The sequence below is a fragment of the Amblyomma americanum genome, chromosome 10 (assembly GCF_052857255.1).
Source record: "Amblyomma americanum isolate KBUSLIRL-KWMA chromosome 10, ASM5285725v1, whole genome shotgun sequence".
Lineage (NCBI taxonomy): Eukaryota > Metazoa > Arthropoda > Arachnida > Ixodida > Ixodidae > Amblyomma > Amblyomma americanum.
The window spans coordinates 59,811,403-59,877,402 of record NC_135506.1 but is presented as its reverse complement, the minus strand read 5'-3'; the positions used below and the strand labels follow the sequence as shown (position 1 = coordinate 59,877,402).

At 44.1% G+C, this 66,000-nt stretch overlaps 2 protein-coding genes across 2 annotated transcripts; both read right to left on the bottom strand.

The window, feature by feature from the left end:
- Nucleotides 1-27,433: 27,433 nt before the first annotated feature.
- Nucleotides 27,434-29,158, bottom strand: LOC144108348 (uncharacterized). Its single transcript, XM_077641605.1, has one exon. It carries the CDS (start codon nt 28,979-28,981, stop codon nt 27,434-27,436), a length of 1,548 nt encoding a protein of 515 aa, XP_077497731.1. The 5' UTR covers nt 28,982-29,158.
- A 276-nt stretch (nt 29,159-29,434) lies between these two features.
- LOC144108347 (uncharacterized) lies at nt 29,435-42,473 on the bottom strand (the record flags this gene model as incomplete). Its single annotated transcript, XM_077641604.1, has 4 exons — nt 29,435-29,955; nt 36,979-37,062; nt 39,751-39,843; nt 41,967-42,473. Coding segments are annotated over 4 exons (999 nt in total), but the record flags the coding sequence as incomplete, so codon positions are not given.
- Between the last annotated feature and the right edge of the window lie 23,527 nt (nt 42,474-66,000).

The following is a 66,000-nucleotide window of genomic DNA, read 5'->3' as shown; positions in this document are numbered from 1 at the left end:
TATGGTGATTGGTTGGTCTAGCTCTTCGTTGTTTTCGCCACTCTAGTCGGGCAATGTTTCGGTGTTTGTTTCCCCTATGTACCTTTCTTTTATCTGGTTGATCATATCCTCCTCCGACCCCTGGAAATCGCGGGTTAGTCTGCATTTTTCTCCTGGTCTCAGCTTTGGTGCTGCCTGCGTCCAGGAGGTGTCGCAATAGTTTCCACGTGGTGACGGAGCTTAATTGGCCGTCTAGTCTATCGCAAATGTCGTTCCAGTGTTGTCTATTTGGTGTTTGGGCATGGCTCTCAATTTCCTTGTTGTGAGCTGATATTCTCCTTCTCAGGTTATGGTTGCCCTTTTGGGTGAGATCGGTTTCTGCCTCTTTTCTTTTGCCACAGATGTCTCATGTGGCTATCAACCCATTTTTGTTCACCTAATTTCACTTCCTCCTCAGCCTCTTTACACGCCTGCTTGATGCCATTGGCCCATTCAGCTATGTGATCTGCCCGCAGCCCCCTCCGTTGGCGCGGAAGGACTGCCAGTTGTTGGATTTGAGTTTTCCTCTTCCCTTTGGTGTTGACCCCGTTTTGGATAACGATCTCAACGATTCTGTGATCACTGCCTAGGTTCTCTCTCGTGTTGTGCCATGTAGCCTCAACGTCCGCTCCGATCATGGCCAGGTCGGGGGAGGTGTATGAAACGCTGTTCCCCTGCCTCGTCGGTGCGAGTGGATCGTTAAGGAGGGTTAAATTGCACTGTATCACGGCGTCCCATATTTCCCTCCCTTTTATCTGGGAGTGGTTGTACCCCATGCTTGGTGTGGCGCATTAAAATCCCCTACTATTACGAGACGCTGCTGACCTTATGCCAGTGCTTGCGCTTTGGCAAAGATCTCTCTGAAGCCACAGCCTTTCCTAAGTTTGGGAGAGCTGTAGATGTTCAAGACTAGCAGGCTGCGTTCTTTCCGCCTCTGCGGTATAATCTCCGTTAACACATAGTCAATCTGCGTGCATCCTACCTCATGCTGCATGACGGTGATATTTCTCTTCACCAGGGAGAAGTCTGCGTGTTTGGCGACTGGCCTGGGTACATTTTTATCCACTTAGTTTAGCATTTTTTCCACATTCTTGCAGCGCGATGATGTCGGGACCATCGCGTCCCGCAAGGCAGGCTTCGAGAACGTTTCTTTTTTTTTGTAAAGCCCCTACAGTTACATTGCCATATTGTGTTTGCCCTAGTGTTGTCTGGCCATGATTCAACCGCAGGATTTGTTGTTGCTGTTCTGCCAGTTGGTCAATTCTAGTTCCCATTGGGATGACTAGTTGGCTGAGCTGGGCTGAGAGTTGGTCTATCCTCTCCGCGTTACGCTGGGTAGCTATGGCCGCCTGTTGTACTACCTCTTACGGTTGTTGCGTGTCCACTTCAAGTTTGACTACCCTGCCCTCGGTCTTCTCGAGGCCCGAATCGGTCTTTTAACTCGCTTTTTCTTTGGCGGTGCAGGTACCTCTGGCTCAGATTCGGACGACTTATCGTCCATGGCCTCCTGAAGCGCATTCGGTTGTCTGAGTTGAGCTTTGAGCTCAGTATTCTCCCTTTGCAACTCGATAATGTGATTACGGAGCTCCTGCATCTGAGCTTGTGTTTGCTCCTGGTAAAGCTTCCATTGCTCCTGTTGCTGTTTCATCCTTTCGTGTTGTTTCATTTGCTCTTTGAGCTCCCTCACTATATCTGAGTCATGAGAATTCCCTGCTTCCCAGCCTACCTTTTTGGTGGATGGTGCCCCTTGCTTCTTGGGCGGGTTGGGGGTGGCCTGCTGCGGTAGCTTCGGAGAGGATGTGGACCGGCGTCGCTCCTTGCTCTTGGCCCGAGTCGTGCTCGCATCCCGCCTGCTGCGATGCCCTGGTAGTTTCCTCTCCTCCTCCTCCTGCTGCTGGAGCTTCTCCCATTGTCGTTTCTTAACGATGTATGGGGTTCTGAAAATCTCCTCGCAGGTTCTGTCGCCGGTGGGGTGCGGCTGGCCGCACAGCTTACAGGTGGGGTTGCAGTCGTCTCCCTCGGTTGGGTTGGGGATGCCGCAGACTCTGCACTTCTCCTCCTTGCTCTCGCATACGTCGGATCAGTGTCCCAGGTCTCCGCACTTATAATCTATGTCGTACTTTTTCTTGTACAAATAACAGTTCAGGATGGCACCTAGACATTTGATTTTCCTCGGTACCTCCTTGGTGGTGAATGTGAGCATGATGGTCTTGCTCCATCCTAGTCATCTGATCTCCAGCACCTTGGGGTTCTAATGTTCTGCTATCCCCTGGTTGATCTTTTGCAGTGAGGTCTTGAGTCCTATTACGTGGATGACTCCTCTCGAGAAGTCGTTGGGTACTGCCAGGTGAATGGTCACCTCGTGCACTTTCCCTTCAATGTCCAGCTGCGTGAGGCGTAGGAGCTTGTCTTTTGCCTCCGTGCTGGCGGTGAAGACCAAAATGCCTTGCTTCTCGTTTTGACAAGCTGGCTCGCCTTGTTCCATTCAATCTTCGCCATTACATGTATGGCTTCGGTCAGGGTTGGTGAAAACTTGATGAAAATTTGATCCTCATATACAAAATTTCACCTAGCAAGGTAGCATGCATTCGTGACCATGAAAAGCAGGCCCCAGCCCATCACACACAAGAAAACAGTGAAATTCTAGGCAACTAAATGTCTACAGATATTATAAGACACTGACACTAGGGTTACGACCACTGTTAGTGATAGAAATGTCTTGCTAGAGTGTTTTAACACGGATATCTAAAGTGGAGACTTGGACCATGAAAAAATGTGAGAAGACGGGCTTTCAACCTCGAAAACAAAGAAAAATATACGATAAAGTTCTAGTCAGCGATTCCCGTCTACACTTATTCCTTTTTTTCCAAGCATTTTTCTGCACAAACATATGAATGCATATTGCAAGGTGAAGGTGCTCAATGAAATTGCAAAATGCCACAGCAAAGAAGGTGGGATAATCAAAATGTCTGCTGATGAGTTTAGGCACCAGCGACGGACTTCGACACCGAGATAAATAGCTCCGGGAAGAGCTTATTCAAGAGTTCAGATACCTGTGCCATACCTACAAGCTTCTAGACTTGTCCATTCTGGCTAAACAATTACTTTGCTAATCTCCACACACGAGATGGACACACTGAAGTAAAAAGTTAACCCTTTTGAAGGGAAGAAAAGGAATGCACAGTCAATAAAAACAGGAATAGTCTTGTCTGCCACATCTAAACAGAGAACATGCAGAAGGAAAAAACAACCATTTGCTCTGTTTCGGTTTCAAGTGCTTGCTACTGACAAGACGTGAATTGAAGATTGGGAAGAAGTGAAAAACATGAGCATGGCATCAGAAGGCAGGAGTGTTTTACAAGAGCCAGAAATAAAGGATCACTGCAATAGTTTAGCATTAAGTGTGCGAATGCACAGGCAAGTGGCTTTCATTTTGGGTTCTTCAGACATTAGCTTTACCGAAAGTATTTCTCTTAAAAATTAGGCAAATCATTGAATGTCACTCAGAAGCTAGTACGTGTGCCATGAAATGGCAGGGTAATAAGTCCTACGATGACTTTAATATAGAAATGTGCCATAAAAACCTCCAGCCAACAGCAAGCATCAACCACAACAAGGATTATTGAACTAAGTTTCCTGTGTGCTACAATGCATCAAACAGAGCAGGAAATTAATATGGACAGCATGGATCAACATTGCCACTTATATTGCAATAATTAAACTTAAAGACACGCCATTATCTTGGAACTGGCATCTCTAACCTTCGAATACAGTGTAAACCACTTGTAAGGTTATTAAGAAAAATATAAAGTCTGATCTTTATAAGCAATTGTCGTTATATCGGGAGCAGAGTCAGAGAACATGTAGAAAAAATTCTCAGCAAAAACTAAACCTTCTAGCACAGAAAACATCCTTCACACTGCTGCTCTTGAGCAAAAAGCTAACATATTGTCAAAGACTAGAAGACAACAAAGTGGGCACTGGGCAGTGGCATAGCACCGAGTGCTCACGCTAGGCCCACCACCATTAAGTCATGCCATCACCATTTTTCATGTATTCCTGTCTTCATCCCTGCTATATGGTCTGCCATCCCACTACCAATATCAACATTCCTACCCTCCAGAACAGCCGTCTACGCTCGAGAATCATGCGTTCGGGTATCCTACCCTGTTTCATGCAAAGCAACACAAAGACTTCCATTAGGTGATGTGGTTAAAATGCTAGGTGCGTGAGTTTACGCATAACTTTTATGTGCGTGTGTCATTTGACCCTTATCCTCATCTGAAATGGCCAGCCAGGTATGTTATGGGGCCAGCATTTACAGTATTTATAAAAGGGTGCCGCCTCCTTCTCTATAATGAAGCTAAATTTCACATACGGTTCTGTCGTCATGAATGGAGTCAGATTACAGCAGCTGTGAATTTTGTATGTGAATGTGATTTTCCTTCCATTGACGGCAGTTAAACACATGGAAAGGCACAAACCTGTACTCAATATTAATTTATTCATAGAGTTGCTGTTTTTCTTACATTAGTAACACGAGTTTTCATATAAGGCACTAAGGAGAATTATCATTTTGGTGTATTACTTTGAAAAAGGAGTCCATAAAACAACACATTTGTTAGCGGAATACACGCAGCCCTTCTAGGACTGTTTAAATTCACATAAACTCCCTGTATGAAGCCGAAAAGTAGGCATAGCCTAGGCAAAGATCTTCAAGCAGTTAGGTTAGCAACTAAGTCATTTTGACAAGGTACGCCTAAAGGGAACTTTGGCAGTTTGAAAACCAAACTGGCAATGAAATAAGCTTTAATTTGTAGATGTTGCTAATAACAACAGCTAGAACGTTCCAAAATTTTATACATGACAAATGGTGCAGACATTGCTCACTTTTATCTGCTGTTCTGGGAACCAAAATCACTGTTGCGATCCCTCATTTTTTTTTCTGGTCAGAAAAGTCTTAAATATTACTGTAAAGCTATACAACAGGATATATGCACGTATGCCCCACACACACTTAAATGCTTATTTTTTACTTCATTTATTTTGCAACAACACAAGTTTCACCTTGTAAATATATTTCGACAAACTCAGCTTGTGATAACCACAATGCATGGTCAGTGCATCCTGTTTCCCTGAATATATGAAGTATTCTTTCGCAACCTCATCCAGGAGCCGTCCAGATGTAAGCCAGTTTACTAACTCCCACATCATGTTGTGTTTACACTGAAGGTGAAAGGCATGTATGGCCTTTTACTAAGTACAAAGCAACCACTTTGTTTTCATTCAGATAGGCACTTTCAGCATTTTTTAGAGTTGTACAGAAAACATACCAGCTTGTTTCTGCATGTTTCACCATTGACTGGCTCTGAGCACAACACTTCAGGCTTGTTTGCACAGCAGCATTCCAGCTTGTACAATTCTCATTGCAATATGAGCTAAGGGATGACTGCTAAGATAAAAGTGGTTGCCCGCTGTCACTGTGCAAAAAACAAAGACATGCATTTAATCACAGTGATAGATGGATTGACCCCTTTAATTGTCACCACACAGTGCTATTTCAATTTTGGCTTTTCTAACGAACCGAATAACATTATAGAGAGAAATCAGTACTCTTGCACGATCACTCTTCTGTGAAGTGCAAAACTGCTGTAGTTACAAATGATTTTGCATATTCCAAATCACTGGGGATGTCAATTTTCTCGTGCATTCGGGTTCATATTCGACTGCAGTGTGCTAAAATATGGAATTTTTAATACATGCACAATTCCGACCCATGCTTCTTATATCGATGAATATATAAGTGTCTTTTGCAAAAACAATTAAGTGGAGAGACAAGGAGGAATGTTTAACCAACTTGACAGTGACAACCAAAGTTTATAGATGACAAATAAAGTGAGCATGGTTTAATGAAAAAGCTACAAAATATAGGGAAATATAATACATGTAAAAAGACTGCAGTGTACTAGTCTGAATACATGATGAGTTAACCTGTGCCTGATCTCAGTTATGTGAATTTCCCTGTTATAATTACAAACAATCGAATATGCACTGCTAACTATACCTTGTTCTAGTCCCGTATCCTTGGCTCCGAGAATTCGTGATATGAATCGCGTCGTCGTTCTGAAATCATTATTGCACGTTAGGGAATAGCGTAACTTTCAATGAGAGCACTCTTCAAAATTAGGAGGCAAAAATCTTACATCGTAGTTAGAATGGTAGCATATATGGGTGGTCTTCAGCGGAGTCTAGCCGACGAGCGGCAAAACGAGTTTTGTCATGATCCCGGTGTGATGACTTTTTTTACTTTCTGAAGTAGAAATAGCACAAACTTTGTTTCCCACAACCTTGCCTGCGGTGTTGCAAAGTTTGTTGCGGGTTCGCTCGCGGACGTCAGAATCGGCCACGCCGAGATCCATGGCTATCACAGCCGATCGCAGTTTTACCTGCTACGAAAAATCTCGCAGCTAAGCATATCTCGGGTGAGCCACAATATCACTGTGTGGGTATTCGTACAGCAAGATATCTTTGTGTCTTGCTACGGCACATACTTGTGCTGCCGCATGGGCAGCACTCACGAGCGTGCCAATCAGAACGCCGGAGTCGTCCGCTCGGTCGCATGCAGCAAATTTGATCGTACAGCACCTCATCCGCAACGCGCCCTCACGTGCCCGTGCGCATGATCGCAAAGGCGCATCTGCATGCGGAAAAAAACAATCGTACAGCGCCATTAAAGGGGCTGCGAAACACCACTTGAATGAATGCCGGTAACAGTTCAGATGGATTCTTTGTCACACAAATGCTGACTCAAAAAGAATTACGAGAATCGATGCATAGGAACTGAAGTTATTCAATGAAGAAATTTCAAAATACAAGCAAACAAAATGCTGCCCTCAACTTGATTTTCGTGCAGCTTCCCATTCCCATTTCACTCTCCCAATGACGACACTTAGTGCGACCAATCAAAACAGCCTATATGAGCACGTTGCGGAAGTTTGCACTCCATGGTTGCCTGTTCTCTGTAATTCATTCACGGCAAGGTTGGCAGCGCCGTTTGCATGGTTACAACAACCATGTGAACGCCCAGCTGACCCAGCGATGCTTCATCGTCATGTCGACAGCACAGAAGGGGACACTGATCAGTGACGTTCCCTTACTTATGGATCCGAACTCGAGCACGAGTGTGATGGTGGAACAACCTGCGCAAGATAGACACATTTAGCATAGCACGTACCGCTACTGCTTACCACCAACCATTGCCTGTCGCTCCTAGCGCGCTGGTTGGTCACTGCGAGCAAGGAGTGCGCGCTGTTGACCGAAACGTGGCGCCATATGGCGCCGCCGCCCGGTGATCCTCCACAAGCTAACCTTGTGCACTCCCTGCTAAATGTGAAATGAACGCATCCTTCCTTGAGACCGAAACAAACGCTTATAGAGTTCAATGGCTCGACCAGATCTATTCCGCAAAGCCTCTCTCAGACACATAGAGGGTAGCCATAAGTGTTGAATGCTAGGTCGTAGGATGTTTACAGAGAGGCTCAAAGTCCTTCGATGAAAAAGTACCCAGAGCCTCTGGTGGTGTATTTTTGTTTTCAAGTTCTTGCTTTACAGTGCTTTTATCTAGGGCAAACAAGTTGGTTTTGTTAATGTAATATAAAACACAAAAACTTGAGAAAATGTATCTCTAGTTATTAACACAATTTTCAGTATATTTACTTCTTGTCCAATCATCAAAGCTCCCACTAAATCATGTCATATCCGCTGCTAAAAACTGCCACTGTATGGTGACACTGTCAGCGTCACGAATTTTTTTTTGCGAGCTAATTAAAATATTAAAAACCACAGTATACACGGTACGACCGATGCTAATAGCATCACTATTGGCATCATTCTATGCAACAAACAGGCAAAACAATACACTGAAAATGTGTTTCGGGGCCCCTTTAACCTGCCTACGACACCTTTGTGGGCCCGGCGCACAGCATGTTTTCCCGAGACTCATTGCAGGCCAACTGCCCGCCCCGTTTCACACCGCTCCCGAGCAAGCTACCCTTCCCCGCCGACGCGCTTTCCAACATCGCCCTCCAGCACCCCTTTTCGCAACTCTGCTCCCCTCTCCTCACTCTCTTGCAAATCCACGTGTGGCCTCCGCGATCAACCGAGCCGATTGTGCCGATCGCCGAGGCCATGCTTCATGAAGGAGGCCTTCCGTGGGAGCCAAGAGGTGGCTGCACTGACGCTCACGAACGCCCCTCATTGGTCTCTCTGCTGGCTGGCGCAGCGCCTCTGTGTCTTTTGCTTGATTGGCTTGATTGCCGCCTGTGCAGATTGCACGCCTACCCCATCGCGTGCTTTTGTCACTATTGTTGCGGTGCAGACATCTCGATGGCTTCATTCAAATCTCGGGCCCTGGTTGTATTCCAGGATGGCGGACGGGAACACCGTGCCCATTTCCATTGTATTCAGCGGTAGAGATGATGAAAGCGGCCCGGGTGGAGGTGACAGCCACTGGCGAGCGGAACTGCTTCTGCAAGGCCGGCTTCATCGACACAGTGTGTTATGCCGAGCCTGATGCTTCGGAAGATGACCAGACCGGCGGCGATTTGTGGCAGCGAGTCATCGGTTCCAACATGGGGGGTCATTACATTGGTTGGAATGATTTTATTTCTGTCAACGGCGACGGTGACACCACGGAACCGTACACGGACGAGGGCATCGTTTCTGAAGTGCGAGACGAGAGTGACGCGAAGGAATCGGATAAAACTTCGGAGTCAGCACCCATAAGCGTGCCTGTAGCAATGAGCTACATAGAGAGCCTCAGACAGCTTGTCTATGCCAAGGGCCTTGGCGATAGAAAGCTTCTGCTTTAAATAAACTGGGAACCTCCCACATCGGATCTGCGCTGCAGGAACAGACGTCCATCACGAACTTTTTCGCACAGAAAAAATTTTGTGTTTCGACAAGCAACTGTCTTTAAAGCTGTGGTCCACTTACTATGAGCTTCGGGATATAACGAATGGACGCCACGTGATGCTCATGTTCGTTATAAGCGGGCTCGACTGTATAACGATATTAAGAAAAATAGAAAATCTAGTCATTCTAAGCGATGATCGTTATGTCTAGACCAGAGTCAGAGAACATCTATACAAAGAATACTAAAAACAAAAACCCAGCTTTCCTGGGCAGTAAACAGATATCGAAAATGAAAGAATATGTGAGTTTCCTTCAGGCTACTGTTCTTGAGCACAAAACTAACATATTGTTGCGGACTAGAATACGACAAAGTAGGCAGTAGCGTGGCACCCAGCATTCATGATAGGCCCATAGCCATTAAATCATGCCATCACCATCCTAATGTAGTCCTGTCTTCATCAGCTTGCCATCAGGTAAGAATGTTGTTCACGCGGACCTCTTGCACTTTTTCTTACCTGATGCAATACATTAAACATGGTCACTGTAAAACTTTCTTACAGGGTACACATAACAAAAAATCTTGACAGACTTCATAGCCAAACTGGCACATCCAAACACCTGTCTACTCTTGAGAAGAAAGCTGATGAGATTTTCAATGAAGGAGTCCTGGAGGGAGCCATGAGCTACCAATGCACCTCGTGTGGTTATGCAGAAAGCAGGTGGTTTTAACAGGCTATGAGTGCATATAAGTCGCCTGGAGAATGTACCACCTTCAGACTCAGACCGAATGCCAAGAGTGAACATCTTTCACCGGCAATTGCTCGTAAGTTCTCCAAGTTTGGCGTTGCTAAGTGGTACTAGTAGCTAAAAAGAAAACAAAATTTTATCGACCAAACACAAACGCCCTCTCTAGTTAGTTTCTTCTATTTTACAGTCTGTCAAATTTTCTCAACCTAACCAACCTGGATTATTAAAAAAACCTTTCCTGTTCAACTTAGTGAGCTCCATTTCAAAATATGATTCCGAGTATGGATACTATTGTACCTGTGGATTCACTTTTGACTTCAAAAAACCACAAACGACTCTTGCACAAACTCTTGCGCAGCAAAGGTGTCTGCATCGGTAGAAGAGAGGCAATTTTTCATTCTTTTTTCCATTATAGAAAGTTACAAAGGCTGGCTGGGGCGCAGAAACATGAGCACGAAACTATACCAAGAGAAGTGTTAACAGTTAGAAGCCACGCTATCGCGGCATTCAGGTGAGACCTCATCGCTTTGTTCCGCTGTGCTTACTGCATCCCCGAGATGACTTCTCATGGAGGCAGGAAGCATTTTTGTTGGCTGAACAAAAGCTCCCTCACTTTCTTGAATGGGTGGCACCTCCATCCACGTCCTAGCTCTAACCATAATAACGCTGTTTGTGACGTGTGAACAATGTACCCTCGAGATTGCTGGAATTCTTGCTGTATCAATTTCACATAGCGGAATAAGAAAGGCTGTGATGCATAACGAGGCGCCTTTAAACGGGAGTGCAGAGGTGGCGGAGGAATGTTTCAGATCCGGCTCTGTGGGGAAAGCAATTTTGCACATTGAGTTGCAATCTCTTTATGTCACATTGTTTAGACCATGGGAAGGTCTTCCGGAAAGCACATGTGCACATGGAACCGCGTTGAGAAATGTGCAAACAAGGGTATACAGGCTTATCTTGTTAGGTGAGGATTTATGCTAGAAAATGCTGCGTTTTCGCAAAATAAAGGAAGGGATTGACCGGGTCACGTGTGTGTACACGGGTTGAATCATTCTCATGTACAGGTGTGTAACAGAGTGGCTTTCTGGCTATCAAAACAAGGAACTGTGTTGCCGCGCATATCCACCATCACCCCCAATAAAATAATTCATCAAGCATAAACTGTCTCTTTTTTTATGAGGACATGACCTAATGTCGGATAGAAATGGTCGTGTTTCCTCAAGGTATCAGTGTGGGAGCAAAACCGCGCCCCTGGTAATATTCGCGGCTATACGGGCAACCCAAGTTAGGCCGGCTTCGTTCAGTCGAACACGCAAATTCTTTTAAATAACTATGCCCGCATCCTACAGTCAGTGCAGCGGCGTCGAAATCAACTTCTGCCACTTTAACAGAAGGGTCAGCGTCGCTGCTTTGGCAGGCTTTCTCACTTAACAGTTATGCCCTTCGTTGATAACATTTAGCCTTAGCGCTGAGCGATATCGCACGCCGCTTTTCTGCTCCATGTATCCCCATGTATCTTCAATGCACTGCGGCGCTTTCTGCCTCGCGAATGTTGTGAAAAAAAACATCCCAGTCTGTAAAGCAACTTCAGCGTCCCGATATTTTTTTTATTTTTTTTAAACAATCCCCTTAATGAGCTCCCAAACACAGTTTTAGTGCTGAAATTCTTCTAGCTTCCACATTCAGCAGACTTAAGCGAAACTAAATTCTAAATTTCTTTTTGGGGAAAGGAAACGGCACAGTATCTGTCTCACATATCACCGGACACCGGAACCGTGCCGTAAAGAAGGGATAAAGGAGGGAGTGAAAGGAAGAGAGAGGTGCTGCAGTGAAGGGCTCCGCAATAATTTTGACCACCTGGGAATCTTTAACGTACACTGACATCGCACAGCACACGGGCGCCTTAGCGTTTCTACCCCATAGAAACGCAGCCGCCGCAGTCGGGTTCGAACCCGGGAACTCCGGATCAGTAGCCGAGAAGTTAGGGCGCTCGGCTCGACCTAAGCAACTCGCCCGCGGCCAGGACGCGATGGTCAAGCGCGCTGAAGCTGCACAGAAAGAACGGCTAAGTGTGTCCGCGTTTCCATTCAATTTACCCTTGCACTTTATGTCGAAATGATACTGCTGCAGAAACAAGCTCCACCTCAGGTTTTTTTTCTTCTCCTTCTTCTCCTCCTTGTTGATGTTGTTGATGTCGTCGTCGTCAGCTACCTGACGCTACCACGCTAAAGGCTCGAAGTGCTACCGTGATGTAGTGATAGCTATCGCTATAAGAGAAAGGCAGGCAAAGGCACAGCAGGAGACCCCCTCCACTGTCCTTTCTTCCTTCACCTCACCACCCTGCAACTGGTTGCCTGTGTAGCTCTCGAAAAATAGTTTCTCCCCACCAATGCGCCTACTCACATCATCCTTGGCCCTTCACATTACTGGCCCTACCCTTCTTCATCCGTTTGATGCTGCGAACAGTGCATCTTCTCGCAGCCTTTGTGGGAGGAACACAGGCAAAAATTGTGCCCGAAGAGTAGGGAGAAATTCAAGCAAGTTTTAGTTAAGACGATTCCCAATTCTTGCTTAATTGTTCTAAAATCAGCGACAACAGCAATAACATATCGCATTAAGCATGCTGCTCAAGGACAGTGTGTGATTCGTTCCCCAGTGCCGCCGTGTACCCACTGGTATCCAATGGGCACAAGTTTTCTCGAAGCCTGGCGCTTGGTTCCTTTGGGTGGAAGTGCTCGGAAAATGGTCTTTCAGCTAACCATGTTACTTTTGTTGAAGAAAACACTTCATCTCATTGATCTCGGTACGAGGTTGCCATTGCACTATTCAAACTCATCAACAGCAAAAGAAAACATTTCTAAGAAATGGAGGTCTGTCTTCCTGATTTCTAAGACATGGATACCCAAGACTCTTCACTAGATGGATCATCCAAAACCAAAAAGAATGCAATGAACACACCTGTATACTTATGCTAAGAACATGCCGGATGCGAAATGCGTATGCAGTTGTACATAAAACGTGTCAGCGGAACTTTGGCCAGTATTCTCAGAAAGGAAGGCATACAAACTACAGACAAGCCAGCCACCATTATTGGATGCATCTTGTACCCCTTCAGAGAAAGTTAACCTAAAGAAAAGGCCTAAGGCGTGGTAGGCAAAATACCCTGCTTCCAGTGTTGGTGTCGTAGGCTGTGGAAACCAATCATGGCACATTTAAAAGTCGCGGGAAAATGATAATCGTTCCATAGAAACGGCTCCTTCCTCTTACACCAGCGGTCTCTGTGCTTAAAAGCACTTGCAGCTCGCCCGGCGCCACACCTCGAAAAAGTAGTAGATTGCAAACACTACACAGGCAACTACAACAACCGACGAAAATGTAAAAAGGAAGCTAAAAATGTTAGCGGCCTGGCGATTGCTATCTAATCGTTGAAGCACCAGAACTGCAACTGGCGGAATTACAGGCAAAGAGAGAGGATAGCAAGAACTAAGTAGGATAGGGACAGGAAAAAAAAACACAGGAGTAGGTTTGCACACAAAATGCAAGAAAAAATTAATATGTTCGCGCCACCTGCGCTAGAGTGCCTATAGGTACTGTTGCACATATTCGCAACACGGTAAATTCACTGAATATTCAGGGCCGTGCGCACGTTGCGTCTTCGCGCTAATGAAACTCTAATCGCATGTCGTCGATCACGCCCTTGCCGAAGTCTTCCGGAGTCGCCACGTAGGCTGTCGCTGCTATCTTCTCGTCATCGAACATGATGAGCATAGAGCTCGCACAGTGCAGCTTTCTCTCCGCGCTCGTAGTGACTACAACATATTTAAAGAGACGACGTCATCCTCCTCCACATGTGCATTGAGTCCCCGCCTCCTCTTTATTTCGTCAATCAAAGAGGCGGTGCCACACTAAACTAGGTGCACCATGCCGTCGCGTGGCTGCAAAAGGATCTTTTCGGCTCCATTCGGGTTCCGCGTTATCTCCTTCTTTATCGAATTCGCAGTTATCTTTCTGCCCGCTTGCTTTTTAGCAGCGCATTGCTTCGCAAAAAACTGCGCGATATTCTCCGGTGGCACGCATTTCCCTTTCTTGCTAGCCTACCGCTTGCTGGGTACTTCAAATTCATCAGGTCTGCCCGGCGTCCCCTCTACGACTAACGTAATTCGAGCTTTGGTCGACATCACAAGCCGGGTGTGATCCCCTGAAGGTGTTGCCGCGACCCTGGTCTGCCGTGGAATGCTGCACCGCTTTAGGCCTAGCTTTGCCACGTGGTGCGTTAAACACCAAAACTCCTCAGAAATTAGAAAAAAAGAGTCCCACATTGGACATTTTGGTATCCCTGAGATTCTCTCGATGAGATGCGTCGATTCAACAAAGAATTCCGATAACCATTCGCAAACATCCATTGAGAGGATATCCAGAGTTCAATGCTCATTGAAAACTGCCGTGCGGTACCGACAGATCCCCAATGAGTGCGACGACCATTGGCTCACTGGGCATTGAAACCGCCCATGTGACAGGGGTATACAAAATTTAGGTGAATCATTGAATCGCACTCAGCAGCTAGTACACCAAGAAATGGCAGAGCAATAAATCCTGCATTGACTTTCATGCAGAAATGTGTCATCAAAACCTACAGCCAAGAGCAAGCATCAAAGACAAAAAGAACTACTGAACTAAGTTTCCTGTGTACTATGAGGCATCAGACAAAGCAGGCAATTAATATGGACCAGCAAGGATCAGCATTACAATTTCTATTGCAATGCCTAAATGTAAAAACAACGCATCATTATGAAACAGGCATTAATAATCATCGAGCATGCACCAAACAAGCATAGAAATAAATGCCAATAAATGAGAGTCAATACCGAGAGTGAACATCTTTGAGCACCAATTGCTCGTAAGTTTTCCAACTTTGGGGAAGTAAGTGGTACCGGTAGCTAAAAAAAACAAAATTTTCTTGTCCAAAGACAAACTTTGTCTCCGGTTAGTTTATTTGCTGAATTAAAAAAAAGATAGCGAAGGCCCAGCTTGCAGAACTTATGAAGGTGGTTACATGAAGACAACATAGTTGAAGACTGCACCACCAATTTGGTTGCAGCAGATACATGCAAACAGTACTTGAACGTATTAAAAGGGCACAACATGCTGCTTTGACTCTAGCAAAACAGCAACATGGATTTGAAGCAGTCTTCTAGCATGTTCAGAAGAGAGATCACTTAACTGTAAATGTGTCCTGTCATCACTCAATGCAGGTAGAACACATCGTAGCTGAGAACTATTGTCATTATTGTTTCCTGCAAAGATGCTGAAAATGAAGCGTCACACAGACGATTTTTTGTGGGTGTGGATTAGCATATGACGACTTAGGTGTGTACTCTTTGCAAAACCCATGGGACACAGGTTGCATTGTAATGGCCTCTCGCCTGTGTGCATACGAAGATGTTCTCAGGTTGCCCCTCAGAGTGAAGTTCTTGCTGCAATGTGTGCATCAGTACGGCCTCTCGCCTGTGTGGATACGAAGATGTTGTTTCAGGTTGACCTTCAGAGTGAAGTTCTTGCTGCAATGTGTACATTGGTATGGCCTCTCACCAGTGTGGATGCGAATATGCTCCACCAGCCTTAACTTGGTGATGAAGCTCTTGTTGCATTGGGTGCACTGGAAGGGGCGCTCTCCGGTGTGTGTCCTCTGGTGTCTCTTGAAGTTAGTGTGGATATTGGTGGAGTACCCACACTCAGGGCACAGGAAACGGGCTCTTCCTGCTTCTTGCCTTTGTTGAGGCAGTAAGTCCCTCCTGTTGCAAGTTCTGGTTGAGCCTAGGCAACAGAAGAAAGCACATATCTTGTAAAATGGAATGAATAACTTTCAAGGCACGAATGACTGCTGGCCCACCTTTCAAAAGGACTAACATATTTTGATGACACATTCTCAAAGATTTAGTTATGGTGTCAGAATATCTGCTGTCAAATTGAGCAAGTAAGTAAGACTTGAAGAAAACTTCATCCTCATATAGAAAAGTTCACCTGGCAAAGCAGCATGCATTCTTCAGCATGAAAAGCCATCCCCAGCCCAACACAGGAAAAAAACGCAGTGAAATTTTAGGTAAAAGCCTACCGACAGTATAAGAAACTAACATGCGTTCCGGCCACTTTTAGTAATAGACAAAATTGCAAAAAGCAGCAAAACCAGCACTCTCTTTCACACCTTCACCTTGCCCACCAGTTTCAGATCATAAAAAAATTCAGAACAGGATCAAGCACAATTTAAAGAAATCGTTTTAAGGTGCAAAGCACCCATTGCAAGTTAGCAACCAATCTATGGGCTCTAAAGAAATCTAATTTATGAATGCCATGTTTCAGACATCCATACATAAAACCATAGTCTCACATCATGAAAAGCTGCAACCACACACACACAAAAAAAATTCCCCTCATAACATGGCCTCAAAAAATAATTTTCAGCAAGAGCCAGCAACCAGGAAATGAAGCCATGGATGGAGCATTGTGGGATACACAATCTTCCCAAGCAGTCTCATGGAATAACAATATATGTCCCTAGTTAAAACACTCAGTGGTGGGGCCGAGTAGAAGCTGACTGGGAGCTCTCAGACTGCACAACACAGCTTTCATCCCATAAGCATGTACAAACAAAAACTTTTGATTGCAAACACTAATGTGTGTTAATGATTATAATTATTACCTGTCATACCATATCTAGAAGCCTGCTTCGAGCTTACTCATAAAACCACATAGCACATGGAAGCACATAGGTGAAATCTAGAAGCTGAGAAAGAATAAGAAGTTTCAACAGTTCAAGAAGCAATTAGGAAAGAATGTTGGTTACACTTTCTAAACAATATTTTCTGTTACTCCTTAAATTGTGCATGTACACAATTGCAGAAGACATTAAGAAAACGCAAATACATCAAGGAAACGATGGAAACTCAAAACAAACACGTAACACAGTATTTGTAACTAAGTTCACTGAATCTCCATCCAGCAATTCGACAGTTAGAATCATCAATTAAAATTTGTTCTGATCAGCGTCGGCTATAGTGCCTACTACTAATTATACGGGCCTGATCTCTAAACAGGATTTTCAACTAATTTCGTGGAAATGTCCACAGCTACAGTTCAGCAGTAAATCAAGGTGCCGCTTCAATGGCAGAAGGGAGATGAAGCATGAAATGGCCAGAAATTACCTGCCCATGAGAACAGGCAGTGAAAATGTACGAAGCAAATCTGTGTAAATATAGGAAAGCAGTACAACATCAAAAATTCAAAAAGAAAGAGGCAGAGGATTTTTTCAATGCTCCTTGAACGTGAAGAGCATGTCATCACAAATGCCAAAACACGGCTGAACACAGTGCACTGCAGCTAGAACAGAAGGCAAGGAACATGTCTTGCCAGTTACAATATGGATAGCTAAAGTAGAGAGTTGGAGTTCATCAAAAATGTGAGAAGACAAGCTTTCAACCTGAAAAACAAATAAAAAAAGAAGATAAATGTCCAGCCAGCAATTCCCGTCTCAACTTATTCATTTTTTGCCCAGCATTTTTCTGCACAAACACATAATCAATAATGGCGAAGGCACTCATTGAAATTGCAATACTACAGCAAAGAAGGTGGGATAATTAAATGTCAGATGAAGAGTTCAGAGATCAGCGATGGACTTGGACACCAACAAAAATGGCTCAAAGCAGAGCTTGTTCAAGGATTCAGATACCTGCGCCATACCTACAAGCTTCTAGAGACTTGCCCATTCTGGCTAAACAGTCACTTTGCAGGTCCCTACACACAAGATGGACACATTGAAGTAAAAATTCGACCTTCTTTTGAAGAGAAGAAAAATAATGCACACAGTCATTAACAAAAAGGAATTAGTCTTATCTGTCACACCCAAAGACAGAACATGCAGAAGGGGAAAAAACATTTGCTCTGCTTCCGTCACGTACTCGCTACTAGCAAGACGTGAAATGAACATTGGGAAGAAATGCAAAACATGAACACCGCATCGGATGGCAGGAGTGTTTTAGAAGAGCCAGAACAAGAGGATTACTGCAAAAGGTTGCAAATAAGTGTGCAAATGCAGAGACAAGTGGCTTTCTTGTTGCATTCTCCTGAGCGTCGCTCGACTTACTGTATTTCGTTTCAATATTAGGGAAATCATTGAATGTCACTCAAAAACTAGTGCACCACGAAATGACAGGGCAATAAATCCTACAATGTCTTTAATGCAGAAATGCGTCATCGAAACCTCCAGCCAAGAACAAGCATCAAGCACAATAAGAATCATTCAACTAAGTTTCCTGTGTACTACAAAGCATCAAACAGAGCAGGCAATTGATATGACTAGCAAGGATCAACATCAAAATTTCCAATGCAATGCCCAAACATAAAGACAACACATCATATTGGAACAGGCATCCCTAACCTTTGAATACAGTGCAATCCACTTATAACAACATTGAGAAAAATGGAAAATCTTATAGTTATAAGTGATGATCGTTAGATCTGGACCAGATTCAGAGAACATCTACACAAGGAATATTCAAAACAAAAACCCAACTTTCTTGCGCAGTAAACAGGTATGGAAAATCACAGTATATGTCAGTTTCCTTCAGGCTACTGTTCTTGAGCACAAAACTAAAATATTGTCGCAGACTGGAATACAACAAAGTGGGCAGTAGCGTGGCACCCAGCATTCAAAATAGGCCCATAGCCATTAAATTATGCCATCACCATTTGTCATGTGGTCCTCTCTTTATCAGCTTGCCGTAAGGTAGCAATATTGTTCACACTGATATCTTGCACTTTTTCTTACCCGATGCAATACATTAAACATGGTCATTGTAATACTTTCGTCCAGGGTACACATAACATTAGATCTGGACAAAGACTTCATAGCCAAACTGCCCCATCCAAACACCTGCCTATTCTTTAGAAGCTGATGAGATTTTCAGTGAAGGAGTGCTGGAGAGACAGCCATGAGCTACCAATGCACTTCGTGCGGTTGTGAAGATAAAAGGACACGAGTGCATATAAGTCGCCTGAAGAATGTACCCATTTCAGACCCAGACTAAATCCCAAGCGTGAACATCTTTCAGCAGCAATTGCTCGTAAGTTCTTCATGTTTGGCATCACTAAGGGGTACTGGTAGCTAAAAAGAAAACAGAGCTTTCTCGTCCAAACACAAATGCCTTCTCCGGTTAGCTTATTTTATTTTACAGTGTGTCAAATTCTCTCCACCTAACCAACATGAATTATTAAAAAACCTTCCCGGTTCAACTCAGCACTATTTGGAAATGATATTAAGGGTATGGATATTATTATACCCGTGGATTCACTTTTATTTGGCTTCAAAAAGGCATTCCATAAATTAGCCCACAAACGACTCTTACACAAACTTTCACGCTCGAGCTTAAACCTCTTTGTATTCAACTGGCTAAAAGATTGACTAACCGCCAACAATTCGTAATCTGTAACAACTGCATGTATTCAGTGTCCCTTGTAGCCTCTGGTGTGCCACAAGGTACTGTTCTAGACCCTCTACCATTTTTAATCTACATTAACGATCTTTTGCATAACCTATAATCGACTGTTCGGTTGTTCGCTGATGAATGCATCGTCTACAGCAGCATCATTATCAATAGTGGCCTATTACACGTGTAAAATGACTTCACGCTCATTGAAAATTGGTGCTCTAACAAGTTAATGTCTTCCAACGCTAATAAGACAAATATTGCCTCATTTCGTCGTCGGCAATCATATGATCCATCAAATTGCAGCATATGCTACGGCACAATAGAACACACACCATCCTACAAATACCTAGGAATCAGTCCAAAACACGACCTGACTTGGTCTTCCCCCATTATGAATATAACAAATGAGGCTAACCGTGTTCTTGGCTACCTAAGATGCAACATACAGCTTACTCTGCCCACAGTAAAACTAACCACCTATTTAACTTTAGTCAGGCCGAAACTTGAATATGCATTTGACAATTCAGACCTCACCAAGTCAGCATTACCAAGGCCCAAGAATCTATCCAGAATCGCGCAGTGTGTCTCATATGTTCAGATTTTTCCTACCACACCAGCATTACATCAGTGAAATTTCAAGCTTTACTCCCCTGCCTTGAATCACGCTAAAAGATAACTAGACTTCGCCTTTATCATAAATTCTACCATTCACCCTGCGCACTTCTGTCAGCACCCCCAACACCGTCATTCACACGGAATTAACCAACCACAAGCAGTACATTCTGCTCGAGCACCCACCTCTGCCCATCTCAAGTCATTCTTCAGCCGGACTTCCTTAAAGTAGAACAACTTGCCCATGGAACCGGTTCTACAAAAAAAAGGCATTTGTGTTGACTTCTTCCTTCGTCCTTGTCTCTTGTGCTGGCACCATGTTCCATAATAATGCAAACAACAAACTACCCCAGCTGTCTACTTTTAGCTACATAACACCCCAGTCGCTTCAAGGCATCAATCGAAGAACTAATTACTTAATAGATATGTAAGCCCAACCCTCATGTAATGCCACTTGCGGGCCTTTGAGGTATAAACAAATAAACACACATATAAATATATGTGCTCCATTCCAAAAACAAAACCGCAGGCAGTTTGAAGAAATGATGAATTGATGAAGGTGGTTACATGGAGACAACAAAGTTAAACAGTGCACCACCAATTTGGTAGCAGCAGACACATGCAAAGAGTACTTGAACACGTTAAAAGGGCCCAACATGCCGCTTTGACATACAACTGCATACGAAAGCCTTGGGGCATAGGTTGCATTGCAATGGCCTCTTGCCTGTGTGGATACAAAGATGCAGTTTCAGGTGGCCATTCAGAGTGAAGTCCTTGCTGCAATGTGTCAATCGGTATGGCCTCTCGCCTGTGTGGATGCGAACATGCTCCACTAGGCTGCACCTGGTGGCGAAGCTCTTGTTGCATTGGGAGCACCGGAATTGGGTGCTCTACAGTGTGTGTCCTCTGGTGGTTCTTGAAGTTCGTGTGCTTAATGCTGGAGTACCCACACTCAACGCACAGAAACCGGCATCTTCCAGCTCCTGGCCTATGTTGGGGCAGCAAGTCGCCCCTGCTCCAAGTTCTGGTTGAGCCTGGACAATAGGAAAAGGCACATCTTTTGTAAAATGGAAGGGATATGTTTCAGAACATGGATGACTGCTGACCCACCTCCAAAGAGGATTAACATATTCTGACGACACTTTCACAATGATTTAGATATGGTGTCAGAATATGCACTATCAAATTGAGTAAGTAAGACTTGAAGAAAACTTGATCCTCATATAGAAAACTTCACCTCGCAGGGTAGCATGCGTTGTTCAGTATGAAAAGCCACCCCCCGCCCAACACAAAAAAAACAGTAAAATACTAGGGAACTAAATGCCTAAAGACATAAGACACTAGCATGGGTTCCGACCACTGTCAGTAAAAGAAGAAATGGCAAAAAGCCGCAAAACCAGCACTCTCTTTAACACCTTCAGCTTGCCCACCAGTTTCACCTGCTAAAAAAAGAACAGGATCAAGCACATCTGAAAGAAATAGTTGTAAGGTGCAAAGTGCCCACTGCAAACTAGCAGCCAATCTATGGGCTCTCAAGAAATCTAATTTATGATTGCTACGTTTGAGCCATCCATACATAAAAGAGTAGTCTGACATCATGGAAAGATGCAACCACACATACAAAACAAAAATTCCCCCCACAACATGGCCTCATTTTCAGCCACAGCCCCAGAAAGCACACCATGAAGCCATGGATGGACCATTGTCCGATACACAATCTTCCAACCAATCTCACAGAAAAACAATATACATCCCTCGTTAAAACACTCAGTGGTGGGGCCCAGTAGAAGCTGACTGAGAGCTCTCGGACTGCACAACACACGTTTAATCCCAGAAGCATGTAAAAACTAAAATTTTTGATTGCGAAACTAATATGTGCTAACGACTATAATTATTACATGCCATACGACATCTAGAAGCCTGCTTTGAGCTTACTCAAAAACAGCGCAGCACATGGAAGCACATACGTCAAATCTAGAAGCTGAGAAAGAAAGAATAAGAACTGCTTCCCACAGTTCAAGAAGCCATTAGGAAACAGTGTTGGTTACACCTTCTAATCAACATTCCCTGTTACTCCATAAATTGTGCATATGCACAATTTCAGAAGACATCAAGCAAACACAAATACATCAAGGAAGGGATGCAAACTCAAAACAAACATGTAACACAGTATTTGTAAATAACTTAACCAAATCTCGATCCAGCAATTTGATTGTTAGAATCATAGATTAAAGTCTGTGCTGATCAGTGTGAGCTATAGCGCCTCTTACAAACTAGACGGGCCTAATCTCTAAACAGGAGTTTCAAGCTGCAAACAACTAATTTCATGGCAATGTCCATAGCTTCACTTCAGCACTACATAATGTGCACTTTCAATGTCCGAAGGCAGATGAAGCATGAAATGGCCAGAAATTAACTGGCTATGAGAACAGGCAGCGAAAAGGTGCAAAGCAAATCTGTGTAAATATAGGAAAGCAGTAAAACATCTACAATGCATAAAGAAAGAGGCATAGGATTGTTACAATATTCCTTGAACGTGAAGAGCATGCCATCACAAATGCCAGAACACGCCTGAACACACTGCACCACACCCAGAACAGAAGGCAAGGTACATGTCTTGCCAGAGAGTTATAACACGGATAGCTAAAGTGGAGACTTGGACTTCATCAAAGATGCGAGAAGACGGAGTTTCAACCTGGAAAACAAAGAAAGAGAGGAAATAAATCTCCATCCAGCATAATTCTTCGCCACTGATTCCTTTTTTTTCCAAGCGTTTTTCTGCATAAACAGATAAATGAAAACTGCAAGTCGAAAGTGCTCAGTGAAATTCCCAATGCTATCGCAAAGATGCGATAACTAAAATGCCTGCTGACGTATTTAGATGAAATCGATGGCCTTCGACATCAAGAAAGATAGCTCAGAGCAGAGCTTGTTCAATGGCTCAGATACCTGTGCCATGCCTACAAGCTTTTACTAGAGACTTGTCCATTCTGGCTAAACAATTACTTTGCTGATTCCCGTGCACAAGATAGACACATTGAAGTAAAAAGTAGACCTTCTTTTGAAAAGAAGAAAAGGTATGCACAGTCAATAAAAACAAAGGATTAGTTTTATCTGCCACACCCAAACACAGAACATGCAGAAGAAAAAAACATTTCCTTTGCTTCTGTCACATGTGCTCACTACTAGCAAGATGTGAATTGAACATGGGCAAGGAGCGAAAAACATGAGCATGGCATCAGAAGGCAGCAAAAGGATTACTGCAATAGTTTCGCATTAAGTGTGCCAATCCACAGAAGTGGCTTTCATGTTGCGCTCTTAGGAGAGTCGCTCAACCCACTGAATTTATCTTCAAAATTAGGCAAAAAATTGAATAACACTCAGAAACTAGTGTGCCATGATATGACAGGGCAATAAATCCTACGATGACTATAATGTCGAAATGTGTCATCAAAAACTCCAGCCAAGAACAAGTATCAAGCACAATCAGGATTATTGAACTGTTTCCTGTGTACAACAACACATCAAACAGAGCAGGCAATTAATATGGACCAGCAAGGATGAACGTTATTTCCATTGTAATGCCCAAACGTAAAGACAACACATCAACTTGGAACAGGCATCTCTAACCTTCGAATACAATGCAATCCACTTATAACGATAGTGAGGAAAATAGAAAATCTGATCACTATAAGCGATCACGATTATATCTAGACAATAGCCAGAGAACGTGTAGAAAAAGAACATTCTGAACAATAACACCACTTTCTTCGGCAGGAAACATATGTCACACATCAATACAGTCAGTTTCCTTCAACCTACTGTTCTTGAGCATAAAACTAACATAATGTCGCGGACTACAATACGACAAAGTGGGAGTGGCACGGCATGGAGAGTTTGTGCTAGGCCCATCCCCATTAAATCATGCCATCACCATTTGTCATGTACCCCTGCCTTCATCAGCTTGCCATCACGTAATATTTGGTGTGAGATGCGGGGTAATCATCGCCATGCCGGTTCTGGAGCTTCGGCATACTGACTCTGCCATGGCTGTCAGCCTGGTGCTGCTGGTCCACACCACCATGCTGCGACCCAGCCCGCCTGACCTGAGCCAACCTAGCCATTCGCCCAAGCCCCTTGCCCTGCCCAAACCACAAGACATGACAAACGGATAGTACTAGCCAGATCCTAAGCGTCCCAACCAATCCTAGACATGTGAACACACAGCCGTCCTGAAAATACCAATTGGTGCAGCAATGAACCTCAGGCGTTGGCTCAAGCTGACCTGTGTCCCAGAAGCGCTGTTGACCAGCACTTGTGCAATCATCTGGTGATCTCTTCTATTGTGACTGCTTTTTATCTGCAGTGTTTGCCCCTCTTGTAACACCCACCGTAACATCCTGTGTTTCGTTTTCACTGCCATTCTTCTAGTTTCCTCGATCGGGACAATCACTAAGTGGCCACGGGCTGTATCACGAAATAGAAGATGACAAAGTAAGCAGTTGCACAGCACGGAGCGCTCATGCTAGGCCCACCACCATTTAATCATGCCATCGCCATCTGTCGTCTAGTCCTGTCCTCATGAGCTTGCCGTCAGGTAAATATATTGTTCACACTGACATCGCGCACTTTCTCTTACCCGATACAATACAATAAACATTGTAAAAATTTCTTCCAGGGTACAGATAACAATAGAGCCGGACAAAGACTTCATAGCCAAAGTGGCACATCCAAACACCTGCTACTCTTGAGAAGAAAGATAATGAGATTTACAATGGAGTGCTGGAGAGACAACCATGAGCTACGAATGCACCACTTGCAGTTGCACAGAAAGCAGGTGGTTTTAACAGGCTATGACTGCATATGCCTTCTCAAGAACGTACCCATTTCAGACTCAGAGTCAATGCCAAGAAAGAACATCTTTCAGCAGCAATTGCTCGTAAGTTCTCCACTTTAGGCGTGGCTACATGGCACTGGCATCGAACAAGAAAACAATTTTCTCGTCCGAACAAAAACGTCATCTCTGAAATAACTACGACCAGCATCGACGAAAGTCCAGAACTAAAAAACGTTTATTGCCAAGAGCATGGTGTTCTTATAGTGCGCCGATAGCGTGCCGTGCGCAGCTTATCAGCAGCACGGAATGACACGTCAGCGGCTCGCTAGGTGCTCACGCTATCACATCTCCTCCCCCCTTAGACAACACGAAGTCATTTCTTGAAATCTGATGGTCTGAACCAATCTGGGGGCCGGCGCATACGCTGGCTACGGCGAGGAGGCACCACAGCGTCGTCGTTGGCTGGCAGCGAAGACTCTCGCGAATCACCTGAAGCGTCGAGTGGCACAGTCGAGTCGGCTGCCGGAGAAGGTGGCGAGGCGGGTGCATTGTTGCCGGCCGACGATGTCTCCTCAGGGCACGTGGTCTCAACTGTGGGCCCTGCCGACCCTGGCGACTCCCGAGGCTGCTCACTTGGTAGGGATGCCTGCTGCGATAGCGAGGCTGGTCGTGCAAAAGAAGGGTGGAGGTGATCGGCGTGCACAAATCGAACTTGACCCGTCACGCGCACGAGATAAGTCACTGGGCTCACAACTTGTACCACAGTGCCATCGTCCCAAGAGGTGTCCTCACTACGCACGCACTTCACAAACACCCTTTCCCCCACGGCGGAAGCACGTTCACAGCCCCTGTCCTTGTCTCTTTGCTGCTTAATGCATCGTTGCTTATCAGTCATGTCTTGCACAAAACTCGGTTTGAGGAACGACAATTTAACTCGCGGCTGTCGCCTCAGAAACAGCTCGGCTGGGGTCTTCCCAGTTAGAGAATGAGGGGTATTCCTGTACGACATCAAAAAACTGTCTAATCCTTCCTGCAAGGGTTGTTGCTTTCCGTGTTCAGCTAGGGACAACACTTGCTTTAAAAGCGCCTTCTTGGTTGTCTGGACTAGCCGCTCGGCTGCTCCGTTAGAGATTGCGTGATATGGTGGAGTCTTAGTATGTCTGATAATGTTACGAGACAAGAATGCTGCGAACTCCTGCGACACAAATTGTGGGCCGTTATCACTGACAATCTCCTCTGGAAAACCATACGCTGCGAAGAGGCTGCGAAGCTTACTAATAGTCTGAGAGGTGGTAGTTGACGTCATAGGCCAAACTTCAACCCATTTAGAGTAGGCGTCCACCAAGACAAGAAAGTTGGGGTTACCTTGTTGCGCATAGTCAACATGTACTCTTTGCCAACACCTTGTTGGGTACGGCCACAGCTGGAGAGGTACAGGCTGAGCTGCCGGTAGTACGAGTTGACACACTCTGCACTTCCTTATGTACTCCTCAATAGCCTTGTCCATGTTGGGTCACCACACAAAACTTCTTGCTAACATTTTCATTCGACTAGAGCCAGGGTGGTCTTCATGAAGCAAGGACAGGACTGCGGGCCTCAGATTCTCAGGTATAACTACTCTCGTCCCCCATGTGAGACAATTTTGTTCGACGGAGAGTTCCAGGCGACGGACGTAATAAGGTTGCAATTCGTCCACGACATTTGCTGGCCAACCCGACCGAACATACTCGATTACTTTGCTGAGGGTGCCGTCTCGTGCAGCCTCCTTTGACACATCCCGCGCTGTGAGCGGGGTGCATTCGAAAACAGACAGACATTCCGCAGTTTCTGCTTTAGCAGAACCACAAGTAGGTAATCTTGACAGAGCATCAGCCACCTCAATTTCAGTTCCCTTGCGGTATTTCAGAGTGAACTGGTAAGCAGACATAATTAAAGACCACCTTTGTAGTCTGGCAGCTGCTAATGCTGGCGTGGCTTTGTTGTGACCCAAAATTCCCAATAGTGGCTGATGGTCCGTGTACAAGTCAAATTTCCTGCCATACAAGAACTTGTGGAATTTCTGCAAACCAAAAATAAGATCTAGAGCCTCTCTTTCACACTGCGCATAGTTCTTTTCTGCAGGTGTCAAGGTACGCGAAGCAAATGCAATTGGACGCTCTTGGCCGTTGGGAAACACATGAAAAATGACCGCTCCAACACCATACGCTGATGCATCACATTGCAACCCCAGCGGTTTGCGTGCATCGTAGTACGTGAGCGCTCGGCTGCTGATAAGGAGCTGTTTCGTGGCCTCAAACGCATCGCTACATTTCTTCGTCCAAACCCAACGCTCTCCCTTTCGAAGTAGCTTGTACAATGGCTCTGCTACAGACGCTAGGCTGTTTAAAAATTTGCCATAGTAGTTCAGTAGCCCTAGATAAGCTTTCAGCTCAGTGACATTCGCCGGCTCAGGAGCATGGGCGATTGCTTTCACTTTGCCTTCAGTGGGATGTATCCCCTCAGAGCTTATCTTGTGCCCGAGGTAACACACTGAGCTTAGAAAGAACTTGCATTTCTCTGCCTTGACAGTAATGTTGTATTCGTTCAATCGTTGCAAAACTAGCTCAAGTGTTTTTTCGCAGTCATCTATGTCCTGGCCAGCTACAATGACATCGTCAATGTAGCAACCTACATTCTTAATGCCCATCAAGACTTTATCCATTAAAGATTGGAACAAAGCCGGGGCACTCGCTATACCATAGGGAAGTCTGTTGTACCGATAGAGCCCCCGGTGCGTGTTTACTGTAACAATTGCTTTGGATTCCGGGCTTAGCATCACCTGCTGCTATGCTGATGATAAGTCAAGCACACAGAACACTTTTCCCTCACAAACGGCTGTGAACAAATCTTCCGGTAGGGGCAATGGATAGTGATCCGTTTTTAGGACCGGATTGAGCGTGATTTTGAAGTCGCCACACAACCTTAGTTTGTCACCTTCCTTCTTTGGAACCACTACGAGGGGAGTTGCCCACCCACTCTGCGTTACTCGCTCGATTACACCCTTCTTTTCGAGGTCAGACAGTTCTTTTTCTACCGCTTCTCGCAACGCAAAGGGTACTGGCCGGGACTTACAAAACACAGGAGTGCACTTTGGCTGCAGAACCAATTTTGCCTCATAGTTCCTAATCGCTCCCAAAGTGGAAGAAAATACACTAGGGAACTTGGAATGCAACTTCAACACCCTGTCGTCAATGCTCAAGGCGAAAAGAGATTTCCAGTTAAGCTGCAACTTCTCAAGCCAGCTCCTGCCTAAAAGTATAGGCAGATTGCGCTCACCCTCACGCACAACAACAATAGGTAACACGGCGCACTGACCTTCATAGCGAGCAGTGACATTGCATTGACCGATCACATGCATTTTTTCACCTGTATAAGTTTTGAGCCCCAATTTCGTTGGCTCACACTTGACATGCGACAACTTAGTGGCGTACACGCTTTCCGGCACAACAGTCACAGCAGCACCGGTGTCAACCTGCATTGGCAGGTCGTGGCCTTCAACATTCACAGACACAACATAGCTCTTCTTAGAAGGCGTAGCGTCGCAACTGTATAACGTGGACTCCTCTTCCGATGACTCGGATACTAGATGCGCTTTTAGTTCTTCACGGCTTGCCTGGCACATATTTTGAAGATGACCCACTTTCGAGCACCGTCTGCACTTGTACCTCTTGTACCAACAGCTGTCTGAAGTATGCACCTTGCCACAGCGGCTACACTTCTGTTTTTGACTTTTTCCTCGCGTTGAGTCTTTTGTCTTTCGGTCGCACCTCTCGTGCGTTCCCACCGCGTTGAGTGCCTCACTGCGACCTCTTTGTTGCAATAGCGCGGCCTGCTGTGTGGCCAACTCCCTATCCAGCGCAATTTTGCATGCGCCTTGAAATGTTAAGCCTTCCGTGGTGAACAGAGCTCTTTGAGTTTCCTCATTGCGAATGCCTGCTACCAGTCTGTCTCGCAAGGCATCCTGCAGAAAGTCTCCGAAATTGCACTTCCGAGCAAGGTGTTTTAACTCCAGAACGAAATCTTCTACGCTCTCTTGCTCCAGTTGAACTCGGCGGTTAAACCTGCACCTTTCAGCAATGACTGAAGTTTGCGGGCTGTAGTGATTCTTCAGCAGAATCTTGATTTCAGCGAAAGTCTTTCCACCGGGAAGCGCTGGAACTACCAGGTTCTTGAGGACTTCATACGCCTCTGCGCCAAGTACTGTTAGAAAAACTGACAGTTTCTTTGCTTCCGAGACCTCATTGGCGCTGATGAAATGTTCAAACCGTTCCAAGTAAGAATCAAAATTCTGGACCTTGGGGTCGTACTCATCGATTCTGCCAAGACGCGACATCGCTTCGGTGCACAAACGTAACAACGTAAACGTAACAACGCTTCGGTGCAGTTACTTATCGTGTCGATGTCTTGCTTGGTGCGTAGGATCCGTTGTCAGCTGCTTGCCCCTGGCCGCCAGCCACTTGCAGTCCGCGTTAGTGGCTTCCGATGTGCGTCGTCCGATCTTGCCCAGACACGCTTGGCAGGCTAGTCCCGACGGATCCCATCCTCGTCCCCAGTGAAATAACTACGACCAGCATCGACGAAAGTCCAGAACTAAAAAACGTTTATTGCCAAGAGCATGGTGTTCTTATAGTGCGCCGATAGCGTGCCGTGCGCAGCTTATCAGCAGCACGGAATGACACGTCAGCGGCTCGCTAGGTGCTCACGCTATCACAATCTCCAGTTAGTTTATACAGTCCATTCCGAAAAAAAAACCTGACGCACAGTTTACAAAATTTATCAACTGATGAAGGTGGTTACATGGAGACAAAAAAGCTGAAAGTCCACCACCAATCTTGTTGCATCAAACACATGCAAAGAGAACTTGAACGTTTTCAAAGGGCATAAGATGCCACTTTGAAAATAACACTACCAAAACAGAAACACGGACTTCAAACAGTCTACTCGCAGGATCAGAAAAGAGGTCACATAACTGTAAACGTGTCCTGTCACCACTCAATGCTGGTAGAATACATCGCAGCTCAGAAGTACTGTCAGTATTGTTTTCTGCAAAGATGTTCGAGCAAAAGCATCACACAAACAGTTTTTTGCAGGTGTGGGTTCGCACAGGTGTGGGTTCAGCTCCGAACTACATGCAAAAACCATGGGACAAAAGTTGCATTTAAATGGCCTCTCGCCTGTGCGGATACAAAGATGCTGTGTCAGGCTGCTTCTCACAGTGAAGTTCTTGCTGCAATGTGTGCATCGGTGTGGCTTTTCACCAATGTGGATGCGAATATGCTTCCCCAGGCTGCACCTGTGGCTGAAGCTCTTGTTTTATTGGGTGCACCAAAGGAGCGCTCTCCAGCGCTCCTGGCCTTTCTTGAGGCGGTAAGTGGCTCCTGCTCCATGTTCTGAAAGAGCCTGGGTAAAAAAGAAAGCATATCTTTGGTAAAATGAAAAGGATATCTTTTAGGGCATGGATGTATACTGGTCCATTCACCAAGAGGATTAACATAAGGTGAGGACACTTTCACTAAGATGTAATTATGCTGACACAATGTGTGCTGTCAAATTGGGTAAGTAAGACTTGAAGAAAACATGATCCTCACATCGAAAATTTCAACTAGCAAGGTAGCATGCATTTGTTAGCATGAGAAGCCGCCACCAGGCCATTGCAAAAAAAATGCTGAAACTGTAGATAACTATATGCCCACAGATATTCTAATTAATTTTTATTCATAGTGCTAGAAAGCAGGCGACGAAGCCACGGATGGAGCATTGTGGGATACACAACCTTCCCCAGCCAAACTCACGGGAAACAATATACACTTAACTCGTTACAACACTCAGAGGTGGGGCATAGAAGGAGCTGACTGGCAGCTCTCGGAGTGCACATAACAGGCTTAAAGTCAAAAGTATACAGAAACAAAAATTTTGATTGCAAACACTAATGGGGTGCTAACGATTATAATTATTACATGCCATATCACATCTAGGAGCCTGCTTTCGAGCTTACTCAAAAAGAGCACAAAATCTAGTAGCAGAGAAAGAAGAAAGAACAAGAACTGTTTCTCTCAGTTCAAGAACCCATTACAAACATTTGTTTTACCTTCTAATCAGCATTCCCTGTTACTCCTTAAATTGTTCATGTGCACAATTGCAGAAGACATCAAGCAAGCGCAAATACATCAAACTCAAAACAAACACATGACACAGTATCTGTAAATAAGCTCACAGAATCTCCATCCTGTCATCAGTGTCACCTACAGCGCCTATTACTAACTAGACAGGCCTGATCTTTAAACAGGAATTTCAAGCGAGAATGGCCGTTACGCAGCGCCACAGCGCAAAATGAATAACAACCGCAGATCGCGATTGTAACTAATGCATACCCACCTCATTAAAAGCTGAACTAGCGCTGGAATGTTGATATCCACGAGGAGCGTCTTCAAAAACTTCGAATTCACGGCAGCGTACATCGCGACGAACTTAAGCTACTGCCGCGCACACAAGCAAAAACAAAACAAAACAACTACCCAATGTTGCCCTCCTTCGACTGCGTTTTTGTTACCGTTTCGCTAAATTGTGCATAAAACTCAGTCAATAACTGAAAAAAATGCTAGTAGCGTAAAATAAAACTCAGTGTTGTCTCTGCGTACGTTTTTGCATATTTTCCTACGAAAATGCAAAACCACTCATCTCCACTAGGGGGCTGGATGTCGCATCGGGCGCTCGAAAGTGAAGCCACCGGAAGTTGGGACCTGGTTGGGATGCATGTCCCGGAAGTCAGCCTTTGGCAGTGCACAAAATCGGACCTCAGCACGGTTTTTCAGTTTTAGTTTTTGTTTTCCGCTTATCATTTTCTCTTTTCGACGTTCTCGTCTTTCTTCATAGTGGAGACAAGTTTCGCAGCATGAATAAAACGCACACAGAAGACAAGGAACTGACAAGACAGGACTGTGCTGCACTTCCAACTGATTTTATTTGAAAAATCTCGAGGTTTAACTACATTCAGTTATTATGAGGTGAAACCTAATCACAATCATCCAAAAAAGCCATTTAATTCTCCAGCAATGACAGTGAAGGTGTGCTGACGCAATTGTTACCGGCTTTCCTGATAAAAAAAGGCTTCGATAATTTCACGCTGAAGCTTGTCCTTGGCGTGACCCAGAAACTGCGCCTTAAACATAGGTTTGCATTTGCATGACCGGCAGTGTACGGCAAGATGGCCGCTGATACCATCTTTACAAGATTGAAGTGTTCTAGCGCTCTTTCATTAAAACAACGCCTTGTTTGGCCAATGTACACTTTTTTACACGTAAGAGGAATGCTATATGCAGCACAGTCCTGTCTGTCGTCTAAGTGCAGCACAGTCCTGTCTTGTTTGTTCCTTGTCTTCTGTGTGCATTTTATTCATGCTGCGAAACTGGTGTTCATTATGAACTGCAACCAACTAGCCCAAACCACCGTGTAACTTCGTCTTTCTTCGTGACAATGCCTACCTGTTGCGCCGTCAACTACATAAGGAGAGCAGCAAAGTCCTCGGGAAAGACCCTTCAAAAATATGGGTCCTTTGCATCGCTATTGGGCGACACTAGCAGACGACATCGAACGTCGCTGCACACAGTATGTACGGAGCCTCGACTGTGCATCCTGTTGCGCTAGCGTCACCAACTCTGCTCTTTGTTGTGATGCACGTTGTCGTGATCTAAGCCCAAGTTATACCATCAATGGGGTATAAATTTAAGAAAGAATAGGTGGAAACCTTGATTAGGAAGCTGACTTTGCAGCGACCATTTTACCGGATTATGATTAGACTGAACCGGAGCGAGCTAGGGCGAGGCCACAATCTGGTGTGGTGCCGTCGGTGTTCTGCTGGTTCACATTAGCGCGTAAATGGCACACTAAAGCGATAAACATCACCTGTCATTGATGAGAAGAGACATCGTCCGCTACCAACCCGAAATTGAAACAGCGGCAGCTGTATAACGAGTGACTCTTCGAGTGTCAGGATTTCCGCGCGATTGCCTTTTCTTTGCAATAATAATAATAATTGTTTTTTTTGGGGGGGGGGGAGTAAATGGCGTAGTATCTGTCTCATATATCGTTGGACACCTGAACCGCACCGTAAGGGAAGGGATAAAGGAGGGAGTGAAAGAAGAAAGGAAGAAGAGGTGCCGTAGTGGAGGGCTCCGGAAAAATTTCGACCACCTGACACTGACACCGTGCACTGACATCGGACAGCACACGGGCGCCTTAGCGTTTTTCCTCTTTATGTGAATCATGAATTCATTTTTGAGTCCCATTTCATCACATTTTCTACTTTCTTCTCCAATTCCCGAATTGGATCTAAGTTATTAATTTTTCGTTTCACTGCTGGTGTGGGAGGGACACCTCAGTAACCATTTTACCTTCCCTTTGCGTTATGGCGTCATCTATGGCCAAGGTGCGTTGCGATGGGGAGGGGGCAGCTATTGATGTTTCGGGTTTTTCAAATTTTGATTCTCGGATCTTAATGATTCGACAATCCCCGCTAACTTATCAACTGTTTTCTTTAGATTATCAATTTCCTCGTCTTTCTCATCCTGGCTCTTAGCCCGGGGGACCCCGCCCTTGAAGCTTACCCTTACCCCTTTGCGGTCTTGCCAAGCGCTCCCCTTCCACGCCGGGATGGATGGATGGAAGGTAGGAACGTCGCCTTTGAAGCAGGGTGGCGGCAGTTGCCACCATGCTCGGCTTTCTTTATTTTTGCTTAACTATGTTGTGAATTGTTAAGACTCGCCATTTTCTTTAAATACGTTCTCCTACTAATCTAACCTTATGTAACCTCTCTGCTTTGGAGCCACCAATCTTTCATTTTCTTTTTCTAACTTCCACCGCAGATTTACTTACATAAGCATTGTTATTCCTAAACCGGAGGGCCTCAGGAAGAGTGACTGTGCCTGCAGCGACATCGAGATGGATACCATCGCATTTGAGTATGACGTGTTCAATTGTTCCTACATAGTTACCACACACAGCACATGTGTCATCTTCTTGGTTAAATTTCTCTTTGTAGCTGCACCCTATTTAGACATCCTGACCTAGCTTCAAAGAGTTGGGCACTGCCTCTTGAGTTATCATAGAACGCTTCCTTTCTGATCTGCCTTTTTCAGTATCAATATAGTCCTACAGTATGTTTCTTTTCCATTGAATTAATCCGATTTTTACCTTCCGCATCCTGATCGTCTCGTTTATAATGCTCATTCTTTCTCCGTCCTCGTGTCCGGCATCCTTACTGGTTAGTTTCCTGGTTATTTTCCGCCATTGTGAGTCAACGCTCTTTCTGTATTACTATTTATATATGTATACCTTAGCTGCCCCCCTGTCATTGTCCAATTTCCTCAGGCATTCTTCATATAGTATTTTACTCTGAGTTTCTCATGCTTCCAAAAATGCCCAGCCCATATCCTCCTGTATAGCCTCATTTATGGTTTTCCCGTGTGCACCTAGTGCTAAGCTTCCAACAGCTCACTGATTTACTTCTAATCTCGACTGAACTTCTGTGCTTACGCACAGAACTGCATTCCCGAAAGTAAGCCCCGGCACCATTATTTCTTTCCAAATGCCCCTCAGTACTTCATATCTGTTGTACCCCCATAATGCTGTTTAATTATACCGGCATCTTTTCGCCCTTTAGCCATAATAGACTGCTCATGCTTTTCCACGTGTAGCTGTCCTTTCTTTACCGATACTCCAAGATATTTGTATTCCGCTACTCTGGGTAATTCATGGCCTTGTATTGTAAGCACCTGATCAGTTGTATCGTTGAAAATCACCACACCTGTCTTGGTTACGCTAAAACTGAAACCTAGAGCGTCTCTTTCATCACCACAGCAATTAACCAGAGTTTGCAAATCTTCCTGGCTATCTTCTCTCAGTACAATATCGTCCATATACTTTAAAACTGATAGTCGTTGCTCAAGGACCTTTCTGTCTAATCTGCATGGCAGATTATAACCTAGATTGTTTCCTTGTAGCCTTCTTTTCATATTTGTCATTTAAAGTATGAACAGCAGTGATGAAAGAGGACAACCGTGAATTAATCCTTTTTGTACTTTGACAGTTGTCATACTTTCTATTCCTTCCCAAGTAATTTCATCTTTTTTTCCCAATATATTTCGTGTAGAAAATTAACTACCTCACGAACGATACCTTCCTGTTTCAATGTATGTTTGATAGGAGTTCCCTGCATGCATGCGCCCCAAGTGAAAATTTTCAACTGGAACCATTTGCTTCCAGTTAAAGTGGTTTAAGGAACCATTCTACACTTCAACTGGTCCAGTGAAGACTGGTCCCAGTTGAACTAGAAACTTGTTCCTTAAACCAGTTGCCAACTGGTCCCAGTCCAACTGGAAACTTGCTCCTTAAGCGAGTTGGCAACTGATCCCAGTTGAACTGGAAATTCGTTGTTGAAACCAGTCACTGGTGGCTCTTCAGGAAGCACGTCGTGTTCTTGCAGGCATTGTAGTTCACCAAAGCCAGAGAGCAATGTTACACTTGAAAATTCATGCCTGATGTGCCCAGCATTTAATGGGCTACGCTGTCTGCATGTTCACAAAGCTTGTCCCTGAACGTTCCAGTGATGAAAGCACAGTAGTAAAAAGATGTACAAACTTTAGATTTATTTCCTCCATAATGCCTTTAAAGTTTTGCACATGCAAGATGCCTCTCAGCTTTTATTGAGTCCTGAATATTCTCGGTCAGGATTGCAGTCAGGTCCTGCATTGCTGGGGAGATGTCAATCTGCACGGTGCAACGTTCCCCAGTGGGACAAGGCTGCTGCAACAAAATAGTGAAATATCACACACTTGATAAATTACTCATTAAAGTAGGCTTACTTGTAATGACAACTTTAACTGAGGCAATAGGTCAGGGTCGCTGCAAAGCAGAACATAAATAATGTAGTTCATTTTTATAGGTGACAAGAGAATAGCACACACCAACCACTATAAACAAGCCCAGTAATTTATCGAGGCTAGTCTATGAGCCGTCAAGGGATGCTCTTGCGGCACTAAAAAGCAGTTGTGCTGAGTGGAGTTTCTTCCACGCGCACTTTGGCACACCATCCAAATGCGTGCCCACTTTTCGGTTGTAGATCTCAGTTGCATACATCACCAGCCTTTGTTTCAATGCACAGCGATCGAGTTTGGCAAAACAGCCAAGCGAGTGAGCATAAAAATATAACGTGCTGCTAAATGCGCTAGAATTTTTACATTACGAACCCCAAAAAAGCATAAAGTTCGCTTCAATGAGCGAACTGAGTACGCACCAGGAGGGGCACGATTACAGCCGGTGAAGACGACTTGTAGTCCTAATTCGTACTGCTGGGTCCATTTCGCTGATTAGTAAAAACAAGTAAACTGTCTTCCTTCAGCCCCGTCGAGAAAAGAACAGTTGAAAAATCTCGCCAAGAATTGTAAGCGAAAAGCTAATTCCATGTCGGGGGTCTTCGAACACAAGGTTCCCATGGAACGCGATGAGAAATCGCACACGCTGTCCTTGCAACCATTGCGGCCATGGCTACCATAGCTCATGAGGAGAGTGCGAAACTGATGCTTGTTTTGTATCGTCCTCTTTTTATACTAAGTACTCTGCTTGCTATGGCACAAAAAAATAAGTAAATAATTTTTAAATTGTAACATATTACTTTTGTCACAGCTGAAACCACCGTGCACAGTTGGTGCTATTATTGATAAAATTCGTTACGAACTCCAACGCGATGGCGGCATAGAGATTGATTCCGCGCTATCTGCACCACCGGTCCGCGCGCGGCAATAGTCACGGCATTCATGGCGCGTAACAGTAGTTGCAGTCACAGAAAAGTGCATTTCGGTGTTTGGACAATTATAAATAACTAAATATAATGTTACCCTGTCCGAAACGCCTGTCACAATGGGCTAGAGGACGGGTTTAATGAAAAAAAAATAGCTGTAATAATAACGCGGGCCCACGATGTTCGCGCTGCATCGCAACCCATGCAAACACGCAATGCAGAGTTGGAAATTGTGTTATTCGCCAGAAGATCATCTACGGGCGTTTTCACATGCAGCGCACACAGTGCGATCGAATTGATGTTGGCCGATAAGCAAGCTAATTTCACAGTACGTACACTTAATTCAGCGCCTAATGACTACACGGTGTGCTGAGCCGCAGCAGCATTTATATCCTTCTCGACGTCCCTCCAAGCAGTAAAAAATACTTCCCATTTGGTTTTCACCCACGACCAGTTACGCCCCGTTGGCCCTCAATTGGGAATTTTTGCTGCCCAGTTGACCCACAAATGGAACCACTTCCCAGTTGATGGCTAACTGGAACCACTTTCCTCCCGCTTGGCCCCAACGGGGCCCAGTTGCGTTCCAACTGGGCTTCAAAGTGGTACCAGTTGGCGTCCAACTGGAACCATTTGAATTCCAACTGGAACCAGTTACTCCCTGTTGAAATCAGTTACTCCCAGTTAAGTTTCCAGTTAAGATTTTCACATGTTCACGGTGTCGTATGCAACGCTAAAGTCGAGGAAGGCTAAATACAGAGGTCTGTTTACTACATTAGCTATTCCTATACATTGGCTCAACAAGAACAGGCTATCCTAGCCGCTACACCTTCTGAACCCTTTCTGAAGTTCCCCGAGTATTCTATTACTTGCTATCCATGACTGCATTTTTAATTTTACCGCCTGAATTGCTAGCATGTATAGAAGAGATGGTTTCCTAATCGGTTGAAAGGATTTTATGTTCATTTCAGCTCCTTTCCTTTTGTAAATAAAATTGATTTTGTTCTCTCCAGCTGTGCGGAATTTGCTTATCTGTTATGACTGTCTCCGAAGCTTTTATCAGCGCGTATCTTTGCTTCTTGGGCCACGTTCATGAATCAGCTTGATTGGAATTTCGTCTATTCATGTGGATATGCATTTAGGATTAATATTTGCTTCCGCCTTTTTCCAGTTAACATTGCTCACTTCTAAGCAGTTTTCTATTGTGCTGTCCTCTGTTGCTCCCTTATTTGGGAAGATTACCCTATCGTCACGCCTAAATGACTCAGCAATAACTGCTGTAATATACTCCACAGGGCTGTCACCCTCTCAATGTTTCCCTTGGCATCTTTAATTTGTTCCTGATTTCTTTAAATCATTTTACCCAGCCAGCTTACATGGTTCCAAAATTTTCTTGGCCCCCCTTTAGTTGCATCGCGACCATCAGCCAGCCAGCGATCAGAGGACTGCTTTATTTTAGCATGGACGAGGACCTGCACTTGCTGTTTCTTTTGTGGATAAGGTTCCCATTTTTGGCCTATTTCCTCTTCAGATGACTGTGCCCCCTTTGCTTCTCTGTGTTCCGTTGAAACCAACTGTGTTTGTTCAATGAACTTTATAATTTCCTTAGTCCACCAGCTTCGTGGTTTCCTCTATAATCTCCAGCGACTTACTCCTTTTACTTGTTTTAGTTTTATACTAATGAGCAGTTCTAATTGATTATAATCCCATTTTCCATGGGGCGTTTCTCCATTGCTTCCTCTATGCCGGCTACTATATTAGCACTATTTGTTCGTCGTTTAATTTCGCGTTCTCTTTTTGGCTTCTCCGCATTTCTCTTTTGATCAGGGCTCCAAACTGTAGACTAATACGCTTATGGCCACTTCCCAGGCTGTACTTCCCCTCTTCACCTATTTTAAATTATTGCAATCCCCTGCGACATTAGGCAGTAGTCAATGGTCATCTACCTGTTATAGGATTCCCACATGACTTGTCCCTCATACTTACTTTCTCCATTTACAATAAATAGGTTTTGTAACTCACAGAAGTCAAGCATTAACTTCCCGTTACAATCTGTAAATCCATCCGGATCCTCGATGTGGGCATTCCTGTCACCCGGCAAGAAAATGGCCAGGCTTAGCTTGGTTAAGACAAGAATGCGTTGCATATCTCGATGGAGTTCCGTGCTGCTCCGTTGACTCGATAGGCTATTGACTCGATCGCCATTGAAACTGCCCGTGTAGCAGCGCTCGATCGCCTTTGAGTCGATAGACTATCGGTTCGAGGGCCCTCGAAATGCCCGTGTGACAGGGGTATAAGACTGTCCCGGCGAAGGAGCGCAGCTCTTTTATACATATGCCGTGACGTCAATCATAGCGCAGCGCCCATAGCGGGAGGAGCGGGAGTCAGGTGGTGGCTGCGGCCGCGCGCGACCGCGCCAGTTGGGGCCCAGCTTTTCCGCCGTGACGTCACGCGCCGGCGCAGCGCCCCTAGCGGGAGGAGCGGGAGTCAGGTGGTGGCTGCGGCCGCGCGAGTTGGGGCCCAGCTTTTCCTCCGGCTGTCGTGACGTCACGTCACGTGGTTGCGCTAAAGGTCAATGGTGGCTGCCCGGCCGCGCCCAAGGGCTGAACTGAGTGATTGCAATATGCAACGCATAATAATATCGGCATCGTCTCCAACTGTTTTATATCGTCATTGAGACACTTAACTAGATCCTCGTTTTCTTGCCTTCATATGTCCCCTGGCGCAACATTTATAAACTACCCCTAGACATGTCCTTTTTCTGGTAATTGTACCTGATACCCAGACATGTTTTTGCAAGGTGATTTTATTTTTTGCCAATTTGTTTCCAGATGTATCAGCATATATACCTACCTCTCCTCCCAGTTGTTCTTCTGTAGCTCGATCCCTTCTGAGACGTAGCCGTCAATAAATGGTGGAGCTTCTTGATCCCCGAGATCTGTCTAGCATAGCGCGTATACACCTACTGCTTCGTCCTTTAACTACTGCTCTATTTCTAACCATTTTGCTCCCTTTCTACCTTCGGCTCCCTCGAGTTCGAGCGCCCCATGGTCTGTAAACTTGTGCACCACTTCGGCGACGGCAGATTCAAGCCTGGAAAAGGGGCATGGATAGAAAGGAGTATTCTCGAACGCGGAAGTCTTCCCGTTTATTCCTCTCGCATCGCGCCCCTTGTGGCTTGCAGGTGCTGCTTCTTTCTGCGCATTCTTTCGCTCCGATTCCCGCTTCTTCACTTCGTATGGAGTCCTGTACATCTCTTGACATTTTCGCCCGCCCAATACATGGCCTTTGCCACATAGCTAGCATTTCACCTCGCATTGGTGGTCTCGCGGGGGCTTCTCCATTCCGCCGCCTTTGCATTTGTAGTCGCTCGGGTCTGGGCAGACGGCTTCCTGCAGCCGAGTCTGCCACAGGCATTGCAAACATCGTACTTTTTACGGCATACATGGGATCTTAATTAGACACACCCGGTTCAGAACAATGCACCTTAGAACATCTGTCTCTTCTTCAAAGAGAATAAGCACGGTTCTAGATTATTTGCCGAGCCAGCGAACGTCCAAAATCTTCGGGTTGCCGCGCCGGTACAGTCTGTACATAATTTGTCGATGGAATATACTCCAGTAGCATGTCGCCGACCACGCCCTAGCTGCGGTCTTCCGGAGTCGCCACGTAGGCTGTCGTTGCTATCTTCTCGTCGTCAAACATTATGAGCATAAAGCTCGCATAGTGCAGCTTTCCCTCTGCGATCGTAGCGACTACAAGAATAAAGAGTTGCTTCATATTTAAGGAGACCCTGTCATACTCCTCCACATTTGGGTTGACTCCCACCACCCTCTTGATTGCGTCCATCAAATAGGCGATGCCACAAGACTAGATGCACCAGGCCGCCACGTGGCAGCAAAACGACCTTTTCGGCTCCATCGGGGATCCGCGTTATCTCCTTTATCTAATTCGCTGCCATATCCTTCTGCCCGCATGCTTTTCAGCAGCGCGTTGCTTCGCAAAAAGCTGCGCGCTCTTCTCGAGTGGCACGTACTTCCCTTTCTTGCTAGCCTACCACTCGCAAAAGATCGATCGGTCCGTGGCCACAGCAGTCGACTGCCCTCAAGGCATACAGGCACTCTTTGCCTACTTGAGCACGACTGGATTGAGTGACAAATTGTGACAGTGTTGTGCGTGTGTGTTATGCCTTTTCCCCTTCTCCCTTCCTCCTTTAATCCCCTAATCCTTCTTCCCCTGTGCATGGTAGCTAACCGGAACCCCTTTCTGGTTAACATCCGTCTTTCCCTCCTCCTCTTTATCTATCTACCACTCGCCGGGCACTTCAAATTCCTCGGGTCCGCCTGGCGTCCCCTGTACCACTTACATATTTCGAGCTTTGGTCGAAATCACAAGCTGGGCGTGGTCCCCCGAAGGGGTCGCCGCTACCCGGTCCGCCGTGGAATGCTGGACCGCTTTAGGCCTAGCTTTGCCACGTGGTGCGCAGAACACCAAAACTCCAAAGAAATAAAAAGAGTCCACATCGGATATTTTGGTATGCCTGAGCACCTCTCAATGAGATCCGTCGATTCAACAAAGAATTCCGGTGACAATTCGCGAACCTCCATTGGGAGGATATCCATAGAGTTCAATGGTCATTGAAAACCACAGTGCGGTATTGAGATCCCCGATGAGTGCGACGTAAATTGGCTCAATGGGCATTGAAACTGCCCATGTGGCAGGGATATAAAAAAAATTAGGTGAATCATTGAATCTCACTCAGTAGCTAGTATGCCATGAAATGGCAGGGAAATAAATCCTGCAATGACTTTCATTTAAAAATGTGTCATCAAAATCCCAGCCAAGAGCAAGAATCAAAGAAAAAAAGGGTTACTGAACTAAGTTTCCTGTGTACTACTAGGCATCAGATGGAGCAGGCAATTAATATGGATCAGCAAGGATCAGCATTACAATTTTTATTGCAATGACTAAACGTAAAAACAATGCATCATGGAAGAGGCATTACTAATCTTCAAACATACACCAAAAAAACATAGAAATAATAGCCAATAAAGGAAAGAGTCAATAGCAAGAGTGAACATCTTTTAGCACGAATTGCTCGTAAGTTCTCAAAGTTTGGGGCAGCTCAATGGTACTGGTAACTAACAAGAAAACAAAATTTCCTTTTCCAAGGACCAATTTCATCTCCAGTTAGTTTATTTGTTCAATTAAAAAAAAAGCTGAGGCACAGTTTACAGAATTTATCGACTGATGAAGGTGGTTACATCGAGACAACAAAATTATACAGGACGCCACCATTCCGGATGCAGCAGGCACAAGTAAAGAGCACTTGAACGTGTTAGAAGGCCACGAAATTCCACTTTGGCCATAACACAAGCAAAATAAAAACACGGGACCCTAGCAGGATCAGAAGACAGGTCACATTACTGTGGAAATGTCCGGTCACCACCCAGTGCCAGTAGAAACCACCGCGGCTTAGAAATGTCATTACTTTTTCTCCAAAGGTGCTGGAGCAAAAGCATCACACAGACTTTTTTTTGTGGGCATGGGTTAGCACATGATGACTCAGGCTTCCACTGTATGCAAAAGCCATGGGGCATAGCTTGCACTGGTATGGCCTCTCGCCTGTGTGGATACGAAGATGCCGTTTCAGGTGATCAATCTGAGTGAAGGCCTTGCTGCAATGTGTGCACCGGTACGGCCTCTCGCCTGTGTGGACACGAAGATGCCGTATCAGGTGGCCACTCACAGTGAAGTCCTTGCTGCAATGTATGCATCGGTATGGCCGCTCGCCTGTGTGGATGCGAATATGCTCCACCAGGTTGTACTTGGTGGTGAAGCTCTTGTTGCATTGGGTGCACCGGAAGGGGCGCTCTCTGGTGTGTATCCTCTGGTGATATTTCAAGAGAGTGCTGACATTTGTGGAGTACTCACACTCAGAGCAAAGGAACCGGCATTTTCCTGCTTTTGGCCTATGTTGAGGCAGTAAGCCACTCCTGCTGCAAGTTCTGGTTGTGCCTGGGCAATAGAAGAAAGCACATCATTTGTAAAATGGAATGGATATGTTTCAGGGCATGGATGGCTACTGACCCACATCCCAAGAGGATTAACATATTGTGACGACACTTTCACAAAGATTGAGTTATGGCATCAGAATATTTGCTGTAAAATTGAGTAAGCAAGACTTGAAGAAAACTTCATTCTCATATAAAAATTTCACCTAGCAAGGTAGCATGCAGTCGTCAGCATGAAAAGCCATCCCAGCCCAACACAGAAAAAAACAGTGAAATTCTAGGCAACTAGAAGCCTACAGACATTATAAGACACTAGCATGGGCTCCGACCACTGTTAGTAATAGAAGAAATGCCAAAAAAGCCACAAAACCAGCACTCTCTTTCACACCTTCATCCTGCCCACCAGTTTCACCTGGTAAAAAAGTCAGTACATGATCAAGCACATCTGAAAATAAAAGTTTTAAGGTGCAAAGTACCCATTGCAAATTAGCAGCCAATGTATGGGCTTTAAAGAAATCAAATTTATGATTCCTACGTTTGGGTCATCCATACATAAAACCAAAGTCCCACATCATGGAAATCTGCAACCATACAGGCACAAAAAAATTCTCCTCACAACATGGCCTGAAAAATCAATTTTCAGCCAGTCCCGTACAGCAGACAATGAAGCCATGGATGGACCATTATGCAATACACAATCATAGCAACCAATCTCTCAGAAAAACAACAATATACGTCTCTCGTTAAAACACTCAGTGGTGGGGCCAAGTAGCCGCTGACTGGGAGCTCTCGGACTGCACAACACAGGTTTAATCCCAGCAGCATGTGCAAACAAAAATTTTTGATTGCAAAACTAATGTGTGCTAATGATTGTAATTATTACATGCCATACCACATCTAGAAGCCTGCTTCAAGATTACTCAAAAACAGCACTGTACATGGAAGCACATGGGTGAAATCTAGAAGCTGGGAAAGATAGGATAAGAACTGCTTCCCACAGTTCAACAAGCCATTAGGAAACGATGTTGGTTACACCATCTAATCAACATTCCCTGTTACTCCTTAAATTTTGCATATGCACAATTTCAGAAAACATCAAGGAAACACAAATACATCAAGGAAGGGATAGAAACTCAAAACAAAACACAAAACACAGTATTTGTAAATAAGTTCACTGAATCTCGATCCAGCAATTCGATTATGTTAGAATCATCCATTAAAATTTGTGCTGATCAGTGTCGGCTATAGCGCCTATTACTAATTAGACGGGCCTGATCTCTAGACAGGACTTTCAAGCGGCAACAACTATTTTCATGGCAATGCCCACAGCTTCACTTCAGCACTACATCAAGGGGCACCTTCAATGTCCGAAGACAGATGAAGCATGAAATTGCCAGAAATTAACTGCGCATGAGAACAGGCAGTGAAAAGGTGCAAAGCAAATCTGTGTAAATATAGGAAAGCAGTAAAACATCTACAATGCATAAAGGGGCATAGGATTCTTCCAATACTCCTTGAACATGAAAAGCATGTCATCATGAATGCCAAAACATGCCTGAACACAGTGCACTGCACCAAGAACCGAGAGCAAGGAACATGTCTTGCCAGAGAGTTATAACACAGATAGCTAAATGGAGAGTTGGACTTCATCAAAACGTGAGAAGACGGGCCTTCAACCTGAAAAACAAAGAAGAAAAGAAGATAAATGTCCAGCCAGAAATTCCCGTTTCAACTTATACTTTTTTCCAAGCATTTTTCTGCACAAGCACATAATGAATATTGGCGAAGGTGCTCAGTGAAATTGCAAAATACCACAGCAAAGAAGGTGGGATAACTAAAATGTCAGCTGAAGAGTTTAGATACCTGCGGTGGACTTCGACACCAACAAAAATAGCTTTGAGCAGAGCTTGTTCAAGGATTCAGATACCTGTGCCATACCTACAATCTTCTAGAGGCTTGTCCATTCTAACTAAACATTTACTTTGCTGATCCCTACACACAAGATGCACACATTGAAGTAAAAAGTCGACCTTTTTTTGAAGAGAAGGAAAGGAATGCAAATAGTCAGTAAAAAAATTATTAGTCTTATCTGCCCCACCCAAACACAGAACATTCAGAAAAAAAGAAATATTTGCTCAGCATCACTTGTGCTCGCTACTAGTAAGACATGAATTGAACATTGGGAAGTGAAAAACATGCATAAGCATGGCATCAGAAGAAGGCTGCAAGAGGATTACTGCAGTAGTTTCACATTAAGTGTGCCAATGTACAGAGAAGTGGCTTTCATGTTGCGTTCTTAAGAGAGTTGCTCAACCCACTCTATTTCTCTTCAAAATTAGGTAAATCATTGAATGTCACTCAAAAACTAGTGTGCCATGAAACGACAAGGCAATAAATCTTACAATGACTTGAATGTTGCAAAGTGTCATCAAAACTTCCAGCCAAGAACAAGCATGAAGCTCAATAGGGATCATTCAACAGGTTTCCTGTGTACAACAAAGCATCAAACAGAGCAGGCAATTAATATGGACCACCAAGGATCGACGTTGCAATTTCCATTGCAATGTCTAAACGTAAAGACAACGCATCATCTTGGAACAAGCATCTTTAGCCTTCGGATACAATGCAATCCACTTATAACGATATTGAGGAAAATAGAAAATCTGATCACTATAAGTGATTATCATTATATCTAGACCAGAGAAGAGAACGTGTCAAAAAAGAACATTCTTAACAAAAACACAATTTTCTTCGGCAGAAAACCGATATGTCAAACGTCAATGTACTCAGTTTCCTTCAACCTACTGTTCTTGAGCATAAAACTAACATAATGTCACGGACTAGAATACGACAAAGTGAGGCGTGGCACGGAGCATTTGTGCTAGAACCATCCCCATTAAATCATGCCATCCCCATTTCTCATTAGCCCTGTCTTCATCAGCTTGCCATCACGAAATATTTGGTGTGAGATGCGGGGTAATCATCGCCATGCTGGTCCTGGAGCTTCGACCTACTGAGTCTGCCATGGTTGTCAGCCGGGTGTTGCTAGTCCACACCACCATGCTGCGACCCAGCCCGCCTGACAAGAGCCGATCTAGCCATTCGCCCTAGCCCCTTCCCCTGCCCAAACCACAAGACATGACAAATGGATTATAGTGGCCGGACCCTAAACGACCCAACCGATCCAAGACACGTGAACGCACAGCCCTCCTGAAAATATTGTTTGGTGCAGCAATGGACCTCAGCCGTTAGCTCAAGCTGATCTGTGTTCCGGAAGCTCTGTGGACCAGCACTTGTGCGATCATGTGGTGATCCCATTGTGATTGCTTTTTATCTGCTGTGTTTGTCCCTCTTCTCACACCCACCGTCTCATCCTGCATTTTGTCTTCACTGCTATTCTAGTTTGCTTGATCGAGACAATCACTGGATGGCCACGGGCTGTATCATGGATTACATAATGACAAAGTGAGCAGTGGTGCAGCTCATTTCCCCTGCAAAATGATTTAGCACTCTTTGAAAATTGGTGTTCTAACAGGTTAATGTCTAAACGCTAATAAGACAACTCTTGTCTCACTTCATCATCATTGCTACCATTTATCAAATTACAGCATATGCAGTGGTGCAATAGTACACGCGCAATCATACAAATACCTAGGAATCAGCCCAACACACCCCTGACTTGGTCTTCCCACATTATGAATAAAGCAAATTACGCTAACAGTGTTCTTGGCTACCTAAAACGCAACACATAGCTTACTCCACCCACTGTAAAACTAACCGCCTATTTAACTTTAGTCAGGCCGAAATTGGAATATGAATTTGAAAATTAAGACCCTCATCAAGTCAACCTTACCAAGGCCCAGGGATCCATCTAGAATCGTGCAGTGTGCCTAATATATTCAGATTATTCTTGCCACAGCAGCGTTACATCACTGAAATCTCCAGCTAGGCTCCACTGCCTTGAATCGTGCTGAAATATAACTAGACTTTGCCTTCATCATAAATTCAACCATTCACCCCTGAGCACTTCTGTCATCACCCAAGCCCACCATCACTCATGTCGAATTAACCACATGAAAGAGCGCATTCTCCTCGAGCGTCCACCTCCGCCCATCTCAAGTCGTTCTTCAGCTCAACTGCCAGAAAATGGAATTTGCCCATGGAAACTGTTCTACATAACATACCTGACCACTTCAAGGCATCAATTAAAGAGCTATAATTACTTATAGATATATGGGCCCACCTCTCATGTAATGCCCCCTTGCGGGCTTTTCATGTACAATTAAATAAATATGTTCTATATGAAAACAAGTGCTGAGGCATAGTTTACAAAATCTGTGAACTGATGAAGGTGGTTGCATGGAGAGAACAATCTTGAACAGTGCTCCACCAATCTGGTTGCAGGAGGCACATGCAAAGAATATTTGATCATGTTCAAAGGGTACAACATGCCACTTTGACAATAACACTAGCAAAACAGAAACATGTATTTCAAGCAGTCTAGTAGCAGTGTCAGAAGAGAGGTCACATAACTGTTAAAGTGTCCTGTCACCACTCAAGGTTGATAGAAAACACCGCGGCTTGTCAGTACTATTTCTGCAAAGGTACTGGAGCACAAGCATCACACAGATGGTTTTTTGTGGCTGTGGGTTGGCATATGATGCGTCAGCTGTGCACTCCCAGCAAATGCCATGGGACATAAGTTGCATGGGTATGGCCTCTCGACAGTGTGGATATGAAGATGCTGATTCAGGTGACTTCACAGTGAGGTATTTGCTGCAATGTGTGAATTGGTACGGCCTCTCGCCTGTGTGGTTGCGAACATGCTCCACTAAGCTGCACCTGCGAGCGAAGCTCTTGTTGCATTGGGTGCACTGGAAGGGCCACTCTCCCGTGTGTGTCCTCTGGTGATCTTTGAAGCGAGTACTAAAATCTGTGGTGCAGCCACACTCAATGCACAGGAACCGGCCCCTTCCTGCTTCTGGCATTTGTTGAGGCAGTAAGTCGCTCCTGCTCCAAGTTCTGGTTGAGCCTGAGCAATAGAAAAAGGCACATTTTTTGTAAAATGGAAGGGATATGTTTCAAGGCATGGATGACTACTGGCCCATCTCCTTGCACTGTAATAGAGTAAGAAAGTAACACTTGAAGAAAACTTGTTCCTCACATAAAAAATTAAACCTATTAAAATAGATTGCATTTGTCAGCATGAAAAGCCATCACCAGCCCATCACAAGAAAATAATTCACTGAAATTCTTAGCGACTAAAATTCTTCAGAATATATGATGCTAGCATGGGTTCTGATCACTTTTATTAAGAGAAATTTCAAAAACTTGCAAAACCAGAACTCTCAGTCACACCATTGTGCCACCAGTTTCATCTTATAAAAAAAGTCCGAATGCCATCAAGCACATCTGAGAGAATAGTTTTAAGGTGCAAAGTTCACATTTCAAATTAGCAACAAGCCAACCTATGGGCTGTAAAGAAATATATTTTATGACGAAATGTTTTAGAAACTTATACATAAAACCATTGTTTTGCATGATGGAGAGCTGCAACAAAACACACAAAAAAATTCCTGTTACAACAAGACCTCCAGAAGCAATTTTCAGTCACAGTGCCGGAAAGCAGACAAAAATTTCGATTGCAAAATCTAATGTGTGCTAACGATTATAATTATTACATGCCATACCACACCTAGGAGCCTGCTTCGAGAGTACTCAACAACACAGCACATACAGGCATTTGGGTGAAATCTAGAGGCTGAAAGAAAAAATAAGAACTGCTTCTCACAGTTCAAGAAGCCATTAGGAAAGAAAGTTGGCTACACCTTCTAATCAACGTTCCTTATTGCTACTGAAATTGTGCATGTTCACATTTGCAGAAGACATCAAGCAAATGCAAATACATCAAGGAAGGGATGGAAACTCAAAACACACACACGACGCAGTATTTGTAAATAAGTTCATGGGATCTCCATCATGCAATTCAATTATTTTAGAATCATCAAATAAAGTTTGTGATGATCAGTGTTGCCTGCAGCACCCATTACTAATTAGACGGGTCTGATCTCTAAAGAGGACTTTCAAGCAGCAACAACAAATTTCATGGTAATGTTCACATCTTCACATCAGCAGTGCATCAAGGTGCACCTTGAATGTCGCAAGGGAGATGAAGCATGAAAAGGCTGCAAATTAACCGCCAATGAGAACAGAAAAGTGAAAATGCGCAAAGCAAATGTGTGTAAATATAGGAAAGCAGTAAAACATCCAAAATGCACAATGTAGCAGGCATAAAATTCTTCCAATAGTCCTTGAACGTAAAGAGCATGCATGATCACAAATGCCACAACACTCCTGAACACACTGCACTGCACCAAAAACAGAAGGCAAGGATCATGTCTTGCTAGAGAGTGATAACACGGATAGCTAAACTGGAGACTTGGACTTCATCAAAAATGTGAGAAGACGGGCTTTCAACCTGAAAAGCAAAGAAAAAGAGGAAGTAAATCTCCAGTCAGCATTTTTCTTGTTCACTAATTCCTTTTTTCCAAGCATTTTTCTGCATAAACACATAAATAAAAATTGCTAGTCGAAAGTGCTCAGTGAAATTCCCAATGCTACTGCAAAGAAGGTGGGATAACTAAAATGTCAGCTGAAGAGTTTAGACACCAGTGATGAACTTGGACATGAACAAAACTGGCTTAATGCAGAGCTTGTTCTAGGATTCAGATACCTATGGCATACCTACAAGCTTCTAGAGACTTGTCTGTTCCGGCTGAACAATTACTTTCCGGATCCCCACACACAAGATGCACACATTGAAGTAAAAACCGACCCTCTTTTGAACAGAAGAAAAGTAATGCATACAGTCAATAAAAACAAGGATTAGTCTTATCTGCCATACCCAAACACAGAACATGCAGAAGGACAAAAAAACATTTGTTCTGCTTCCGTCACATGTGCTCGAAAATGACAACAGGGGGATTGATTGAACATTGGGAAGTGAAAAAAATGAGCATGGCATCACAAGAAGGCAGCAAAAGGATTACTGCAGTAGTTTCACATTAAGTGTGCCAATGCACAGAGAAGTGGCTTTCATGTTGCATTCTTAAGAGAGTAGCTCAACCCACTGTATTTCTCTTCAAAATTAGGCAAATCATTGAATGTCACTCAAAAATCAGTGTGCCAAGAAATTACAGGGCAAGAAATCCTACAATGACATTAATGTAGAAATGTGTCATCAAACAAGCATCAAGCACAATACGGATCATTCAACTAAGTTTCCTGTGTATAACATAGCATCAAACAGAGTAGGCAATTAATATGGACCACCAAGCCACGGAAAGTTGAGCAACAATGTGCCCTTCGGGAGGCTTTTGTTTCGAACGTTTGTTTGTTAGGCTCTTGTTCGCTTTCTTTTATTTTTATAGGCCATAGTGCGCTTAATTTAACATTTTCCGCTGTTGTGGTGATATAAGAAGTCAGATTTTTCACCAGTGGTGGCAACGATAGCCGATAATTTTCCGGTATGGACAAGCAAAAAATACGAATTAACCGAATTGCGGTGTTTGAATTAAGCGGCCTTAAAATACATTGAAAACATGGCGAACCAACCAAAAATTTGATTTTTGTTTGAATTAACCGAAAGTACGAATTATCAGAGTTTGAATTATCGCGAGTCTACTGTAATTTCCATTACAAAGCCTAAACGTAAAGACAACGCATCATCTTGGAACATGCATCTTTAGCCTTCGAATACAATGCCACGACGGGCCACGACGCTGCCACAGGGGCCACGACGCTGCCACAATGTCTCGTCGCTCATCATCTGTATTTCTACAGGTTTTGCTGCTGCCACTCCTGGGACAGCTGTTGTCGCTGCCCGCAGTACAGCTAGCTGATACCCGTGACGAAGAACCGTGCGTGCGCAAATTCCGTGGCCTGGATGAACCGCCAATCTGCTGCAACTTATCTTCGAGTCTGCTGCTCCGACCGCCGCCGTTTCTGGACACGTTCACTTTGCTCGTCGGGCAACGTGGGACGATGCTACCTACTCCGCCCCTTGAAAAGCGCGCACGCTTGGACGACGCTCTGGGCCACGACGCTGCCACAATGTCTCGTCGCTCATCATCTGTATTTCTACAGGTTTTGCTGCTGCCACTCCTGGGACAGCTGTTGTCGCTGCCCGCAGTACAGCTAGCTGATACCCGTGTCGAAGAACCGTGCGTGCGCAAATTCCGTGGCCTGGATGAACCGCCAATCTGCTGCGACTTATCTCCGAGTCTGCTGCTCCGACCGCCGCCGTTTCTGGACACGTTCACTTTGCTCGTCGGGCAACGTGGGACGATGCTACCTACTCCGCCCCTTGAAAAGCGCGCACGCTTGGACGACGCTCTGGGCCACGACGCTGCCACAATGTCTCGTCGCTTATCATCTGTATTTCTACAGGTTAGTTATCTCCAAACTCGGTGTTACCGATGCAATGATGTTTGCCTTTTGGCAGTGTCGTGGCCGCCCAGCCCTTTCAAGCGTGCTTGCTCTGCTATTGTTTGTGTTCTGCGCTTGTTGCTTCTCAGTGGGGACGTAGAAGTAAACCCAGGGCCCATGACAAAGGCGCAGGAAGAGAAATTAGACACCGTGGCAGAAACCGTATTACGACTTGAAGCGAGCAACGCCACTCTTATTGAAGCGGTAACAAAAGTGCTAAACATTCATGCGACACTGAAAACAGACCTTGAAAATCTAACCAAACGTGTTCAAGAACTTGAAACAAAACTTGAATTGGCTTCATCTGTTAGTACTTCTGCAAATCACGAAAGTGGGTTATCTAACATCGTCAATAAAATTGATGACTTAGAAAACCGGTCGCGCCGTTCAAATGTTCTGTTTTATGGTATCGCCGATAGTGACTCGTCTGAAAGTTGGGAGACGTCAGAGCAACTTGTCAACGACTTCTGCCTCGATAAGCTTGGAGTCACTGTTACTTCCGTTGCTAGGGCGCATCGTGTGGGCCGTTTCTCGACCGAGAAGGCACGGCCAATTATAGCGAAGTTTATCAACGATAAAGAAATTGAAGCCATTCTAAGTAACGGCCGCAAGCTAAAGGAAACAAATTTTAGCATCGGACGTGATTATTCGCTTGCTGTCCGTAACAAACGTCGACAGCTGCTGCAGTTCTCGAAAACGATTAAAAAAGATGGTGACCGCGTGCGTTTGGCTTTCGATAAATTGCATATCAATAAGGACACGTATCTGTGGGATGTCGCCAGTGGCCGAGCGGTGCCAGTTAGTCTTTCCACGACCGACTGACCGGTTCCAACGGCCACCTCATCGTTTCCAGCGTCTTCATGCTCGTTGAACACTCGTCTTAATTCAGAGAATAGCAGTAGTTTCCTTTTCACTAATATCCGAAGTGTACTTTCAAAATCTGTTGCCCTTTCTTCCCTCGTCGATTCAACGTGCGCTTCACTTCTGATATTAACTGAAACTTGGTTGGACGATACTATTCCGGATGCTAACATTCTTCTCAGTGAATCCGAATTTTGCTTTTTTCGTTGTGATAGAAAAAATAGAAAAGGGGGTGGCGTCCTTATTGCTACAAAGAAACAAATATCTGCTGTCCCGATCACTGTCACTACTTTTCTTGAATGTGTTTGGATACGATGCAAAATTGGTATTGCTGATGTTGTTATTGCTGCCTTCTACCGACCGCCAGATATGACTGCCACATTTTCAGGTGAATTTCATAGAATATTGAGTGACTTATACGTGCGTTTTCCTAACTCCATTTTCCTTGTATTTGGTGATTTTAACTTCCCAAACATTGATTGGCCTAATCTTACGGTTAACCCCAGTGACCAGGAAGCCCACATGTTCCTTCATACTTGCTTAGATTTTTCGCTTGTTCAACTTATCACTGATCCTACCCGCCGCTCCGCCACAACGGCAAATATTCTTGATCTCGTCCTAACTAATAACCCTGAGGTTTGTTTCAATATCTTGCATTTACAAGGCCTATCCGATCATGAAATCATCACCGGGTACATCACTCGTCCATTTGGTAGAAAGAAAACATCCACTAAGCGAATTCATTGCTACAACCGCGCTAATTTCGATGGGATTAACTCTGCACTGCAATCATTTTCGGAGGACTTCCTAGCTCACTGTTCATCTCGCTCTGTCGAAGCAAATTGGAAATCACTTAAAGACACATTAACTAATCTTGTTGACAAGTTTGTGCCGGTCATCACCATCAGATATCATAAAAATGCACCATGGTTCACAAATCGCCTTCGTCGTCTTAATAATAAGAAAAAACGCTTGTACCGCCAAGCAGTCAAAACAGGTCTTCCATCATCATGGACAAAGTACAGGCATTGCGATCATGAATATCAGTCACTGCTTAATACAACTCGTCATCATTTCTTCAGTCACGACCTGTCCACCATGTTAACCAATAACTGTCATAGATTTTGGCGCGTCATCAATCCGAGTTCCCACCCCGAAATCGTACTAACTAATCCTGACGGTGATCCTGTAACTGAAACTGAGTGTGCACAGCTTCTTAACGACGCATTCGTCTCAGTGTTCACCCATGAAGATACCACTTCCTCGCCCATGTTACAGTCATCTTCCGTCACTTCCATGCCAGAAATTATCATTAACGAATCAGGAATTCTAGCCCTTTTGAATAACCTCAAAGTTACTACTAGCTCTGATCACCTTGGATTTAATAACAAAATACTAAAGAATGCCTCTCTAAACCTCTATCAAGTATTGACATCACTTTTTTCACAATCATTATCATCTGGTACAATTCCTGACGACTGGCGTACAGCGAAAGTAATACCCATTTTCAAATCCGGAGACCGCACCATTCCACTTAACTATCGCCCTATCTCATTAACCAGCAACATCTGTAAACTCCTGGAACACATAATTCATACTCAAGTAATTAATTATCTAGAGGAGCACGATATCATTTTCAAATACCAGCACGGTTTTCGCAGGGGTTATTCATGCGACACACAACTCACTGGATTTACTAACGACATATTTTCCGCAGTAGACGCTGGCTTACAGGTTGACGCAGTATTTTTAGACTATTCTAAAGCTTTTGATCGCGTTCCCCATCATAGGCTCCTAACCAAATTGACAAACTTAAATCTCCATCCCAGCGTTATTTCATGGATAAAACAATTCCTCGATAACAGAAAACAATTCACCTCTGTCAACGGCTTTAACTCGTCTTCTGTCCCCGTAACATCTGGAGTCCCCCAGGGAAGTGTACTTGGCCCTCTGCTCTTTTTAATTTTTATTAACGATCTACCCAAGTGTGTATCGTCTCAAATTAGGTTATTCGCGGATGATTGTGTAATATATCGTAATATTACTAATGAAACCGACCGCCAATCACTTCAAACTGATCTTGACGCTGTAACGGCTTGGTGTTCTTCCTGGCTAATGTCTCTAAATGCATCTAAAACAAAGTTAATGTCGTTTACCAACCGTTCCACTCGAATTGCTACAACATACTTCCTCAATAACGATAAAGTTGAACTTACAACAACTTACAAGTACCTAGGAGTTCACTTTCAGTCTGACCTAACTTGGCATTACCATATTAACACAATCTTAGCATCAGCAAATCGCGCACTCGGCCTTCTTAGGCGTAATCTCAAACACGCGCCTTCACACTTAAAAAAACTTGCTTACATCACGCTAATCCGACCGAAAGTTGAGTATGCGTCTGCCATATGGGACCCTCATCAAGCTTACATCATAAACAACCTTGAATCCCTGCAAAACCGTGCTGTTCGCTTCATCTTTTCAGATTATTCACGCTTCACCAGTGTCACAGCATTAAAACAACGTGCCGAGTTGGAACCGCTATCATGTCGACGCCATTTCGCTCGCCTAACCTTGCTTCACAAACTGGATCACCATCCCACCCTCCACGACGACTTCTTTTTGCCACACCCTGCAGTCTTTCCTCGCCGCGACCACGTTAACAAAATAAAACGCGTCACATGCCGTTCATTGCTCTACTCGAAATCATTCATTCCTCGCACTATAATAGATTGGAATAACTTGCCATCACACATAGCTACTGAGGTTAACCCACAATCGTTTCAGCATTCGTTAAAACAAACCATGGACTAACAGATTTGGTATTTTTGTTGTATTATGTGCATTTACTGAGTATTTTCTTCTGCGTTGTTTGTTGTTGTTATTTGTGTACATTACTAGTTTTTAATTAATTATTACGTGTATTTTGTTTCTAATGCCTGTGCCATATTTTTATGCTTGTATCGCCCCCCCCTATGTAATACCCTCGCACGAGGGCCCTTAGGGGTATTGTAAATAAAAAAAAATAAAATAAAATAAAAATCCACTTATAACGATATTGAGGAAAATGAAAAATATGATCACTATAAGTGATCATGATTATATCTGGACAAGAGCCAGAGAACGTGTAGAAAAAGAACATTCTGAACAAAAACACCACTTTCTTCGGCAGAAAACATATGTCAAACATCAATACAGTCAGTTTCCATCAACGTACTGTTCTTGAGCATAAAACTAACATAATGTCACGGACTAGAATACAACAAAGTGAGGCGCGGCACGGAGCATTTGTGCTAGAACCACCCCATTAAATCATGCCATCACCATTTTTCATTAGCCCTGTCTTCATCAGCTTGCCATTATGAAATATTTGGTGTGAGATGCGGGGTAATCATCGCCATGCTGGTCCTGGAGCTTCGACCTACTGAGTCTGCCATGGTTGTCAGCCGGGTGTTGCTAGTCCACACCACCATGCTGCGACCCAGCCCGCCTGACAAGAGCCGATCTAGCCATTCGCCCAAGCCCCTTTCCCTGCCCAAACCACAAGACATGACAAATGGATTATAGTGGCCAGACCCTAAACGACCCAACCGATCCAAGACACGTGAACGCATAGCCCACTTGAAGATATCGTTTGGTGCAGCAATAGACCTCAGCCGTTAGCTCAAGCTGACCTGTGTTCCAGAAGCTCTGTGGACCAGCACTTGTGCGATCATGTGGTGATCCCATTGTGATTGCTTTTTATCTGCTGTGTTTGTCCCTCTTCTCACACCCACGGTCCCGTCCTGCGTTTTGTCTTCACTGCCATTCTTCTAGTTTGCTCGATCAGGACAATCACTGGGTGGCAACGGGCTGTATCACAGATTACATAATGACAAAGTGAGCAGTGGTGCAGCGCGCAGCGCTCGCGCTAGGCGCGCTGCCATTAAAGGGACTATGCAATGAATTAAAAGTCACTTGTAAATGTTTTGAATGCTTAGAAATGATGCTAAGAAACATTTACACTAAGTACGAGTCTTCGAAACTAAGCCGGCACTTTATCATGAATTTTAAAAAACGGTTAATGCGGCGAGTTGGGCGTGTTGGTACATGGTTTTCTGGCCGATTGATGTTCTCGTAGTGACAGATTTTGCAACTAAAATCGTGTGAATAGACGTCACTAGTTCCGTGACATCGGCAGGCGATCACATGCTGTCATTCACTGGAGCCACAGCAGCCACGATGTCACGGGCACAGTTCCGGTAGCAGTGAAAGTCATCTGCTCATGCCGTCGTGCGAGCGAGGTCACTGCCTTCGCGCATATGGTTTCAATTTACCTCTGCCGCCTTCCTCTGTCGGGAGTTCCAAAGCCACCAGCAGTGTCTTTTTCATCCGCAACAACATACAAGTAAAAGAATCCGACGCATGCCGCAATTCCGAAAGCTGAAGAGACTGCGGAAACGCTGCCAATGCTGCTGCTGGGGTGCTGGGTGCGACAACGAGAAGTTGCAAACTGAACGTCAGCGAATGACATGTTCATAGGCGGAGCCCAGTCTCAGACCTGTTTTCTTTATTTTTTTCTGGTGCCTCGAGTGGATGACCTGAGGGGGAGAGGAGGAGCATAATTTTTAAGCGTCTATATCTTGTTTGTTATTGATGCTAGCTCAAAAATTCTTGAACTGGGGTGATGAGTGATCGAATGCCAATCTTTAGTCTGCTTTAAATAACCTCAATAATTTATTGCATAGTACCTTTAAATCACGCCATCACCACCTGTCATGTAGTCTTGTCTTCAACTTGCTGTCAGGTAACAATATTGCTCCCACTAACATCTCGCACTTTTTCTTACCTCCAGTTAGTTTATGTGTTTTATTCCAAAAAAAAGCTGACGCACTGTTTACAAAATTTATCAACTGATGAAGGTGGTTACATGGAGAAGAAAAAGTTGAAAGTCCACCACCAATCTCGTGTGCATAAGACATATGCAAAGAGAACTTGAAGGTTATCAAAGGGCACAAGATGACACTTTGACAATAACGCTACCAAAACAGAAACATGGATTTCAAGCAATCTACTAGCAGGATCAGAAGACAGCTCACATAACTGCAAACGTGTCCTGTCACCACTCAATGCTGGTAGAATACACCGCAGCTGAGAAGTACTGTCAGTATTGTTTTCTGCAAAGATGCTGTAGCAAAATCGTTACTCAGTTTTTTGCAGCTGTGGGTTCGCACATGATGATTCAGCTCCAAACTGCATGCAAAAGCCATTGGACATAGTTTGCATCAATATGGTCTCTCGCCTGTGCGGACACAAAGATGGCGTGTCAGGCTGCTTCTCACAGTGAAGTTCTTGCAGCAATGTGTGCATCGGTGTGGCTTTTCACCAATGTGGATGTGAATATGCTCCCACAGGCTGCACCTGCGGGTGAAGCTCTTGTTGCATTGGGTGCACTGGAAGGGGCACTCTCCGGTGCTTCTTGCTTTTCATGAGGCGGTAAGTGGCTCCTGCTCCATGTTCTGAAGAGCCTGGGCAATAAAGAAAGAATATCTTTGGTAAAATGAAAGGGATATCTTTCAGGGCATGGGTGACTGCTGGCCCATCTACCAAGAGGATTAACATAAGGTGAGGACACTTTCACAAAGATTTAATTATGCTGACACAATGTGTGATGTCAGATTGAGTGAGACTTGAAAAAACATGATCCTCACATAGAAAATTTCAACTAGCAAGGCAGCATGCATTTGTTAGCATGAAAAGCCACTACCAGCCTATCATAAAAAAGAAGAAATGCTGAAACTGTATCTAACTATAAGCGTACAGTCATTCTAATTAATTTTAGTCATAGTGCTAGAAAACACGCGATGAAGCCACGGATGGAGCATTGTGGGATACACAACCTTCCCCAGCCAAACTCACGGAAAAACAACAATATACACTTCACTCTGTAGAGCACTCAGAGGTGGGGCCAAGAAAGAGCTGACTGGGAGCTCTCGGATTGCACATAACAGGCCTAAAGTCAGAAGTATGCAGAAACAAAAATTTTGATTGCAAACACTAATGTGCTGCTAACGATTATAATTGATACATGGCATACCACATCTAGGAGCCTGCTTTCAATCTTACTCAAAAAGAGCAAAGCACATGAAAGCATATAGGTGAAATCTAGAACCTGAGAAAGAAGAAAGAACAAGAACCGTTTCTTACAGTTCAAGGAGCAATTATGAATGAACATTTGTTACTCCTTGTAATCAACATTCCTTGTCACTCCTTACATTGTGCATGTGGACAATTGCAGAAGACATCAAGCAAATGCAAATACATCAAGGAAGGGATGGAAACTGAAAACAAACACGTGGCAGAGTACTTGTAAATAAGCTCACGGAATTTTCATCCTTTAATTCGGTTGTTAGAATCATCAATTAAGATTTTTGCTGATCAGTGTCACCTACAACACCTATTACTAATTAAACAGGCCTGATCTTTAAACAGGATTTTCAAGTGATTAAAAGTAATTTCATAGCAATGTCCACAGCTTCACCTCGGCAGTACATCAAGGTGCACCTTCGAAGCATGAAAATGCCGGAAATTAACTGCCCGTGAGAACAGATAGTGAAAATGTGCAGAGCAAATCTATGTAAATATAGGAAGCACTAAAACATCTAAAATCCATAAGGGATAATCTAAAATCATAATGAAGCAGGCCTAGAATTCTTGCAATAGTCCTTGAAAGTGAAGAGCATGTGATCACGAATGCCGCAACACTCCTGAACACAGTCCTTCACACCAAGAACAGAAAGCAGGTAACATGTCTTGCCGGAGAGTTAAAACCCAGACAGCTTGGACTTGATCAAAAAAGTGAACACAGAGAAAAAAATTTCGACCTAGCATTTCCCTTCTCAACTAATTCCTATTTTTTCCAAGCATTTTCGTACACAAAAACATAAGAGAAATTTACAAGTCAAAGGTTCTCAGTGAAACTGCAAAATCCTAGAGCAAAGAAGGGGTGATAACTGCAATGACAGCAGAAAACAAAAATGTCTTACGGCAGCGCATGTTCAAGGAATCAGATACCTGTGCCATGCCTACAAGCTTCTACTAGGGACTTGTCCATTCTAGGAAAACAATTATTTAGCTAATCCCCACTCACAAGATGGATACATAGAATAATAAGTCGACCCTCTTTTGAACAGAACGGAAGGAATGCACACAGGCAGAAACAAAAAAAAGCTTATCTTCCACCCCAAAACACAGAACATGCAGAAGGAAAAAAAAAACATTCGATCTACTTCCGTCAGATGTGCCCGTCACTGACAAGAAGTGGCTTGAACATTGGGCACAGGTGAGAAACATGAGGTGAGAAACATGAGACGCACCGCTGCTACCGCTGCCACACGGGCGACGCTACGGGTAGCAACATTACAAAAAAATGCTACGAATTTAAGCCGAGTGAAACAAGCCGAATGTTGGAGTAAGTGCTACATTAGATGACATTTTTTTACGGAAAAAGCTATTCAAATACTTCACAGTTCGGTACAATCCAGAGCCAGCGATGGCGCGGCCACTATGGACCGCGATGAGCACTTTGTTTCAGAAGCATTCACTTTTCGCCGGCGAAGCTCCAACAGACCAGTGATTGTCGTGTTCATAGCTACTACCGTTGTAGCATTTGTGGGGCACTTCTTGGCGTCGGTTGTCGCAAAGTGCGCTATGAGGCGGAAAGAAAGAAAAAACCGAAGCGGAACGCCACGGCTGATGCTGATGCCGCATTCCCGCTTTCTGAAGTGGGCGCAAGTGAAGACACCGGAAGTTCGGGGGCATGTCCCGGAAGTTCGGTGACTGCTGTGTATTTCAAAGCAAAAAAGTCGCGTATTTCGCCCTTCCGTTTTCAGCTTTTCGCGCTGTTTTCATGTAACGTCTACTGTAATATCAAAGGAATAAGCAAGCAAAACGCGAGAATTGTGTGCATTGTTCGGGGAACCCTGTAATTTCAGAGAAACCGAACAAATCAGGCATGCAGGTCTCACCATGCCGCTGCGGGTGAAGTCATTTCCGCCCCATGCTTCTACGCTGCTTGTTTGTTGTTGTTGCTATGGTAACTGCTGTGTGCACGCATGGCGCCGGCCTGATCGTTCCGCACCTCGGCGAAGCGCGTTTTTCTGCTACTTTGGACTCCTTACCTGCACTAAAGAGGGACGACTGTGAGTTATATGCTATATGCAACTGGCACGCACTGTGTCGTGCGGCCGCGAGACTCGCTCCACGGCGACGAGTGGTGGTCATTTAACTTCTCACTTGTTGGATTGTTTTCGATACTGTTACCTACAGCAGCCGACAGACTGCATGACATTGACTGGTGTGTTAATTCAAAGTGCATTTGCGCGTGGGCTGTTTATGCGCGCCACAATACGCACTACTATCTTCTGTGCAGTGTAGACTGGCAGTGGACTGTGCAGTGCAGGCGCTTATACCTACATATCGCGTGAAAATTATAGGTTCGTTGGTTCCGCTATACTGCCTATTCTGGGCATTACAGTTCATAGCTTAAGTAAAAACTATGACTATAATAAAGGCACGTACTGGAGACCTTGCAAGTTTCATGGCAGTGCTTGCATGTGCGTGAAGGGCATGTTGACAATGAGGCCTACGTCCGATTGAGAACTGTTTATTTAAATAGAGTGCAAACAAGAAACCCAAAAGCAAGCTCTCTTGCGACTAGAATAACGACTCCATCATAGGTTTTTTTATCCTATTACTAGTGTTTTATTACTGATTCCATTCATGCGGTCCTGAAGCTGTCAATGAGAGTTAATAAAACAAATATAGGAGATAACTCCCTGTACATTGCAATGGGGCGAGTAGCTAGCTAGGGCCTATGGTGACCTATGCGATAGGTTAGTTAGAGACGTACTAATATATGGCAATGGAAGCTTGCATAAGTGAGGAGCCTACCATTTTGCCTTTCACAGGAGGTTAAAGTTAACACATATGGGCTGTCATATTTGTCTAAGGATGCTTGGGAAACTGCTGACAATGCTGATAACACTGCTGACATGGAAGGAGGGGCAGTGAAGGTTTCACGCTTGCAAGTCATTACAAAAGCTGGACAGTAGACAGTGAGGCTGATTGTTCTGTGTGACAAGGACGTGAGGCATGCTTATTGAACTGGGTTCTACTCCATCTCTCAAAACCACCTCAGTGCTTGCCTAATAATGAGGCATTATGAGTCAGAACTAACACTGTTCTTCAGAAGTAAAATACCTGTGACATGACATTAAATTTCCCAATTCGTCTAACTATCAGCAGAGTACTTGTGTTATAAAAGTTGTTCTCAAAGCAATAATCTGATAAAGAACTTCTGAGCTGTCTTCAGTGCACAGCATTTTTTGCATATTTGCAATATACTATTATGCTGATTGATGCAATGATCTCCTTGTACTTCTCTGACTATATGTTTGCTTATTTTTTAAAGTGTATCCTCTCCTCTGCTGAGATATATCCTAGTGATTGAATTTGATTATTTAGGTATATGTCAAGTCTCCAAGTAATCCACAGATAAAATATCAGTTGGTGCACGCGTGATGAAGTAAAAACTGAAGCCAGAGGAAGAAGCCCCTTTAATTTTGTCATCCTAGGTTTTTCACCCAACAGTGAGTGGCCAGGTACTAATTAACTTAAGCGTGTGGCTGCTGATGTGGAGTGAGGTAGATGTGATTGGAAGTGTGACGTACTAGCTGAATTCACCAATTCTTTGTCGTGCACTGTAGACTATTAGGAAAGCACATTTAAGTGTGGCTGACTGGAGGAGGAAATAACAAGTTCAAGGAATTAGTGAGGATAGCATGGCCGTGGCTGGCACAAAGCAGGAAATTTAGGGGCCAACAGGAGGAGCCTTTGTCCTGTACTGCACTTGGGTGGTGCTGATGACGACTTATATCAATAAAAATTCTTGTTCAGTTAAAGGTACTGGCCTCATAGATTTACATATGAAAAGGAGCATTTTCTGTACAGTTCATAACTTTGCTAGTGTGTACAGACAAGAAAAGTTGCATATTTCTTCTATCCCTAAATTAAATTTGCCACATGGACAATAAGAAAAGTGCACATAGCTGTTGTGTATTTGCGACAACAATGTGCTGTTGGTCCTGGCTCTATATCAAAGTGTGGGGGATTTGAATAAGCCTTAATTTATTTTCCACTTTCGAAAAGGGAGTGGACCACAAATATTTAGCTTTAATACTGGCTGTGGCCCAGTACGAATATATATTCTTAAAAAACAGGCACGTAAGGAAACAAAAGCAAGAACAGTAATACAGGAAAGTGTAAAAATTGCACAGTTCGCACGGGCAATAAACTATTGCAAAGCAGAAAACAAATCGGTGAAACAGAAAAACTCTATGTAACAGAAATGCACTAAGGTATCGTAGCGTAAGGCAACACACACCAAAAAACAGTAATACAGGAAAGTGTAAAAAATGCTTATTCACACTGCGACTAAGCTATTGCAAAGCAGAAAACAGATCAGGGAAGCAGAAAAAACTCTATGTAAGAGAAATGCACTAAGGTATCATAACGTATGGCAACACAATAAAAAAAAACAGCAGTACAGGAAAATGGGAAAATTGCACAATTCGCACCGCGGCTAAGCTATTGCAAGGCAGAAAATGGTTCGGTGAAACAGAAAAAACTCTATGTAACAGAAATGCACTGAGGTATCATAACGTAAGGCAACACAATAAAAAAAAGCAGCAATTCAGGAAAGTGTAAGAATTGCATCGTTCGCACCGCAACTAAGCTATTGCAAAGCAGAAAACGGATCGGGGAAGCAGGAAGAACTCTATGTAACAGAAATGCACTGAGGTATCGTAGCGTAAGGCAACACACACACAAAAAAAGACAGTAATACAGAAAAGTGTAAAAATTTATTATTCGCACCGCGACTAAGCTATTGCAAAGCAGAAAACGGATCGGTGAAACAGAAAACTCTATGTAACAGAAATGCACTAGGGTATCGGAACGTAAGACAATAAAAAAAAAACTGTTATACAGGAAAGTGTAAAAATTCGTTATTCGTACCGCGACTAAGCTATTGCAAAGCAGAAAATGGATTGGGGAAACAGAAAAAACTCTATGTAACAGAAATGCACTAAGGTATCGGAACGTAAGACAACACACAAAAAGAGCAGTAATACAGGGAAGTGTGAAAATTGCATAGTTCGCACCGCGACTAAGCTATTGCAAAGCAGAAAACGGATTGATGAAACAGAAAAAACTCTATGTAACAGAAATACACTGAGGTATCGTAACGTATGGCTACACAAAAAAAACAGTAATACAGGAAAGTGTAAAAATTGGGTATTCGCACCGCGACTAAACTATTGCAAAGCAGAAAATGGATCGGGGAAAGAGAAAAGACTCTATGTAACAGAAATGCACTAAGGTATCGGAACCTAAGACGACACAAAAAAAAACAGATACAGGAAAGTGTAAAAATTGCACAATTCGCACCACGACTAAGCTATTGCAAAGCAGAAAACGGATCGGTGAAACAGAAAAAACTCTATGTAACAGAAATGCACTAGGGTATCGGAACGTAAGACAATACAAAAATAAAACTGTTATACAGGAAAGTGTAAAAATTGGTTATTCGTACCGCGACTAAGCTATTGCAAAGCAGAAAATGGATTGGGGAAACAGAAAAAACTCTATGTAACAGAAATGCACTAAGGTATCGGAACATAAGACAACACACAAAAGGAACAGTAATACAGGGAAGTGTGAAAATTGCACAGTTCGCACCGCGACTAAGCTATTGCAAAGCAGAAAACGGATCGGTGAAACAGAAAAAACTCTATGTAACAGAAATGCACTGAGGTATCGTAACGTATGGCTACACAAAAAAAACTGTAATACAGGAAAGTGTAAAAATTGGGTATTCGCACTGCGACTAAACTTTTGCAAAGCAGAAAATGGATCGGGGAAACAGAAAAGACTCTATGTAACAGAAATGCACTAAGGTATCGGAACCTAAGACGACACAAAAAAAAACAGATACAGGAAAGTGCAAAAATTGCACAATTCGCACCACGACTAAGCTATTGCAAAGCAGAAAATGGATCGGTGAAACAGAAAGTCTATGTAACAGAAATGCACTGAGGTACCATAAACATACCAGTAACCTGAAGTCTCCAGTTGTTCAGTTTTTTTAAGAACTAAATAAAGCTTTACAGCCTTTCTCTTTTGCTCCTTAGAGCTTCTTTGGACACCTCATAGCATACTCCAACATGAAATAGGAATGTACATTGAGCACAACTGAAGTGGGAGGCCTTTTCTAGAAGTGGCAGGCATAGCAATGGGACACTTTGCAGTCAGTGACATACAGGATGCAGCAGTGGTGTCATAAGGGGTGCGGTCCGCATCAGGTGCAGAGCTCAAGGGAGTGCAGCTGCAGGATAGAAGGATGGTTGGGGGCACGTAGTGCCTTTGTTAACTGCTACTTAGCTTAATGCTTCATTTCCTATACTCAGCTCTCACTGATTAGTTGTTTGAGCCGAAATATTTTGGCTATGGAGACACATCAAAGCGGCAGACACTGACCTGCATGAGGCCAAGCATTGGTCCTCGTTGCACATCTTCGCGTTCATCCCTCAGTTGGGTTTTTCATCTTGCAGACATTTTTCAGTAGATGTTCAAATATTCCTTAGGATACCCCTGCCTGGGGTGTAATGAGATGGTCGGGGGTTCTAATTTCTAACCTATCAAATACTACTTAACATCTACAAAGAAGATGTCTAGGTTCTCAGGCCTTGCATTATCTCTTGAAAGCAAAGTGACAAAAAGCACCGAAGTTGAAGAAACGATCAGGAGCTTCTTGCAACCCTCTCCTTGAATAAAAAAAATTGTTGCCCGTTTTGTTTGTTTGCACGATACAAACTCAAGGTTAGTGAGTTCGTTCACCAAGTGCTAATAGGTGGCCTACTTGCACTTGAAAACAAAATTTTCGGAGAAAAATGAACGACTTGTTATCAGTGTAATACCGCTTGACATGAACACACATTTCATCTTACATCATTGCTCTCACAACACAGGAGGCATCTTGGCGCTGCAGGAACCTGCTTAGCATTTCTTTGATTACAGTATCGTCAGGAAATTGTTGCCCACACAGAAATTGCTTGTATTAGAGAAGATAGAATAATCACCGCCACCAAGGTCTGGACACCATGTTGAATGTTCAAGCTTCATGAAGTCGCGTTCCCAGATAGCTTAGACTTGAGAGGCTTGTATATTGGCGCATCGACATGAGCAGACTTGCCGTAACGCATTTGCCGTCAGCTTCACACGGCATTTCACTTTGGTTTCTCCCATATTTGTCGTTACTGTAGCATACTGAAGTCATTGTATTACGTGGCATGCACTTTAGTAATAAAAAGCCTCTTGTGAAAGGCTGTTTTTGTAATCTTTCCAGCAGAAATTTGTACACTACATTTCTTTAGATACAGTTGGGAAACATGTAATCCATTGCACAGAGTTCGAAATCATTTGATTTCTGTTTAGCCCGTTCTTAACTACAGTTGTCATCCCGTTACTGCCAGTGCTTTAATCGGAGTGAAGGGCTAGTGTGTAATCTCTATAATAGTTTCACATACTGCAATAAAGGACTTACGAGTCGTTCTGGAGGTGTTTGTTTTGCAGTAATAAATAACATTGCCCTGTCATTCTTGCAATTTAATTAAGCTTTCTAGCTGTCAAAACTCTCTTGAATGGTTACATTTTTGTTGCTTATTCCAACAGCAATAAAATTCAGTTGTTTTCTGTACTTTTTTCAGGGCCTTGTGCACTTCGACACTTCAGTTGTCCTTCATGGCTCCTGCGTAATGAGTACACATGTTTTCACATACTGGGAAGTAGCTTGCATCAGTTGATTATTGTTTCTTTTTAATTACCTCTGCAGATATTAATTCAGTGGTTGTGTATATCTGAAACAGTCCTTAGGCGGTTACCGTTATAACTTTTGGTAGCTTTTGGTACTCATATCTTTGCAGACCTTTTGAATGCCCACACAATTTTTGCAATTATTTTCGCGCTGTCAGTCGCCGCATTTATTCATGTCTTCAAAACATTAGTGTAAATTTCCCTTAATTGGTGCACCTTTGTTCAAAAAGCAAATTTCAGAGGTTTCGTTTTCCTGGCTCTGCTAATATGAATATGAAAGTTCACCAA

Bases quoted from the DNA above. Each gene is read 5' to 3' on its own strand.
- LOC144108348 (XM_077641605.1), bottom strand. From the start codon at position 28,981: ATGTCGCGTCTTGGCAGAATCGATGAGTACGACCCCAAGGTCCAGAAT.